This window comes from Eptatretus burgeri, chromosome 12 (assembly GCF_056783735.1).
Source record: "Eptatretus burgeri isolate ZD-2024b chromosome 12, Ebu_testis_v1, whole genome shotgun sequence".
NCBI lineage: Eukaryota > Metazoa > Chordata > Myxini > Myxiniformes > Myxinidae > Eptatretus > Eptatretus burgeri.
The window spans coordinates 69275063-69327562 of record NC_140972.1 but is presented as its reverse complement, the minus strand read 5'-3'; the positions used below and the strand labels follow the sequence as shown (position 1 = coordinate 69327562).

Here is a 52500-nt window from a genome sequence, read left to right as displayed (position 1 = left end):
CGAATGCACCGGCCGCCCGCTCTTTCACCATTTCAGCCATAAGGGTCCTTTTCTCCGACAACTGCTGGACATTCATGCTAGACAATCCAGCTTTCTGCTCACAGATAAGTATATCGTTTTTTAAAGCAGATATCACACCAAAAGCGTTGTATGTGCTGTAAGAGCAGTATTGTTGGCAAAAACATTTGATTTAGGACTTTGTGCAGTCCCACCATTGTCTTATATTCAAGTATAACCCCTTTTGTGACTCGCATTTTTCCCATACCATTTTAAAAGCTTCTATAAAATGGGAACTTTGTAGAAGTTTCACATTAAAAGTCCAATATGCACTTCCACAGACATGATGAGGAAAGCCACACACCATAACAATCATGTGATGGTCGAAAAACCAGACGGCATGATATGAGTTCTTAACAATGTTTAACATTTCATGATTAACATAAAATCTGTCTAGGCGAGCCATCGTCAAAACATTCATTGATGCACAAATCCATGTATACTGACGAAATTTACGGTTTTGTACCCGCCACACATCCACCAGTTTAAACTTTTTGATTAGCTGTGCCAAAGGCCTTGGACTGCGTGGATGAGGCTTACAAGTGTTCCGATTAAGTTGTGGGTTGAGGTTGCAGTTGTAGTCACCCCCCAGACACAACAACATGGTCAAGTCAATGGTGCTTAAAAACTCTGCCAACTTATACAGAAAGGCACCTCTTTCAGAGTTAGCACTAGGACAGTAAACATTAGTCATGCAAATCTTTAGGTTACTTCTGACAAATTGCAGACAGTAAGTAACCTTAACAGATTTCCTTACAAGTTATCGCCAAAGGCTGGAGTCGAGGATGCAACAGTATTGCCACACCAGCCTTGCCCTCAACAAGTGCATTGAGAAAAAAAGACAACCTTTATAGATCCTACACCACTCATCCTCAGAAGACTGATTTGTATGCATCTCCTGCAGCATTAGCACATCAATTTTTTTCACTTTGAAAGAGCTGAAACACCTGGAGGCGACGCACACAACTGCGGCCTCCATTGGTGTTCAGGGACGCTACGTTCATCTCCATTCTGTTAGTTATTCTTGAATCTCTTTACCAGCCCGAGTAACACATTTCCTTAACCTTTGGAATTGAGGATCTGACATGTTAACCTAATAAGGATCACGAATCATACTCCTTGCAGTTTTCATGAAATAATGTAGATTCGGGAAGTAATGTTTGATTTTTTTACGTTTCTTTTCCTGAATGTATTATCCAGGAATTTAATTACATTTTCTTGAGACACTAAGGTTGTGTCGTTTCCCCCCTCATCCTCTTGAGAGCATAAAGCACTGAATTGGGGGGAAGAAAAGGTTTCGTCTGAATCAAGTGCTTCATCTATGGCCTCTCCGATTACTTGTGGAACACTTACTTTTAGCTCAAGAGATCCCATGGGAACAGAAAGTTCTGCCCTGTTTACGGACCCCTCCGAATTTGCCTTGCCCATGTCCTTCCCCTCTACAACCCTTACATCATTATCTGTGAGGGAGGGGTTGACATTTAACTCACAGGGATATTCCCCTTTATCTATTTCTCCATCACTGTCAGACATAGCTGTTCACTCGTCTAAACAAGCTTGGTTATCAGGACAAACACTTCAGACATCCTGAGACACTTCACTATTCTCTGTGTTCCGCTCAGAGTCGGCAAGTGGAGCAAGCGAAGCTTCCACACCCACACACAACTCCGGTACCACCAAGGGGTTTCCGATGTGGGACGTACCTTGAAGGTCCCGCGATCCTGACACGATCTGAACCTTATTCTGCTACTTAGCATCAAAGGCATCAACGTTTGTCCGTTTTTGGCCTTTTTTTCCTGGTGTCCGTAACAGATACCTCCATATCGTCCACACTGTCCTGTACAGTGCATGGTAAAGGAGAGGAAGCAACCACTTTCACTTCCTCGTTTGGTGGGGGTGGATTAATTACGTCACGATCAAACTCCCTCTCCCCAACGCCGGTCGGGGTGGACGAGTCCAACTCGTCACACACCTCAGCCGGATGGTGGGGGGCGGGGGCGAAGCTAGGCTCCCGCCTCACTTCCTCGTTTGGTGGGGGTGGATTAATTACGTCACGATCAAACACCCTCTCCCCAACGCGCGTCGGAGTGGACGAGTCCAACTCGTCACACACCTCAGCCGGTGGGGGGGGGGGGGCGAAGGTCGGCTCCCGCTTCACTTCCTCCCCATCAGTTTGTGGTAAGTAGAAATCGTTCCTCACCGCACCTACACTTTCTTGCGGTGTAACCGCATTGGGACAAACACTTCACGTGCCCGTAAGCTCCACACCCAAAACACGTCATGACCTCTGAGGAGGCAAACATTTTATACTCAAAACCATTGATTTTTACACCGAGTTCAACATTCAGTGTTTTTCCATTTCCAGGTAGTATCATGTAAAGCACTCTTTTAAAAGACATGACGTGTTTAAGTTTATCGCTAACATGACGCATCGGCACCATTGAGATCCTCGACACAACCTTACCGAACTTGTTTAACTGGTTACACAAGTCCTGATTGCTTATAAATGGTGGAATATTATTAATATTAACTTTAACTGTTGGGGCCTGTAAAACGAACACAGAGAGGTAAGTGTTCGGTTCGATGAACAGGCCATGCTAACCACCGTGGCGACCACGTGATCCTCGGACACAAACACCACAAACTTCTTATTCATGCGACAAGCAGCACGAACATTATGTAAACCAACGATGTTACCAATGGCGGAAAGCACATCGATCAGTTCCACCTCACTGGGAGGGAAGTAAAACACATCGTGTTTACGAGTTAATGACTCGAACATGTCAATGCGAAAACGTTCACCCGCCATTCTAACTCAACAGAAACAAGTTGGTAAACTTTACCGAGAGGATAAGGTGTTTCACAAACACCAAGATATCAATCGATTAAAGTCGACAATCAACAAAGAACACGGTCGCAGTGAAAGAGAGAAAAAAAACGCTCCCCCGGCGGCCATGACAGGCCTTCGGCCTACAGTTTTCTCGACACGGGACTGTGAGCTCTGTCTCTCTGTCTCTCTGTCTCTCTGTCTCTCTGTCTCTCTGTCTCTCTGTCTCTTCTCCAGACAGAAAGGAAAGAACACGGGAAAAGTTCACGAGAAGAAAAACGAACACATGGGAAACGAAAAATGGGGAATGTAGAAACGCCAAACAGCACAGCAGACAGGAAATCGTGTCACGGAGCAAGGGGCAGCCATGACAGTACACACAACGTACCAATGGCCAGCGAGAAGCGAGAGAGAAAGAGATATTAGCAGAAAGAATGTTATGCTTAATGAAGAAGAAGAAGAAGAAGAAGAACAACAACAACAAAACACACACACACACAAACACACACACACACACACACACACACACACACACACACACACACACACACACACACACACACACACTGACATTTATTAGTTTAGATGATTAGTATATATTGAAGATACAAGATAGATTTCGGACCCATACTGAGGATGGTTGTCTGATTTCCTCTTTAAGCAGAAACAGTGTGTGGCTCTTGATGGTGGCCTTTTCGCAATACAGAGTCGAGGCTCATGGGAGAGCGAGAACAGAGTGGATTAGGACGCAACTCAACCAAATTGACAGTATAAGGAGTAGGGGAATGCACAAAGGTAGGGTTGAAGCACAAAATAGAGGCAGATATCAAAGATAAGGGAAGTGAGGAAGAATGGGGACTGGGGGAGGATACAGGGGATGGAAAAATTGATACAGAAGCAAATTCTCAAGAAGGAAAATAGGAAAGTTGGAAGGAAATGAGCTCGGAGAGAGTTAACAGGGGTAGAAAAGACAATGGTTTTGGATGGAGGGAAGAATGGAGGGATGGGGTGATGAAAAAAAAAAAACCTGGAGGGAAGAATGTGATTGAAGATAATGTGGAAGTTGATTCCACAAGTGGGAGAAAAGAGGAACAAATGAGTGGAGGTGAGCAGTGATTCTGGATTTTGAGAGTTTCACCAAAAGGGGGGTTGTTAACAGAATTTGTACACCCTACAAAATTCTAGGGGGGGGCAAAGCATGGAGAGGGCAGAGGTTGCAAGACCATAAAAGAGGGGTAGAAGTCATAGTTACGACCAACCTGTCTGCAATGGCGAAGTGATAGGCCCAGGGACTCAGCTTCATCTCCGGAGATTCCAATAAACTTGAAGGCCTTGGTTTCCAATGCATCAAGCTGAGCAAAATGTGAGGCAGGAGAGCCAGCCCAGAGGGGAGAACAGTACTCCATAAAGCTATGGATGAAGACCTTGTAAGTGGATAAGAGTAGTGCAGGTGTGCCAAGAAAAGACTTTGCATGGCAGAAGATGCCCAGTCGGTGACTGGCTTTGAAGGCCAGCTTGGAGGTGTGGTTTTACCAAGAAAGATCATGGCTGATAGTGAGGCCCCAAGGTTTGAGTGACTGAACTTTTCCCTTCAGGCTCAGGTTCCAAAAGGCAACATATTTGGGTCCATGATATTCATGATCAATATGAATGATCTATCTCATTCCCTTGAAACCAGCATTAACATTTTGCTGACAACTCCACCATGTGCGGCATGGTACATCACTCCTCTGAAAGGCCAACGACTGTGCAATCCCTTTCATCAGACCTTGGGAATATCGACTGCCGGTCAGCTCCTTGGCACACGACATTCAATGCTGGCAAGTCACATGCTTTCACAAATCTCTTCACAAGGATCTGTAATTAAACTGTCCAATCCACTGCTCTAGACAGTCACTGGAAGTGATGCAATGCTTGGAACTCATTGGCCTATCTGCAATAAACTTGCGAGGTAAGACCATATCTCCAAACTGGAATCAAAGACTCTGCCACCTGAACATTCACCATACAGTTATTTAGGCATTCCTGAGCTGCACAAAGCTCATCACGGTTTTCATTCTGAACTTCATGCAGTATCACTCGTCAATCTGGGCTCGTGCTCTGCTTCTCATTTTGCTCCTCTTCAGGTGGTCGAAAACAAGATCTTCCATTCCATAGGAATCTCAAGGCTGGAGTCAGATACACAAGGACTGTCACAAACCAATTGGGGCCACGTTGGTAGGCTCCATTCTTTGAAAGCTCACATCTGGCCTTGCCCCTGTTGGCCTCTCCTACCTCAAAAGCCACGCCTGTTCACCCTGCCCAAGTCCAGGCTGGTTGCCACTTGCATTCATTCATTCATCCTGTATTTTCTCGATTGCAGAATAGTCTCACTGCATCCATTATTCAGTCCTCCCAAATTAAGTTTTCGGAATATCCTGCTAATCATCACCTCACTGATGCACATCCATGTTTTCTTCTTCACACACTGGTTCTTTCCCATGATTTTCCTCTTTGGGCCATTGGTATTTATTACCTCCATCAACTATGGTGAAGAAGGCTATGTTTTCACCCCTTTCTGTCTGTTTGTTTGTTACTTGCAAATTCGAAGATTTTTCAAGTATATTGGTCAGTCGATTTTGTTATTCTGTCTGTCTGTTTGTCTGTCTGTTTATCGCTTGCAGGTCATAATTTTTAAATTGATCTTCATGAAAGTTCACCACATGGTACAGTTTCTCATAAGAAAGAAGCCTATTGTTTTTCAAGTCAAAAGGTCGACATTTGAGGTGAGTTTTCGAAAATCCTCAATTTTCATCCGATTGACTTGAAACTTGAAGAGGATTTATATTTCAGATCACTGAATTCAACGAGCCAATTATTTTTGAGGTCAACAGAGACGAAAATGTCAACATAGGACCAAGGTCAACAACAAAGGTGGTATATCTAAAATTTTCAATTTTCATCTGATTGACTTGAAATTTGAAGAGGATTTATTTTCAGGTCACTGATTTCAATGGTGGGATTGCGCAGCAATAGGTGGGATAGAATTCAACATTTTTAGCTCACCTGCACTCTCGTCCCGTGGGCTTATGCGATCAGCAGTGTCTGTAGGTAAGTCATTGAGAAAGTCTATGAACACTTTAGTCATTATCCCTGAAACAAAACATAATTTTGATGAAACTTGGCCACAAGCTTCATATCGGAAGACTAATGAAGGTGTGTTGACTGCACCAAAATCTGTGCGCATTAAAATGCTAAAAATTTACTGTCCTAACCTACAGGGGTGTTGCATCAGTAGCACAGCCATGCCCTCAACCAAAAACATGACATGTAACATGTAAAAGCATGACCTGTAAACATGGAAAAACATGACCTCTAACCTGAAAAAACATGAGCTGTAACCTGAAAAAACATGACCTTTAACCTGTAAAAACATTAGCTGTAAAGATGTGAAAACATGATCAGTAACCTGTACAAGCCTGACCTGTAAATAGTAAAAACATTACCTTCAAACTGTAAAAAAGATGACCTGTAAAGACGTGAAAACATGATCTGTAACCTGTACAAACCTGAATTGTAAATAGTAAAAACATTACCTGTAAACTGCAAAAAACATGACCTACAAAGATGTGAAAACAGGATCTGTAACCTGTAAAAGCCTGACCTGTAAATAGTAAAATCATTACCTTTAAACTGTAAAAAACATGATCTGTAAAGATGTGAAAAAATGATCTGTAACCTGTACAAACCTGACCTGTAAATAGTAAAAACATGACCTTTAACCTGTAAAAACATGACCTGTAAAGATGTGAAAACATGATCTGTAACCTGTACAAACCTGACCTGTAATAGTAAAAACATGACCTTTAACCTGTAAAAACATGACCTGTAAAGATGTGAAAACATGATCTGTAACCTGTACAAACCTGACCTGTAAATAGCAAAAACATTACCTTTAACCTGTAAAAAACATGACCTGTAAAGATGTGAAAACATGATCTGTAACCTGTACAAACCTGAACTGTAAATCGTAAAAACATGACCTTTAACCTGTAAAAATATGACCTGTAAAGATGTGAAAACATGATCTGTAACCTGTACAAACCTGACCTGTAAATCGTAAAAACATGACCTTTAACCTGTAAAAACATGACCTGTAAAGATGTGAAAACATGGTCTGTAACCTGTACAAACCTGACCTGTAAATAGCAAAAACATGACCTTTAACCTGTAAAAACATGACTTGTAAAGATGTGAAAACATGATCTGTAACTTGTACAAACCTGACCTATAAATAGTAAAAACATTACCTTTAAACTGTAAAAAAACATGAGCTGTAAAGATAGGAAAACCTGAGCTGTAACCTCTGAAAACAAAACCTGTAAAGATGTGAAAACATGATCTGTAACATGTACAAACCTGACCTATAAATAGTAAAAACGTGACCTTTAACCTGTAAAAAAAAACATGACCTGCAATGATGTGAAAACATGACCTGTAAAGATGTGAAAACATGAGCTGTAACCTGTACAAACCTGACCTGTAAATAGTAAAAACATTACCTTTAACCTGTAAAAAACATGACCTGTAAAGATGTGAAAACATGATCTGTAACCTGTACAAACCTGACCTGTAAATAGTAAAAACGTGACATTTAACCTGTAAAAAACATGACCTGCAATGATGTGAAAACATGACCTGTAAAGATGTGAAAACATGATCTGTAACCTGTACAAACCTGACCTGTAAATAGTAAAAACGTGACCTTTAACCTGTAAAAAACATGACCTGCAATGATGTGAAAACATGACCTGTAAAGATGTGAAAACATGAGCTGTAAGCTGTACAAACCTGACCTGTAAATAGAAAAAACGTGACCTTTAACCTGTAAAAAACATGACCTGCAATGATGTGAAAACATGAGCTGTAAAGATGTGAAAACATGATCTGTAACCTGTACAAACCTGACCTGTAAATAGTAAAAACGTGACCTTTAACCTGTAAAAAACATGACCTGCAATGATGTGAAAACATGACCTGTAAAGATGTGAAAACATGAGCTGTAAGCTGTACAAACCTGACCTGTAAATAGTAAAAACGTGACCTTTAACCTGTAAAAAAAACATGACCTGCAATGATGTGAAAACATGACCTGTAAAGATGTGAAAACATGAGCTGTAACCTGTACAAACCTGACCTGTAAATAGTAAAAACATTACCTTTAACCTGTAAAAAACATGACCTTTAACCTGTAAAAAACATGACCTGTAAAGATGTGAAAACATGATCTGTAACCTGTACAAACCTGACCTGTAAATAGTAAAAACATGACCTTTAACCTGTAAAAAACATGACCTGCAATGATGTGAAAACATGACCTGCAAAGATGTGAAAACATGAGCTGTAACCTGTACAAACCTGACCTGTAAATAGTAAAAACATTGCCTTTAACCTGTAAAAAACATGACCTGTAAAGATGTGAAAACATGATCTGTAACCTGTACAAACCTGACCTGTAAATAGTAAAAACGTGACCTTTAACCTGTAAAAAACATGACCTGCAATGATGTGAAAACATGACCTGTAAAGATGTGAAAACATGAGCTGTAACCTGTACAAACCTGACCTGTAAATAGTAAAAACATTGCCTTTATCCTGTAAAAAACATGACCTGTAAAGATGTGAAAACATGATCTGTAACCTGTACAAGCCTGACCTATAAATAGTAAAAAAGTGACCTTTAACCTGTAAAAAAAACATGACCTGCAATGATGTGAAAGCATGACCTGTAAAGATGTGAAAACATGAGCTGTAAACATGTAAAAACATAACCTGTAAACATGTATAAACATGACCTGGAAAGATGTAAATTCATGACCTGTAAACATGTAAAACGTGAAAACCTCTAACCTGAAAAAAACATGAGCTGTAACATGAAAAAACATGACTTGTAAAGATGTGAAAACATGATCTATAACCTGTACAAACCTGACTTGTAAATCGTAAAAACATGACCTTTAACCTGTAAAAAACATGAGCTGTAAAGATAGGAAAACCTGAGCTGTAACCTCTGAAAACAAAACTTGTAAAGATGTGAAAACATGATCTGTAACATGTACAAACCTGACCTGTAAATAGTAAAAACGTGACCTTTAACCTGTAAAAAAACATGACCTGCAATGATGTGAAAACATGACCTGTAAAGATGTGAAAACATGAGCTGTAACCTGTACAAACCTGACCTGTAAATAGTAAAAACATTACCTTTAACCTGTAAAAAACATGACCTGTAAAGATGTGAAAACATGGTCTGTAACCTGTACAAACCTGACCTGTAAATAGTAAAAACGTGACCTTTAACCTGTAAAAAACATGACCTGCAATGATGTGAAAACATGAGCTGTAAACATGTAAAAACATAACCTGTAAACATGAATAAACATGACCTGGAAAGATGTAAATACATGACATGTAATCATGTAAAACGTGACCTCTAACCTGAAAAAAAACATGAGCTGTAACCTGAAAAAACATGACTTGTAAAGATGTGAAAACATGATCTATAACCTGTACAAACCTGACTTGTAAATCGTAAAAACATGACCTTTAACCTGTAAAAAGCATGACCTGTAAAGATGTGAAAACATGACCTGTAAAGATGTGAAAACAGGATCTATAACCTGTACAAACCTGACTTGTAAATCGAAAAAACATGACTTTTAACCTGTAAAAACATGACCTGTAAAGATGTGAAAACATGACCTGTAAAGATGTGAAAAGATGAGCTGTAACCTCTAATAACATGACCTTTAAACATGTCAAAACATGACCTGTAAACCAAGCAAATTATTTCGAGGTCAGCATGGACCAAAAGGTCAACATCGGCCCAAGGTCAACAACTGAAGTCGAATTTCTAAAATTGTCAATTTTCATCCGATTGACTTGAAATTTTAAGAAGGGTTTCACATTTGGTCATTAAATTCAACCACCAATTATTTTTAAGGTCAAATTTGTTTGATGGATTTTGCAAGTATCATGCTCTGCACGACGTCTTCTTGTTTGTCTGTTTGTTTGTTTGTGTGTGTGCAGGATATCTCAAAAAGGTGTGGACAGATCCGGTTGAAATTTTGTGAATCGATTCAGTGTATGATAAGGATGAACTCTTTCGATTTTGGTGAAGATCCAGATACGGATCCGACTACTAGAGTTTTTTTTCAGTGATTCTTCACCATTGAGAGATAGGGCTCAGAAATGATATATAGCACGATATATCAAAAAGTTGTGGATGGATTAGGACGGAACTTTCTGGACAGGTTGAGTGTGTGGCAACAAGGACGAATTACTTCGATTTTGGAGAAGACCTGAATACGAGAATTATTTAATTTTTAAAGTGATCCTTCACCATTGAGAGATAGGGCCAATAACGATATAATCCTGCATAGCATGATATTTCGAAAATGTATTAGGCCTGATATGTTCTCGTGGATCAGACATTGTGTGGCAGGGGAATGCACTCTCCAGAGTGCCCTTCGAGTTGTTTGTGTTATGCTTCCTCTCTCCCCTTTTTTTGTTTATATTACCCTCCCCTCCATCCCTATACATGCCCTTTGGTTGTCCGTAAACCTGCTGCTCTTTGTTGTTTAGCTCAGGCATGAGCTGATACGGTTCTCTCGAAAAAATGGCTTATATCCACCAATTGTCTCTCTCTCTCTCTCTCTCTCTCTCTCTCTCTCTCTCTCTCTCTCTCTCTCTCTCTCTCTCTCTCTCTCTCTCTCTCTCTCTCTCTCTCTCTCTCTCTCTCTCTCTCTCTCTGTCTCTCTGTCTCTCTGTCTCTCTGTCTCTCTGTCTCTCTGTCTCTCTGTCTCTCTGTCTCTCTGTCTCTCTGTCTCTCTGTCTCTCTCTGTGTCTCTGTCTCTCTCTCGTAAAGAATTCCAGTAGCACTCGACTATGACAGACCTCGAGTTAGTTGACTTTAATGTATCAAGACTTGGGTTGAGTTTTGATTTTCAAGGTTGAATAAATCGTTATATCTCACGACTCAGGAACTCATACTCGTATCAAATGTCGTCGTATGTCAACATCCTACCATACTGGATTCTGATTATTTCTTCCACACTCCAGAACTTTACTATACTTCGAACCACATAATTATCTGTTGCAGTGCTTTGAAGGCATTGTCAACCAGCAACTCATTTACCAACACGGTTTGACCTTTTTTGAACAGTCTCTTTCTGAAAAAAAGGACTCATCTCTCAACTCCGAACCATACAAAAAATGTCTTCAAGTTCATCTCAGCCAGACAACCTGTGGTCTGAATGGTCCTATGTTTTCAGTATAGATGCATGTAAATTATTTTTCTCAATTTTATATAAATCCTTACAGATCCTTGATCCTGAAATCTTTATCAAAGGTGCTTCCCAAGCTTTTTGGCATTCATAGAAGTGTGCCATCTGTATCATAGAGCAGTTTTCCCAAAATGCTTTATGAGCAAAGAGGATGCATGGTAATTGCAGGCCAAGGTCGGGAATAGTACAGCTGTTTCATTTGTTTCAGGCAGGTGTGTAATATAAGCAATTAATGATGCTTAACAGCTGAAACTTTGAGACTCTCAAACCCACATGGGTATGTGCAATGGCCAATGTAGTTTTCTTCACAAAATCATTTTGCTAAGCAATAAACTGTGAACTTTAATTATGGGAATTATATCAATTTAAACAAAATAATATATCCAGGGCTATAGAAATTGATAAATATTCCGGATTTATGCGCATTTTCTGGAGTTGTTAATCCCACACCCTCCCTGGAGGGCATCAGGGTGTCCACAACTGGCTGTGAGCATTTCCGTAGCAAAGATTATTCTGGACGGGTCACTACACTATCGCAGGGTTCTGCTGAAGTACCTCTCAAGGCTGGAATTCATTTATTTATTTTGCCAGTGCACTGGAACACAATGGCTGACTTTAAAATGGTACCATGGGATTTTCTTTCTCATCCATTAGTAAATACCCACTGAAGGGACAACTTACATTCCCCTCCAACGGATGGCTTACTCATTGGATGATGCAGTGCCCTGCCTGTAATATACTTAGATGCTTGTTATCCCATTCCGCCACAGTGTGAGATGGGGTTTTACAATCGTGTGTGTGTGTGTGTGTGTGTGTGTGTGTGTGTGTGTGTGTGTGTGTGTGTGTGTGTGTGTGTGTGTGTGTGTGTGTGTGTGTGTGTGTGTGTGTGTGTGTGTGTGTGTGTGTGTGTGTGTGTGTGTGTGTGTGTGTGTGTGTGTGTGTGTGTGTGTGTGTGTGTCCAGGCTGTAACTTTGTTTTACCATTTGAACTTTTGTCATCAAATCTTCAACAAAACTTTGAGAATATGAAGAAGCAAAATTCATAATTTGGTCAGAAGGTCAAAGGTCAGTGTCACATAAAATCCACAATTTTCATCAAATTCATCTGAAATTTTAATTATCATTTGACCTTTTGTAAGCCTTAACTTTTTTTAGCATTCGAGCTTTTGTCATAGATTTTGAACAAAGCTTTATTATGAGAATATGGGGAAGACAAATTAAGAATTTGCTCAAAAGACCAAAGGTCAATGGTACCGTTTAGCATACGGAAGAAGACAAAATCCGAATAGAAAAAGGATGGGCTTTGCATTTTTAGATGCTTTCTCGTTACCTCCGCTACCGAAAGTGGACGGAGGATATGTTTTCACCTCTGTCTATCTGTCTATTTCTTGGCAAAATTTTATTTTTCTTTTGACAAGTATATTGATCACTTCCGTTTGTCTGTCTGCTCACCTTTAATCAAATACAGGTCACAATTTAAAACCGATATTCATGAAACTTCACCAAATGGTGGACTTGGTGGTCCAATGGAATCGTATTTATTTTTGAGGTCAAAATGTCAAAGGTCCACAAATTTTATCAAATTTCTAAATCCTCAATTTTCATCAAATTGACTTGAAATTTCAAGAGGATTTGCATATCAAGTCACTGAATTCAACGACCAATTATTTTTGAGTCGGCCAAAAAGTCAACATAGGCCAAGTTTCAAAAATTGTCAATTTTCAACCGATTGATTTGAAAATTAAACAGCAAATGCATAGTGCATTACTGAATTGAGAAACCAACTATTTTTGAGGTCAAAAGCTCAAAGGTCAAGCTGCTAAAATCCTCAATTTTCATCCGATTGACTTGAAATTTGAAGGATTTATATTTCAGGTCACTGAATTCAACTAGCCAATTATTTTTGAGGTCAACATCGACCAAAAGGTCATCATAGGCCAAAGGTCAACAACTAAGCTGGTATTTATAAAATCCTCAATTTTCATTTCATGGACATGAAATTTGAAGGAGTTGCATATATAGTCATTGAATTCAACCACCAATTATTTTTTTAGGTCAAATTTGTTTTACGGATTTCACAAGTATCATGCTGTGCATGACATATTTCTTGTTTGTTTGTTTGCTTACAATATATCTCAAAAAGTTGTCAACGGATTCGGATGAAATTTGGTAGAGAGCTTGGGTACGTGACAAGGCCGAAATGATTACATTTTGATGAAGATCCAGATCAGGATCAGCGACCGAGAATTTTAAAGTGATTTTTCACCAATGAGAGATTGGGCCAAAAACGACATATTGCAGGATATCTCAAAAGTTTCGGACGGATTCTGACGAAACTTGGTGGATGAGTTGGTGGGTGACAAGAAGAAGCCGATTAAATTTTATTTCAGGTACGAATCCAGATCCGGCCTATCCGTGGGATACAAAATGTAAACTAATCAGCTTGGCGGAGGTATACGCTCTACCAAGTGCCCTTCGAGTTTATAGTCAGTTTTGGAATCAAAACCAGGATAGATGATGTTACGATTAGTCCCAAAACTGGAATAGCAAGTGTAAGATTTTCTGCTGCAGGGTTGCTGGCAGCTTAAACTGAAGGAATACAATGATGTCCTCAGATTACCTTACAGTCTGTGTCTTCCTTTCAATGCATGTCAATTGTCTGCATGAAAACGGCCTGGAAGACTCGATTGTTTTCCTTCTTTTAGCACCCATTGATGTCTTTCTGAAGATTCGTGAGCAAAATTTCTTTCACTTGTTTTTTTTTTGGATAATGCCATTATGTAAAATCATATAATGTCTGCAGATGATGCAGTCATCTTTGCAGAGACTTTAGACATCCTTTTGGGGGCCCTCGAGGTGCTGAATGAGGAGTCGGAGCCGCTGGGATTACGGGTTTCTTGGGTCAAAACTAAGATCCAGGCTTTCGGTGACATCTTGGATGCTGCTGTCCTGTCTGTGTCTGTTTGTGGTGAGGATGTTGAGGTCGTGGAGAGATTCACTTACCTTGGCAGTGATATTCATGTCTCTGCTGGCTGCGAGTCAGAGGTCAATAGACGTCTAGGTCGGGCCTGGGGAGTCATGGATTCACTGGATCATGGGGTGTGGCGCTGCCAGTACCTGTGCGGGAGGACGAAAGTCCGAGTCTTCAGGTCCTTGGTACTTCCAGTCTTGCTCTATGGGTGCGAGACTTGGACTCTGACCAAGGATCTGAGATGTAGACTTAATTCCTTTGGTACCAGGTCTCTTCAGAGAATCCTTGGCTATCGCTGGTCGAATTTTGTGTCCAACGAGCGGTTGCTGAGAGAGACTCGGATGAGATTTGTTACCTGCATAATCCGTGAGTGTCAGTTGCGGCTGTATGGACATGTGGCTCGTTTTCCTGACGCTAATCCTGCTCACCAGATTCTCTCAGCGAGGGAGTCTCATGAGTGGAGGAGGCCAGTGGGCCGACCACGTTCCTCGTGGTTGCAGCAGGTTGACCATCATCTCAAGGAGATGGGGATGGGCCTGGCATCTGCCTGGGGGATGGCCAGACGGAGGCCCCTGGAGTACCGGCGGAAAGTGGACGCAGCAACGTGCTGTTCTGGCACATGCTACCATACCTGACCTGATATAATGTCGCTATATTAAACTATCTGGTTGAGGAAAAAGAGGGAAAGAAATCCCTCCCCCCCCCCACCATCTCTCAACTGTATGAGTCATATTGGGGTGAACAAAAATAATTCAGATAAAAATTTCAGTTTACTTTGCATTTGTTTCAAGCTCCTCACAGAATCACTTACAGTGGGCATTTCATATACTTGTTTTTTCTTATATGGATATTGCATCTCAGTCCTGGAGCCTTTTGAATTCCCTATGTACATCTTTCTCTTCAAGTGCTTCACCTGTATTGAATTTTAAAATTATTTATCTCCATCCTTTTCCCTCAATCTCTTCTGGGCAGCCTGCCTTCCAAATAAGCACATTATTCGATACAGTCCACTCTTTATCTACAACCCCAAAGGAATCAGCTTGACATCCTGTATATAAACTTGCATAACAGAATCAACAAAGTTCACTGGAAAAGTCAAATTTGTAGCATTATCATGGCAAGACAATTTGAATGAAGCTTTGTGGTCTTTCAAGGCTAATTAAGTCAGGCTTGCTGAGCTAGCAGCCATATGTAAAAAAAGTGAGTGTAATATGCAGTTATGAGCCTGGATGTCCTTACACTGTCATCAAGTGTGGCATTAAGCATATGGGACAGAGTCTCAATTAATTTTCCTGCACAAAAGTTTCATGCAATGCAGAGAGAAGCCTGGATGTACAGCTGGTAATGCCAAGCAATATAAAGAGTAATTTAATCATGTCCCTAGAGTCAACAGACACTGATCCTTTCATCTGCTGCTTTGTGACACTACTTGTTCCTCAGAAAAATAGATCTTGAGGACGTGGGTTGAGTCTTCTTTTGAGGGTAATGATGCATCTGGTGACAATTTTGTAAGTTGCTGGAGACACACCTGTGTAATGCTTTGGATAGTCCACTGATGGATAAACCAGAATTCAGTTTTGTAATTTTTTAATGCATTCAAATCGGTATGCCAAAGGAATTATTAGTAAACTATAATGAATAAGAGAGCAGGCATATTATCTGTGATTATTAGCTATAAGTTTGCTCTCCGTCTGTCCGTCTGTCTGTCCATCTGTCCGTCCCATCTGTGGTTTTTCAGACTTTTTCTCATACACTTGAACACATTTAACTGAAACTTGGCACATGGCTTTATTATGATAAGTTACAGAAAAAGTTCGCGTTTCAGGGTGTTTCTTCAATTTTTCTTAGAGTTATGCCCTTTTTTGACTTAGACAATATCACAATGTACATAGTTCAGTATTCAGCTGCTCTGACTCCACCCCACTGCTTTACACTCATTGGCTGTACAGCTGGCCTGACTGCACCCCAATTAAAATCATGCGCCACCATTCCATAAAACAGCACATATCGGCAGTCCTCTGGCCTTAGGCCTGGGTATTAGTTCATGGCCCAGTCCAATTGGAATGATCCCAGGTATATAACCATGATGTATTATATATCCAAATAAGCCATACGCATGTTTTTGCTTAATGTCTGTACATCCGGGTTTTTTTTACTAGAAGCACCCGCTCCCTAAGGGAGCTGTCAAGGGGGTCATGCTATTATATTTATGCCTATTTTACTCCAAGGGGTCCCAGGATTACACACCCAAAAATGGTTGCGATCGGTTCAGCCATTTAGCAATACCTGGGAACAGACAGACAGACAGACGGTGAATTATATTATTATTTTTGCAAATGCAAATCCTCTCCTCAAATGCAAATATGCAAATTGCTCTTCAAAAATTATTATTTTTGGCACCAAACATGCCGTTATACAATGCCCAAATAATTGTACACCGCTCCTTCCCAATTCCATATCCAGGTGATTCATGATGCCATCACCGGGTGTCGAAGGAAAGGGAGTTTTCAGTTTTTGGGTGGTCGCTAGACTAGCGTTATCGGGTGGTCACTAGACTACCGTTATTCTCAGGTTTTCCGTCTGTCTGTTTGTATGTAATGGACAGCTATGGAGGCCAGAGGAGTCAACCGATTTTGATGAAACTTCACTGGTAGGTTCATAGCAGGATCTAGTTGTATGCTTTTGAGCACAGTTGCTATGGACGCCACCGTTGCCTAGCAACGGGACTTTGAATTTTTTGAAAAAATCCGAAAAATATTAATATATATATTTTTTTCGAAAATAAAAAAATCAGGTTCCGCGCTTTTATGCGCACTATAATCAACCTTTTTGTCAAAAAATTTCAGCCCGATCCGTCAAAAACTGTATGACTAGTATGCAATTATATAGCGACCACCCATGTCGCCTACCGGCTTGTCACTCTGTTTGTTTGTTTGTCAGGGCGATATCTCAGCCATCCTTTTAGGTAAGAAGCTGAAACATTGGGAGAAAAGTGAAGATGTGCTTTGGCAAAAGCGATATTATATATTTTTTGATTAATCAATCAATTGACTCATTACTTAATTATTATCGATTGCTTAATCATTTATTTATTTTATTTCTCATGCTGGCAATATATCAGGCACCTTTTGAGCTTGGAAGCTGATATTTGGACATGACAGTGACCATACCAAGAGATTTGGCTATGAAGAGCATTTTTGATTTATTGGTTAATCAATTAATCGATTAATTATTTTCTTTCTTGCTTGCTTTCTGGGCAATATCTCAGCCATCCTTTGAGCGAGGAAGCTGAAATTTGGGGGACAAAAGTGAAGATATGCTTTGGTGTACAAAAAAGAAAGGGATTTAAAATATTTTTGATTAATCAATTAATTGATTTGTTACGCAATTATTATCGATTTTTTAATTAGTTATTTGGTTTATTTCTCATCCTGGCAATATCTCAGGCACCTTTTGAGTGAGGAAGCTAATATTTGTACACGACAATGAACAAGTAATTTGGCTATAAAGGGTATTTTATGATATCTATTCATTAATCAGCCTGCCTGCCTGCCTGATTAATCAGCTCAGCCTGTCATCCTTCCGAGGTCGGCAAAATGAGTACCAGTGTTCTGGTAAGGAGGACACTGCATCAGCGGCATAGCCGCGTCCCAACCAATGATGCAACCAGCAGCCACAGGCTGCACTCGATAGAGAGAATCAATTATTTTTTTATTTTTCAATTAATTGCTTAATTTTCAAAAAGTTACAGATTCGGATGAAGCAATGGTGGTTTAGGTATACTATTCGCCAATTGATAAAGAAATTAATTATTTTACGATTATTATTTATTTATTTTAATTCTGCAATTCATGAACTAATCAATCAATTGCTGTACACCGCTCCCTCCCAATTCTGACTCCGTGTGCCACGCGCTGGAGGATTTGTTATTTATTTATTTATTTGTCACGGAGGCAGTGTACTATTAATGTACCACTACTTGTTTTTAATCTTGTTTGTTTGTTTGTTTGTTTGTCCGGGCAATATCTCAGGCATCCTTTGAGCAAGGAAGCTGAAATTTGGGGACAAAAGTGAAGATGTGCTTTGGCAAATGGTATTTTTTTATTTTTGATGAATCAATTAATTGATTAATTACTTAATTATTAACGATTTATTCATGATTTATTTATTATAATTCAGACCCTGGCAAGAACTCATGCATATTTTGACCTCGGAAGCTTATATTTGGACATGACAGTGACCAAGTGATTTGGCTATAAAGGGCATTTTTGATTTATTAATTAATCAATTTATCGATTTATTTTTCATTTTTCGATAAAACACTTAATTTTCAAAAAGTTACAGATTCAGATGAAACAGTTGTGGTTTTGGTAAGCCATTCGGTAATGATTGAGAAATTAATTATTTTACGATTATGATTTATTTATTATATTTATGCAATTAATAAATCAATTATTGTACACTGCTCACTCCCGATTCCGACTCTATGTGCTGCAAGACGGCGACGCCGGGTGCCGATGGTACCCTGGCGATGTTATGCACTGGAGGATTGTTATTCATTTACGAGGAAATACCACCTGTCGCTTCGCTGATGGGAATACTAAATGGGGGGGAGGAAAGAGGGGGGAAGTGGGAGAGAGAGTGGGGAGAGAGGAGGGAGGGGTTGAGGAGGGGTGGGGGAAGGGAAGACAGTGTGAGGTGGGGCGTTAGTTACTGCCCAGACGCGTCCAGAGACAAACATGACCCGGATGCGTCTGGGGCCAAGCTGGCCAGAGACAAAATGCTGCCAGCAAGTAAGTGAAATTTCAAGACCTCTGAGGGGGGTGAGCACACTATAAAGCAGCTTATTGTGGGGATGCGGTATTGTTGTGGGCTGGGGTGCGGTGGTGATAAACGACCACTAGGTGGAGCAGTAGAGCAGTCTCCCACCGAACACCCGGAATTTAGGTCGTGACTCTCGGAAAACTCCGAAAGGTCACGGGTCACTTAAAGACCATGATTTCCAATTCTCTGACGGTGTGGGGTCAGGACAATAGCCAAATTTCAATATACCTAAATACCCACGTCAGCAAATTACCGGGGAAGTCACACCCTCGGCTGACTTTGTAAGAACCGAGTCGCTGTTACTGACTCGGATCCGGCATAACTGAGCAGAAGTTACCAAAGTCGCGCCGGACCAAATGAACGATTTACGGCACCGACGGCCTCACCAATTCTCAATATACACCATGCTGGGTCAATGGGAGAAAGCACAGAAAACAAGCTGGTACATTTAACACGGGGATTTATTTATAAACAATAATCGGGGAGGGGAGAACACAAACAGCAGAGTTATCTGAATAAAAGAAATGCAGGCAATGTACAGTGAGTGAAAAGCACTTAACAGTTCCTCTTAAAAGACTGGCGCCACACACACACACACACACACACACACACACACACACACACACACACACACACACACACACACACACACACACACACACATACACACACACACACACACACACACGCACGCACACCCAAAGAAATGGTGGCCGCGGCCTTTATTTGGCCCTTTAGCTTGGGAGGGAAAGGCGAGCTGAGGGCAGGAGCCTATTCTTGCACCTGTCCACCCCGTGCGGTCTGGTCGAGCTTGTCCGGTGGTGGGATTCAAACCTGCTGCCACAACGCAGCACCAAGCACCAGGGACCAGGAACGACGCAATGGATGCCAGCCAGCATGGGAACGGACCAGATGAGACGAGACGCCAGCAGACAAGATGAGGCTTCTTCTCTTTCTCCTTCCTTTTTTCTTCTCGACGGCTCGCCACCTACTCTTATCCTTCCCCTTCCCCGCGGGTCGAGGGAACCGCTCTGAGGGACTCACTTCCAGATTGGATGAGGGGTTGTCGGGCGACTAGTGACCGCCCCTCATTGGTTGGGCCGAACACTCCATCTGGCTAAAGCGGAGCCAGCCCTGAGGTGATGAGCTTCCCTGATTGGACAAGGGGTGGTGTGGTGGGAGGGGCAACGACCACCCTCCCCCCATGTGTGTCTGGGAACCCAGACGGAACAACAGGGGAGCACCCTATTCTCCATCCGCTTTTGTAGCGGGGAGGGGCAACCTCGGGTAGGCTGTCAGGCTGACCGCCGTCGATTGGACGAACTCACGGTGGGCGGAGGGAACCTCACCCCTGTACGTGTCTGAGAACCCAGACGGAACAACCAGGGGAGCACCCTATTCTCCATCCACCTTTGTAGCTGGGAGGGACGATCTCGGGTCGGCTGTCGGGCCGGCCACCGTCGATTGGACAGGCTCACGGTGGACGGAGGGAACCTCACCCCTGTACGTGACATGCTGCACGTGGGCGTTGGATGGTGATGGTGCAAAAACAAGGATGATTGAAGATTTAAAAAAAAACCTGACTGTAAAAGTAACTCATAGCGCACACATGTAATTAACCCATTAGACAGAAGGATGGGACCCTGACTATAAACACATACTTATCGAAATAACTGAACTGCGTGGGCTGCTGTCTGTCTGTGTGTGTGCAAATGGCTTCCAGATTCGTAACAGTATCAATAGCTACAGGAAGAGATCCTTGCAAAGGATGACGAACGCTGGACAGAGCCTTGGAAATAAGTAAGGCACATGAGGCCTCTGTCACCCACATGCAGCAATTAATCCAGACCCAACATGTAACTAATTTCGTCCACACCATTGGACAGCACTGAAAAGAGTGCTGCTTCTGTGGAAGACAACATCCACCACATCCCCACCACCGATACCCAGCATGGGGCTCAACTTGCAAAGCAGGCGGGAAGCAAAACCACAGGAAGGCCATTTGCCACTCGAGATCTAGGCAAGAACAAGGTCGGCAGACAATCTGCCCAAAGACCAGAGGGCACAAATCCTTCTCCCAAAAGCCCATTCACACCCTGGCAAGAGATGAAGAACCTGACAGGGACTGCGCTATGTTGATCTTCACCACCATTAAAATTCACAGCCGGATCATCGATTCCCGGCAAGAGATTTCACTGACTTGGCCATTTCACGACCTGACTGAGCTGGTGTTCACTCCCTGAGGGTCAAGCTCGACACTTGTGCAGAAGGCAATACCTTGCCCCTTCATCCTTCCGAGGTCGGCAAAATGAGTGCCAGCATGCAGGTATACTGTGTCGGAGTGGCGACCCGTCCAGGATTGTGGCCAATAGCCAAGGAGACTGCTGAAGCAGCACCAACGCTCTGCACAGAGTATGGTCCCAGTGGATGGATGGATGGAGCACTTTATATGGCTTGAGTGTTCAACTTGTGCTATGACACCTTACGATGGCAAAGATAGAGTGAGGGATTGTTCAGTGCATTCAGTGGTTACTAAAATAGAAACCTGGAAATATATCCAGCATGGATCTGTGGGACTTGTTCAGCTTTACAAAAAAGGAAGGCCAAATTCTGCTTGGTTCATTCCACTGGATCATATTCACATCTCGAACTCGATTTTCGTTATGAACTGAACAGTCGATATCAAATAAAATAGCTTTCCTAAAATTGGTTTCTCTGCCTTAGACATAATCAAATTTTTTTTGTGTATAAATATGTTGTGACCATGTCAATTGTTGCACATTTCCATGAATTGCAAGACGATTGCACATATCTGGCTTCCTATAAGGCATCCAATGTCAGTATTCCTTTTGAGTGATGCTACTTTTGTGCCTAGTCGTGCTTATTGGCTGAATGTTTACCGTAGTTTTTCCATTGCAGGTAGTCCCTCGTGGACAGTTTTGATAGACACATTCATCAGTTTAACGAATTCCATGAGGAAGAGCTGAGTGGCCTGAGCTTCCAATGACATGTCCCTTGTGAAGTCACTTAGATCCTTGCGTTACCTATGTTGTGAAGCAAATGGCGTTTACCACTCTGCATATTCTCTTTACGTACACCTGTCCAGTGATGGAAATACCATGTGACATGTAATTTTCAAAGCGACGAATGACGAGCCTGAATGTCTCAGTAGGAACCGAGTCAATGCTTTCCTTTTCATTTTTGCATTCTGTAATTTATTTTAGATGTTGGCAATAACAAATTCACCAAGGCTAAACATTTACTGCAATTTTTCACTTCCAAACACAGTAAAAAAAAAAAAATTAAATCATACTGCATCCAACATTTTGATATTCCTACATGATATATGGCATATTTAGAACCATGCACTGGATAATAGAAGTTGAGCAAGAAAAAACGTCTTTTCAATCAGTTTATGCTTGGTATATTAATTACTTTTCCAACTGTAAATCTCAATATTCCATCCACTTTATCATCCTGACAAGTGTGTAATATCTAAAAAAAAAATTGCCAATATCAAAGCAGTGTTAACTCACTTTCATTCTACATCAGTGGTTTACAACAGATGGATTTGTTCTCCAGGGCTTGAGGAAAATGCATTGGTTTATTACATAAGGTTTGAACAATTCTCTAATCGACAACTCAATAATCAAAGGATAAGCACCACCAATATCTCCTTCGTCAACAAATCTTCGACCATATAATAATCCTTCTTCAACAATATGCCCATTCCCGCACCCACCCCCCCCCCCTCCCAGGCTTGTGTTCACACAAATAAACACCATGTTGATTGTATTTTATCAGAACATCATATTTATTGCAAAAGGAGTGGTACAATCATCCATTGTTAGATTACATGAGTTCATCGTCGATTTGTCCTAAAAAATTTCCTGGTGTGTCATGGACAACTATATAACCATGTTATCAAAAGTAATAGAGCAGCACTTCAGAACTTAAAATTAACCCTTCTAATGTGCAAATTGCATATTTATGTGTGCTTTAAAGAGGTGCGCAGCTGACATTGCAACTCAGTTGTGATCAAGATATGAGGGAAAGAGCTGCCTGACCTTCAAGGTAGAATAGTTATTAGGTGCCAGAGGTTTGCATAATTTCCATCTCATTGGGCCTTCCCAAGTCAATTATAGACATCCTTATGCTATGGAAGACAACAGGTTATTCGAATGTTGAAAATAGGATGGGCAAAGCAAAAATATTGACAGATTGACCCAGAAGAACCTTCAAACGTATTGTAAAGAGTAACCGCATGTCTCACACCAACTCAATCAACCATTGCATCTACTGTACAATCACACAGAAATTGAGGCTGGAATATCGACAACAGATCAGAAAATGCACAATCAAATTTTCTCTGTAAGAACTGCTACTCACAAGCAATGTATGACAAGCCTGAATGCAAACCGCAGACAAAAGTGGTTCCTGGAATTCAGAAAATGGTCAATTGAACAGTGAAAATGCATCACATGGAGCAATCAATCATGGTACAAGTTATTTGCATCCAATGGACAAGTCTTTGTTTGGAATCATCTTGGCATCGACAATGAATATAACTGTGTTGTTTCATTGGCGAAAAGCCGTTGAGGAAGTCTCATGTATTGAAACTATTTTTCATGGTAGGTCGACACACTAGGTGCTTTGGTTGGAAATAATGAATAGCTAGTCTCAGCGTGCCACTGAAAATGCTGCACTCTTTCACAGAATATCAACGCAAGGGCCTTTGGACCTATTCTCAAGATGACCGGCCTTTCCATACTTCTGTGTCATTAATTGGTTTGCAGAGAATAATATTTTGAATTTGCAGTGTAAAGTCCAAAGCCCCAGACAAAAATCTGATCAAACTTCTCTGGGATATGTCTTGGAAAGCCACCCGAGGGCCTGAGTCAAGAGCCCACAACTTATCATTGCTCATTGCATTTGTTTTCAAGGAGGAATGGTGCAATATTTGACCTGTTTGTTATCGTATAAATATTTTTAAGTGTTTGTGTGCTTGAGCATTTGTACATGACTCTATCACAGCTGAACCGTAGCACCTGGAGGCCCCACTTTTTGGGTGTTGGTACTTCATAATGTGGGCAAGGTTTTAAACTTCCACAAGTTGGCCTTGAAGTCTGTTTTGTGGCCACCAAAGGCTGCTAAAAGTGTTTGTTAGGATCTGGGGCCAAGCAGTGCTACTGCCGGCCCGCAGGGAAAAGGTAACCACCATGAAGCCAAAAACTCCGTAGCTTTTCAATGTACAACATGTCGCCAAACCCCCGTCGGGAAAAGCTCACCTGGTCAGGCAGAGCCAAGTACCCTCCCCCCACCCCCTCCCTCCCGGGCAGCACCAGGTAACCTCTCTAGTCCACTATATAATTGAGTGTTCCTGACAAGGTCTAGTCTATCATTGCCAAAGATACATCAACACACTTCTTATTTGAAACTGAATAAAAGGTTGTGAATGAATAACTATATATTTCCTTACTGTCACAATACATCTTTGGTAACATAGCGTAAAGAACATCATTAAAGTCTGAATCGGCTTTGCATTATTGTATGCAAGTTCTGGATATTTTGGGGAAAAAAAAAAAAAACAGAGAAAATTCAGGTAAATAGGTGGATAAATATAAATAATTGTACAAATAAAGAAACTAATTTGAACACAGAGCTTATAAGTATTCAGGTGAAAAGACATATGAAATGTTAAAAACTAACGTTGAATGAATGAGTTATATTACTTGAGCCATTGCTATTAATTACCATGAGATACTGCACACCAAGTAGGTAATCTGTTGAAAGCACTTTCTATTTGATGCTGCTCCTGGGTTTACTTTCATTCACCAGGGACGTTTGCATGTTCCACCATTTCATAATTAATCTCATACATTTACCCGCATGAGCTCGGGGGTTCTTTTCATAATATATGAAATGCATACCCGACATGATTATTGTGATGTTTACCTTTGGCTCCCATTGTAGCAGCATACTAAAACAGCATTCATTAAAAAACATCAAGGTGTACTTACCATTAAAATGTTTAAAATGTTCCCAGTTCAAAGTGAGACAAGTTATAAAAAACATTTTTAAAAATGAAAAAGGATATCGGGTTGTTACTCCAAAAAGTATGCAAATAAGGTAGGGATGGTCACGAGAAACAATCACGTGAAACCATCCCAACATCTTTCTTTGAATAATGGTTGTCCCGAGAAAAGACAAAGTTATATCACACACACACACACACACACACACACACACACACACACACACACACACACACACACACACACACACACACACACACACACACACATATATATATATATATATATATTGTTGTGGTTGACCAAATTAGCAAACCACCATTCAGGTCCCTTAGGTGAGATATCTCGGTAAGTATATGTGTAGTTAGGCCCAAACCCGTTGTCTAGAGGGAATAAATGTCATTCATGAGGGCTGCGACTCTTCAGGATAGCCGTTTTTCTTTTACTATCTTTATTTTGGACCAGCCGCCATTATTACCACCACCAACCACGTCTCAACAGCCATCACAACAACAACCACCAACCACAACGCCGCTTCACCACAACCGCCACGACCTTTACCGTCACAACTCGCCACCATCGCATCACCGTCATCTCGCGCCACTCGTGGGCACCGATGCTGGACTCGTGCGGGGCGCGCACCGAGCAGCGTGTTCAAAAACATCACGGACTTTCCGCAGAAAAACGGATCAAAAACGACTCACGCCCACTTTTGTTCCGTCCAATCGGTGAGCGAGGGGCGATTTGGCCCCGCCTCCAGGGCGTTGGAGGGCAGTCGCTATATGCAAATTCATGGATCAAAAAGCATTCACGCCCACTTTTACTCGGGCCAATGGGGAGCCAGCAAGAGAGGTGAAGGGTCAGAGGCAGAGGGTCAAGGGTAAAAGAGCGAAGCCACGGGGCTTATATAAACAAGAGTTCAGTTGGAAGTTGAGTGAGAGTTCAGTTGGAAGTTGAGAAGGAGTTGAGTTGGAAGTTGAGTTGAGTGTGCGGAGTTCAAGAGAGTCGTCGGGGAGCTGGAAAGAAGTGGTACTAGTCGGAGTGAAGAGGACGGAGCTGTGGAGAGGTGACAGCGGCGAAGGCGGACGAGGGGGTGCTCGCGTCGGTGCCGGGAGCTGCACACCAGAGAGGCCAGCAACGCGACCGAGGTGGAGGAGGAGACGCTCGCCGCGGGACCCGAGATTTTGTGAAATCCTCCTTTCCCCGAGCATCAGCAACCCCCTCCTGTTTCCCCCCGCGCTGAGATAGTGCGACAAAAGGGGGCCCCCTTCCCACCCCCTACCAGACACTGTCCGCGAGGCCCGCGGAGTTGAGGCACCACCGCCGCTCCGCGTCTCATCATCAGACGGGTAGGCCCGACACGGTCTCGGCCCCAGGCCCGCCTACCCCCTCATCCTGGAGGGTGGTTCTCTTTTCTTTTGCTTTGGGAATATGTGTTGTCGGCGCCGTCTGTGAAGTAAAATTGTATAAGTGTTGCCGTGTGCTCGCGTAGTCGGTATTAGATCTGCATTGTTGCATTTGCTTTTTGTCTTCTTCTTTTCCATGTGCTTTTGGTGGAATTGTATATGTGTGCTTTCCGTTCATCGCGAAATAAATGTGCTTATTGTTGAACTGTTTTCCCGCTTCGCTTCGTCATTTCTTTCATTGAATCCCCATCTTGCTTCACGTAAAGGGTTGGTCGTGGGCTAAGACGCCCGATAATTAATCGAACCGTCGAGGCCGACGAATAACACCGCTCGGTTATCCCGATAGTACGGAACGGGTCGCTTAAGTGGCCCGTGTCCGAAGTCGACCTGCGGCGAGGTGCGATCGCCCGGTCTACCCTCCGTGTGGGTACTTAGGTAGGTCGAATTTGGCGAGCAACCCTATCCCACGCGGGGGCCGATTGGCACGATCACGGTGAGACCGAAAGGTCCACCCGTGACTGGTTCCCGGCGTTAGTCCGAGAGGGTCACGACTGGATTGTCCGTCCGGTGGGCGACGTGCCACGATTCGAGTTACGTGGCCGTCAGCACGCCGGCGGGCGCGAATCCGCAACAATATATATACACACACACACACACACACACACACACACACACACACACACACATATTATATATATATATATATATATATATATATATATATATATATATATATATATATATATATATATATATATATATATATATATATATATATATATATATACACACATACACATATATATACATATATATATATATATATATATATATATATATATATATATATATATATATATATATATATATATATATATATATATATACGCACACACAGTTAGTGTGTTTTCTCGGGACAACCATTATTCAAAGAAAGATGGAGGGATAGTTTCACACGATCATTTCTTGCGACCATCCCGACCTTGTTTACACACTTTTTGGAAGAACATCCCGACATCGTTTTGAATTTTTAATATCGTTGCGGCCACAGGTAAGGAGACACCAGCTTATCACTCAGGGGGATTAATCCCCGGTTGTCCTCGGAAGAGCCGGACATGGGGCCACCGCTCACAATTAACGTTGTGGTGTGGTGGTTTGTTATAAAATCACGAACGCTACCCAGTGAACCACGAGTTCCAGCATCCACCGTCTTATTATTCCGTTTAACTAAAGGTCACGTGGTTACCTGAGTGGGGAGCACGCCCTCGGCAAAGCACCAATATTATCTGATAAGATATTAGTTATGGTGGCCGAGCATTTTAACCGCTGGTGCGTGCTGGCTATTTTTGGTCAAACTGTGGTAATTACCTCCCAGTCTCTCTAGGTTCGGACAATGCTAGACCAATAGAAGGAAAGGACAATCACGGACAGGTTGGAAATTGACAAATAATTTATTTATAATAAAATAAATAAATTAAAATAACTTTTTATTTTCTGAGGTAAATAAAGAATTTCAAAGCAAAATCAATCAAAATGCCAGGAAAGAGACAAAGAGCAGATGCTTATCGGGGTTTTACTTACAGCTAAACGCAGACAAGGGTACCCAGCAGATCATTTGGGGGGGGGGGGTAGCCTGGTGTTGGCTCAATGGTTAGGGTGGCGGCTTGGGATCATAGGGTCCTGAGTTCAATCCCCGTCAGCCGCTGAATTAATACACCAGGGGTTGACTCAGCCTGTCATCCTTCCGAGGTCAGCGAAATGAGAACCAGTTCCAGTGTGTGTACTGGTAGAGGGGCACTGCATCAGCGACACAGTCGTGCTTCAAGAAATGATAGCTACCCCGGCAGCTAAGCTGCTATACGACCACCAGGGTGGGGTGGGGGAAGAAGAGTCGTCTTGCTCACGAGAGAGTAGTTTGTCGTGAAATGAAAACGTCCTGAAATGTGTGCGTGCATGTCACGTCCATCGCCAGCACCCAGCCTTGCCGTGCACCCTCTCCTGAACAGCCTTGAACGCCAGTCGATGTCTGGGAGGGCACCGAGCTCGTCTGTCACGGGTTTAAACCCTGGTGCTGCAACACGGGCAGTTCCTCACACTGGTGACGAAACTGGTGACGTACAGTGACTCACACGGTCCGTCAGTGACTGACCCGCACCTCACTTGTCGGTGACCGACCGGTGCCTCACTCGCCGTCGGCGCTGCTCACACCCACACGCGCACCACGCGCTGGCTTACTCAAGCACTGGGAAGGACGAATTGTCTCATTGTTGGCGCTCGTCAGACACCCACACGTGCACCACATGCTCGCTTTCTTCTCCGCTTTTGCATGCTTACACCCGCTTCTTGCTCGCTTCTCTTCTTCCTCCCTGGCTTTCTTTCCTCAGAACAGACCTCCAATTCATTTTATATCTGCGGGCCATCTCAGCGAATGCAGTGTCTGCTCCAAGCTCACCCCGCCCCACTCGCGCACGGTTACCATGACCACCCGTGCGCTCTCAAAAATAGTGGGCGTCGGTGCTCGCGAAAGAAATGTGTGTAAACGTGTCTGTCGTAAAGAAAAAAGCTTCCCATAAGAGAGGGGATCTATCTTTTACCCTTCTCAACGCATCACATTTAAGATCCCATTTGACATGAGGATGGGGCTAATCTGAACATGCATTGAAGGAAATAACAGTCCGAGGACCTGGATGTGTGGATGCATTCATCAGACCGGATTCTAAAATCCGTAACAATATCTTTTTATTACCAGTACTTGTTTCTTTACATATATATATATATATATATATATATATATATATATATATATATATATATATATATATATATATATATATATATATATATATATATATACACACAGATGTTCTACTTCCGATTTATAAGTGTTGTAGTACAAACTGTACATACTTTATCGACCAAGGGTCAGCAACGTACGGCACGTGTGTCATAAGTGGCACGCAAGATGATTTCGAATGGCAAGCGCAATAAAAGTCAAATTAACAGGGAGAAAATACAAGTTGAAAAAAAAAAAAACGGATAAAAACTATACTTTACTCCGTCAATCTCTAAAATAAGAAAACAAGAGCTTCCATTGGGTAGCATAATTTAGAGTCTAAGTTATGCTACCCAATGAAGGCTCTGACGTTGAAAGAAAAACGATTCAATTGGTTTATTTACTAGATTACTTTTCGTGGGGCCAGCCAATCTTGATTTGCAGGAAATATCATGATAAGTGCTACTGATCATGACACTAATGTGTCTTAATGACATCACCGCACATCTAAATTAACTGAACCTTCGTCTGCAGGGTGCAGGCCAAACTGTATGGGTCTTTTTGAATCATTTAAAGCATTTCTTGCAAAACTTGCCTGTTTTTTTTTTTCTCATGACATTGACACCTCGATCTTCTGCCATCTCCTACATCTTAAAGAACAATCGACACATCGCACCGCCAGTTTTGCCGAGATTGGAATGTACATGCAAGAACAAAATTTTCTGCCAGATTTCAAGATTTCCAACATTTTGGCCCAATGTTTCCCTTTCTAATTAAAGCAGCCAACTTTGATACCAGTGACATGAATTTGACAATGTTTTGGTTGATGGGTGTTGAGGATTTTGAAATGCAGCTCATTGAGTTACAATGCTCAGGCTTATGGGCCTCGGAGTTTAGCGATGTGCAGCGCACACTGGAGGCTACCGAGAGAGATCACGGGGTCTCCATCCTGACCTTTTGGAAGTCCCTGCCTGTGAAATTTGATTGTTTAAAGAAAGTGGCATTTTCACTGCTCTCTGCATTTGGATCTACATACCTCTGTGAACAGATATTTTCACATATGAAGTCAGGAGAACTCAGCAAGGGAAAGCATCACACAAAATGGTAAGATCTGCCTTTTAATTTATTTATTAATGAAGCTGCAAAAATGTAAGTATGACTATTATTTTTGTTGAAAATGTATCAATGGCACGGAGATCCATAAATCTGAGTGAATAAGTTAACTCTTGGAACGCCACTTCTGAAAGCTTGCTGAACCCTGTTATAGACGATATAACATTCGAAATAGTACATACTTCATAGAAATGTGCGTGGGTTGTTGCTGTCACTGACTTACTGATAATATTCCACTGTTAAGCACAGCCACATATTGGCCCTCGGACAAATGTGTCTCGCGGCCCCACCCTCATCATACCGATTGGCAGGCATAGTCCCTACTACTACCACCCCTCTGATCCATTTACAAAGGAATGCAGTTTTGCGTACTCTTCGTGGAATCCTTCCAACCTATTAACATTCCGATAGTAAAGTCATTGCCATTAAGAAAGGCAACTCGGAAATACACCATCTGAAGCTGATGATTATTATCATTTTTATGATGACGAACAATAACATTTTCCGGTTTTGACATATCTCAGATTTTTGCTTTTTTTTTTCTTCCTTTTGCCAGGGTCGAGAGTACTGAAAAGTGATCCCTGCTGAGACAATCGGCTGAACAGACCAGGTAGGCCTCATGCAGTATGATGTAGCCCAAGAGACTTTTTAGAGAAGATACTCCAGCATTCGTTTTGTACAGTATCTAGCGGGTGGGACTAACATTTTTTTCTGCACCATTCCTACATAGAAAGTGCTCGCGCACTCTTTGATATTATTTGCATCCCTTCATGAAATGTTCAGCAGAGAACTTTTCTGGCCATAGACATGCACTATTTTGTTGAAGTGTTTATTAATTTTATTAAAATTTGCCCTAAACAAGGCGAAGAGCAACTAAATGTGAAAAGCTACAGAGAAAAAGAATAAGAGGAAAAACTGGCAAAACCTTCCTATAGTCCTGAAGCAAGTGAACCTCTTCACAGGACCACTGTTGTCGTTTTTTTTCCATGTTTTTTTCAGAGCATCCAAAATCTTACACTTTACGTAAGTGTATACAATGGCAAACAGCATGAAGGCACAGAGATAGTGTACTTGCCTCATTGCTGTCTAGTCTACAAATTCTTTCTACTCGAATCTTTCGATTCTACTCAAATTATACAAATTCTAATCTACAAATTGTTTGATTCTTTGCTGAATACAAACTGTCGGACTGGTGCTTCACAGGCAGGACATTGCATCAATGAGTACCCAATCCCTCGAATGGATATTAAGCTGAAGACCTGCCTGCTAACCTTGGCTTGCAGATGCTATTTATCCCATTGTGCCTTTTTTAATATACAGTTATCAAGGCTGAAAAATCAAAAGCAGAACAACAGAGTACTTGGACAAACAGACAGAATAGGGCAAAGGGAAAACAATGGTAATGTTTTCCGCAACACAAGGCCAGATGCACCGCAGCACAAGGTGATAGATTGCAGAAGTGTAGGAACAGGGTTTCAACAGGTGTGATTTAGCTCCGCAGTGGAGATGGCAAAGACGATGAGGAGGCAGTGGGAAGCAGACTTAAAGTATCGTAGTGAAGTGCTTGAGACAATCGATTTAGGAAGGCAGTTCCACATAAGGAAAGAGAGGCATGAAAGAATAGAGGAGAGAGTCGAGTTGACATGGGGAGGATGACAAGGGAATCGTTTCTGGCACAGTCTTTCACAAAGAGTCAACGATTGTCGGAAAGAGGCAACAAGTCTTTCATGAAGAGTCAGTCATCACCCTAGCCAAATTTCATATTCCTAGCTCCGCAATTGAATCTCGATCCAATGAGCATTTGCTTACTATGATCTGCAATAGCAGGAAATATAGAAAATAATATGGGGAAAACGTAAGGGATGTTTGGTCCAGTGTGTCCCTTACTCAACACATATATTCCCCTGAATTTATTTCTATTCTAATTCTCCTGCCTACCTCTCACATCTGTACAACCCTGTTCTTCCCTCCTGTCGAGGCTCAACACCATGTCATGTCACTACGTTGATAAAAGGTAACATGGGATGTTTTCAGTGAAAATGATTGCACAAGGGACAACTGACTTGAAGTTCTCAATGCAGAATGGTGTGTCTTTACTGAGAAAACAGCAGAATGGAAGTATTCCTCGGATTAAAAATTGCCAGAAAACAAATTAGAGCCAGAGAGCTTCAAGGCGAACAAGCTACCAACGGAGTTGCCCCGACAGTCCCCTCTCCTCCAAACAAATTCCAGTAAATCTCGACACATGACATACGCAATAAGTGTAATGCTCAGGTAACATATCCGAAAGGAGTATTACTTGTTGGTACAGTAAATTCAATACCACTGAAGTGCTAAGTGCCGTTTCATGACCCACATTTAATGAGAAACCTCAGAGGGCAGGAAGGGTGGAGAACAAAGCAGCAATTATTAAGAACGGTGGAATACCGTTTTACTCACGTACAGATGCCTGGCATGATAACCCTACCTTTATGTATTAACCCTTTTGTCAAAGGTGCATTACACTGTAGAAAAAGTCACCTGTTTAACATCCTCAGAGAATGCATTTTGTGAAGGATTAATTATAATTCTTGGTGTACAACATTGAGTGCATACATTTTGCATGGAACACCCCTTAATGATGACCCGCTGAGGTATCATTTAGCATCAAAAATTTTGAAATAACGTCACGTGTAAATCACGTGGATGAACGGAAATTGGACAAAAATATGGAGAGTTCGTTGACAATCGTAACGTGTGCATTAAGCATGTCTTGGTAATGGTTTTTACCAAAATAGATACAGTACTTGGAGGCCAAAAATAAAACCTTTATTTTTTTTTTAAATAGCAGATACAATCCGTCACTTTGCTGATGGGGATATTAAGGGGGGGGAGATGGAAGGAGCGGGAGGAGAGAAGGGAAGGAAAGAGAGGAGGGAGGTGGAGGAGGGAGAGGAGAAAGGGGGAAGAAGGGAAGGGGGAAGTGCGAGTAAAAGGGGGGTAGAGGGGGAGGGGGAGAGGAAGGAGCGGGAGGAGAGAGGGGAAGGAAACAGAGGAGGGAGGTGGAGGAGGGAGAGGAGAAAGGGGGAAGCAGGGAAGGGGGGGGGAAGTGCGAGGAAAAGGGGGGGTAGAGAGGGGACGGATTTGGGATGAGATGCTTATGAGGGGAGGTGGAGGGTAGGCAGCATGATGGAAAGGGAAGGCAGCATGAGGGCAAGGAAAGGCAAGGCAGCGTGAGGGGAGGGGAAGGGAGGGGAAGGGAACGTGAGGGGAAGGGAAAAGAAGGCAGCAAGAGGGAAGGCAGAAGAGAAGGCAGCATGAGAAGAAGGGAAGGCAGTTTGAGGGAAGGGAAGGCAGCATGAAGGGAAGGTCAAGTCAGGTATGGAAACATGCACTGGAGCAGCGTGTCGCTGCGTCTACTTTCCAGCTGTACTCCAGGGGGCTCTGTCTGGCCATCCCCCAGGCAGATGCCTGGCCTATCCCCATCTCCTTGAGATGTTGATCAACCTGCTACAACCACAAGGCATGTGGTCGTCCCATTGACCTCCTCTCGCTGAGAGAATCTGGTGAGCAGGATCAGTGTCAGGAAAATGAGCCACATGTCCATACAGCCGCAGCTGACGCTCACAGACTATGCAGGTAACAAATCTCATTTGAGTCTCTCTCAGCAACCGCTCGTTGGACACAAAGTCTGACCAGTGATAGCCAAGGATTCTACGAAGAGACCTGGTACCAAAGTAATTAAGTCTCCATCTCAGATTGCTGGTCAGAGTTGAAGTCTCACATCCATAGAGCAAGACTGGAAGCACCAAGGACCTGAAGACTCGGACTTTTGCCCACCCGTCAGCACCACACCCCACGATCCAGTGAATCCATTGCTCCCCAGGCCTGACCCAGACATCTGTTGAACTCTGGCTCACATCCAGCAGAGACATGAATATAACTGCCAAGGTAAATTAATCTCTCCGTGACCTCAACAACCTCACCACAAACAGGTACAGACAGGATAGCAGCATCCAATATGTCATTGAAAGGCTGGATCTTAGTTTTGACCCAGAAACCCGCAATCCCAGCAGCTCCAACTCCTCATTCAGCACCCCGAGGGCCCCCAAAAGGATATCTAGAGTCTCTGCAAAGACGACTGCATCATCTGCGAAATCAAGGTCAGAGACCTTGACATTCCCAAATGGTGCACTGCAGCTTGAACTTTCCGACATCTTCCCCAGAATCCATTCCATACAAGTGCTGAAAAGTGTGGAGGCCAGTACACACCCCTGATTAACTCCAGTAACAACTGCAAATAAGACAGAGATGGTATCACCACATCTCGCAGCACTCTCAATACTAGAGTATAGTTCAGACATCAGATTGATTCATTTTCGTGGCACCCCACGAAGACCAAGACTCCTCGAGAAGGCATCCCGTTTCACTGAATCGAACACTTTACAAAGATCAACATAGGCTGCAAGCAGCCCCTGCTGAAACTCGCGTCTGCGTTTGGTGAGGATCTGAAGAGCAAGGATATGGTCAATTGTTGACCATTTTGGTGTACAGCCTGACTGCTCTGGATGCTGGTGCTCAAGCAGATGGTGGTGAACCCTTTCAATAGTTTTCCAAGCAAAGCAGCATCACCCCTCGGTAGTTGTTGCAATTTTCTTGTTGCATACCAGATGTAACCACCCGCCATGATCTTGCCACAATTCGGACTCCGAACCTCAGAGAGTGCGGCAATACCGATGCCCAAACGTTTGAGCTCAGATGATAACAGAGACCATCATCTGGTGGACGACACCTCAGCACCACCCCGACACACACTACCGCAATCTGACCCGGGTAGTTCCAGTTGATGCAATGAAATCCCCCCAAGACAAGAAGCGTATCTCACCTGGGGCACTGATCAACCACAGACTCGAGTGTGGTACACGGTGAGTACGTCCTTCACGGTGAGATCACTCTCCTCAGTTGGAGCATATATAGAGAACAGGGAAACAACACCCAAGGAGTGACGAATCCTTTGTCTCATAATACGCTCGTTGACTGGTGTTATATCAATTATCATTGGAGTCAGCTTATCGGACACAGCTACAGCAACTTCTTGGGCCTGGTAACCATCAGATCGACCAGACCAATCGTAGGTATATACACCCACCATTATTTCACCGATATCCACTTTCCAATCCTCAGAGAGTGCTGTAATACCAATGTTCATCAATGTTCATCAATGCTGTAACATCAATGTTCCTACGTTTGAGCTCAGGTGATAACAGGGACAGATGTTCATCCTCTCTTCGAGATTGGACAATTCAGGCACTCACCCAAAGGGACCGCCTCAGGTTAACCCAAGGAGACCACCATCTGGTGGACGGCACTTCAGCACCACCCCGACACACACTACCACAATCTGACCCGGGTAGTTCCAGTTGATGCAATGAAATCCCCCCAAGACAAGAAGCGTATCTCACCTGGGGCACTGATCAACCACAGACTTGAGTGTGGTACAGAATGCGTCATTCACGGTGAGATCACTCTCCTCAGTTGGAGCATATACAGAGAACAGGGAAACAACACCCAAGGAGTGACGAATCCTTAGTCTCATAATACGCTCGTTGACTGGTGTTATATCAATTATCATTGTAGTCAGCTTATCGGACACAGCTACAGCAACTCCTTTGGCCTGGTAACCATCAGATCCACCAGACCAATCGTAGGTATATACATCCACCATTATTTCACCTCTATCCACTCTGCATTCCTCAGAGAGTGCTGTAATACCAATGTTTCTACGTTTGAGCTCAGGTGATAACAGGGACAGATGTTCATCCTCTCTTCGAGATTGGACAATTCAGGCACTCACCCGAAGGGACCACCTCAGGTTAACCCAAGGAGACCACCATCTGGTGGACGGCACCTCAGCACCACCCTGACACACACAACTGCAATCCAACCCAGGAAGGTTACCCTGTGTTTTCCTCCTATCATCAAAGAAAGGTGATCCCGAAGGCTTTGCCCCAATCCCGTCATCCAGTGAGCTGCCCTGCGAAGGGGCAGCTGCACAGGAGGTACTCCCACAGAGTGAGTTTTCCGTTTTCTTTGCATTTTTAGTGTGTTTTGCTGAGTGAAGGATTTTACATTGGCCAGCGTGCAAATCCTGCCACCAACCTCCTAAAATAAAGTAACCCAACTGCAGAAGGATGTCCACAGACACAGTTGGGCACTAGAAATGGATGGCTGTTGGCTCACAAGGAGCTCCTCACCCTTTGACAGGTTTTGTTTTTTATTCCTGCTGTGTGTCCAGATTATACACCCCTTCACCAGGAAACCTGGTGGGGGAGATGGTTTAATCGCCAACAACCTGGTGGGGGAGAGATTGGCAAGGGAAGGAGAGGGTCAGAGAGGGAGAGTGGTGACAGAGAGAGGGAGGGAATAGGGGGAGGAGGGGAGGGGAGAGGGAAGGGGAAGACAAGAGGGGGTGATTCCGGCAGATGTGACCCAGAGTTTAATGTCCATCCAAGAGACAGCACCCACATTGATGAATCACCCTGCCTGTGCAACACCGGGAATACAGTTTATAGCTGGGTCTGGATTCAAACCCAGGCTGCACAGCTTAAAGTGAGAGTGTGTACCTCTCGGCCATCCTGCCATGATGTGGCGATCATTGCTTTGTAACAGTTGAAAACGTTTTTTACTCAATGCAATCATCTCATTTATTTTACTTTTCTAACTCTGGAAATGTAAAGCACTCCACTCAAACATGCACTCCAACGACACAGTCCAAGAAACTTTAAAAAATGAAATGTTTAATTATTTATTTGTATTTATCTATGTCGAAGTGAAAGGTTTTAAAATGAAAGAAGATCATACAAAAAGGGTGAATGTGGTGTAAAATAAGATTGCATATTTTCAGCTCGTGAAACACCGCCTGACGCACCGCCCCAGGCACTGCATGGCCAAATGCAGGCGAGTGAGCTCTGAACTTTGTTTGTTCAAGTCGATCGATATATTCAGAGACAGTGAGAATTTTGTAGAGCGCTCAGCAAGGGGCTTAAGGACTCAAGCAAGCACTCCAATGAAACGGTTAATAAGGAATGGCTGGCTTGGAAAACTACAGGGTGCTGAACAGAAAACTAGGAAATTTGAGATTTTGAGATATATTTTGCCATGTTTTACCATATCAATAAACTAACATATAATAAAGTGTATCTTTGTTTGACACTACATCTAAGTTTGCTTTTGTTTTGTTTGAAAATAAAGTGTATCTTTGTTTTACACTACATCTAAGTTTGCTTTTGTTTTGTTTTAAATAAACTGTACCAAATTTCCTGGTTTTCTGTGGGGCACCCAGTATTAGCAATCGCCAATTGGTTATATAAATACCATGCACCTGAAGATGCCCGGAATGTCAAACTACATCTGATTTGGACAAATGCACAGTTGTTCTTTTTATCGCAGTCAGAACTGCAACTGAAGTCAATAAGGAAGTTTAAATTTTGAAATTTGTCTGAGATGAAGAAATTCTTGAGGGTATGGCATGTGCTGAAATGAAATAAAATCAGCAATACTGGCGTCTCCAGGCATTTAAATTAGCATTTCAATGTATCCAGCAATACATAGGTATGGTATGTCTGGTGTTGGCTTAAAGGTTCAGGTGGTGAGTTTGGGATCCTAGGATCCTGAGTTCAAATCCCACTTAGCTGTTGAATTAATACCCGGTGGGGTTGACTGCCTGTCATCCTTCTGAGGTCAGCAAAATGAGTGCCAGCATGCTGGTATCCTGTGTCAAAGTGGCGACGCATCTAGGATTGTGCCCAATAGTCAAGGAGACTGCTTGGGCAGCACCAACTCTCTGGACAGAGTATGGTCCCAATGGATGGGTGATTGGGTATAATGGTCAGGCATTTGTTGATTATGATTGATGATAGTGGACAAAAATACTTTATCATTCAGAAACCAATTTGGCCTGTTCCAAGTCAAGGCATTATTGAGCAGGCCAAAAAAATGGCGAATTAAGACACCACTGAGGGGCATTCTAAAAGCATTTTAAAAAATCTGAAAACCCACTCCGTGGGAGTGCGTACTGTGTAGCTGCCCTTCACAGGGTAGCTCACCAGATTTGGGGCGAAGCCTTCGGGACCCTCCAATCTTTGATGATAGGAGGGAAACCGCGAGGTAACCTTCCCGGGTCAGAATGCGGTCGTGTGTGTTGGGTGATGCTGAGGTATCATCCACCAGACAGCGGACTCTTTGGGTTAACCTGAGGAGGTCCCTGTGGGTGGATGTCTGGAATGTCCTATCCTGAGGAGAGGATGATCACCTGTCTCTATTATCATCTGAGCTCAAGCGTTTGAACATCAGTATTGCAGCACTCTCTGAGATTTGAAGGCCGGATTGCGGCGAGATCATGACAGGTGGTTACACCTACTATTGGTCTGGCCGCTCTGATGGTTTCCATGCCCAAGGAGTTTCTGCATCTGTATCCAAGAAGCTGACTCCAATGATAATTGAGGTAACACCAGTCAATGAGCGTATTATGAGACTAAGGATTCATCACTCCTTGGGTGTCTCCTTGGGTGTAACTCCATCTCACCATGAAGGATGCATTCTATGCCACGCTCAAGTCCATGGTTGATCAGTGCCCCAGGCGAGATACACTACTAATTTTGGGGGATTTCAATGCATCAATTGGAACTGATAGGGATGGTTATGATACATGTATTGGACCCCATTGGTCTGAAACTGTGAAACAGAATAGTATGAAGTTCCTTGGTTTTGCATGGACTTAGGGTGGCTGGTTCTTGGTTTCAGCACAAACAGGCTCATCGCTGGACTTTGTATTCCAACGCTGGTGGTGTGGCAAAGGAGATTAACCATGTGCTCTTTGAAGGTCGCTGGAGCATGATCCAGAACTGTAAGGTCTACCGGAGTGCTCAGTTCCTCAATACTGACCACAGGCTTGTTGTAGCAATTCTGAAGTTGCAGCTTAAATACAGGAGAATAGTACCACCCCAGCCTAGGCTGGATGTTGGCAAGCTCATGGATGAGGGGGTAGCTGAGGAGTTTGTAAACAGGCTGAGTGGACATTTGGGAGGTCTGGGTGCTTTGAGGGATCCTGAAGAGTTGTGGAGTGCCTTCAAGAACCAGCCTTGATGTTGCCGGTAGATATCTTGGAACTCACCGTCGGGCGAAGAAGAATTTTCTCTCTCAAGAGATACTGGATACCATTGAACAGTCGCAAGGCCAGGCTTAATGGCAGAGCTGAGCTGTTCATGGAGCTGAGGCATAAAACTATACATGCATTGAGGGTGGACAAAGAGGCCTATGTGCTGATGTGGATTTTTTTAACCCACCTTGTTGTGATCGTTGAAGGATTCTACCTGGCCGATTGTGGAATCCTATTTGACTTCAGGCAGAGTTTTACGTTTTTCCAATTTAGTTATAAAATCCTGCATAAAACCCATTGACACTGATAAACCGATGTCCACACAAGTCCTTCCTTGTGAAACTATTTATTTTTTCATTATCCACCAGACACTTCTCACCCTCGTACAATGAACTTAAGAATCCTCATTGATTGCAATATTATTTGGTTATATTTCATCAATTCTTACTTTTAGTTAACAGTTAGACCAACCCGATTCAATTCACTTTCACCTTACATCAGAGAGTTTTATTCTAACTTGGTACTTGGTCAGTTCCAAGGAGCACAAGCCACTGAGATTCTATACTTCCTCAGGTACTTGCACTGAAACAATTTTATCTTTGAAAGCATTTTATACTTTCATGGGAGAGTGGTGGGGGCTATCAACCCAGACTGCAGAAGTGTCCTTTAGACGAGAAGCCACTTCGTACATTTCGAGGCAAAGGTTCGCTGTTATCAGCTCAGGTCACACTGCTCCAGACCAACACATTTATCAACATTTAGGGCAAAAGTCTCTTGACCAGAAAGGACAGCCAATTCAACTTCTAGCATAAAACTTACATTTCTAAAACTCCATTTGTTACAATTTAAAATACATTTATATCAATTTTCCTCCACAGTGCGAAGAATCTGTGAGGTTGTCAAGCATCACCTGTGGACAAGTGATTCTCGTCCTGCTTACAGGGGAATTTGCACATTGCGTTCATCCAAGCCCATCTCTCAGTGTACTGCAGTTAGAGCAGAGGGTGGTGGGCTCTTGAAAGAGGAGTCCGAAGTGAACGCCTGCTGGGCTGGTTACTTTGAGTTGCTGTACCAGGCTGATCCACCAGCTGTTTTGATGAATGTCAGGGCTGTTACAGTCCCTATTTCTGACCCTCCAATCAACTTTTCTCCACCTTCATTTGTGGAAACACAGGCTGCCATGAACTGGTTGAAATGGTGTAAAGCTCCTGGGATCTGTGGTATCCCTGATGAACTTATCAATGCTGGTGAAAATGATGTGCTTGTGTCATTGTATGCAGTTCTGTGCTCTGCCTGGAACATACGCATTATCCCAACTGACTGGAAGAGGGGCCTTGTTGTCCTTCTCTGGAAAGGGAAGGGTGATCGCCAAGACTGCAACAACAACCGAGGGGTGACGCTGGGAAAAGTCTTTCCTCGGATAATTCTTGATAGCGTTCGCTACCATCTGCTTGAGCACCAGAATCCAGATCAGTCAGGCTTTACACCAAAGAGGTCAACGATCCTTAATCTTTGGGTCCTCACCGAACACAGATGAGAGTTTCGGCAGGGGTTGCTTGCAACTTATGTTGATCTCTGTAAAGCATTTGATTCAGTGAATCGGGATGCCATCTGTACGAGACTTCGTCTTTGTGGGGTGCCAGCAAAACTGATCCACCTGATGTCTGAAGTATAGTCTGGTACTGAGAGTGCTGTGAAATATTTTGACCCATTTCTGACAAATTTCCCATTGTTGCTGGAGTTCATCAGGGATGTGTACTGGCTCCCACACTTTTCAGCACTTGTCTGGACTGGATTCTGTGGAGGATGTTGGAGAGATCAAGCTGTGTTGCATCGTTTGTGAATGCCAAGATCTCTGACCTTGATTTTGCAGATGATGCAGTCATCTTCGCAGAGACTCTAGATATCCTGATGTAAGCCCTTGAGGTGCTTAATGAAGAGTCAGAGCTCCTGGTATTATGGGTTTCCTGGGTCAAAACTAAGATCCAGGCTTTCAATGACACATTGGATGCTGCTATGTTGTCTGTACCTGTTTGGGGCAAGGATCTTGAGGTCACGAATAGATTCACTTACCTTTGCAGTGATATTCTTGTCTCTGCTGGCTGTGAGCCAGAAGTCAACAGATGTCTGTGTCAGGCCTGGGAAGTCATGGATTCACTGAATTCTGGGGTGTAGCACTGCCGGTACCTGTGCTAGAGGATGAAAGTCCGAGTCTTCAGGTCCTTGGTGCTTCCAGTCTTGCACTATGGATGTGAGACTTGGTCTCTGACCAAGGATCTGAGACGGATACTTAATTCCTTTGGTACTATGTCTCTTTGGAGAATCCTCGGCTATCACTGGTTGGACTTTTTGTCCAACGAACATTTCCTGAGAGAGATTCAAATGAGATTTGTTACCTGCACAATCCGTGAGTGTCAGCTGTGGCTGTATGGACATGTGGCTCGTTTTCCTGATGCTGATCCTGCTCACCATATCCTCTCAGCGATTGAGCCTCGTGAGTGGAGGAGGCCAATGGTCCAAATGCGTGCCTCGTGGTTGCAGCAGGTTGATCATCATTTCATGTAGATGTGGATGGACCAGGCATCTGCCTGGGGGATAGCCAGACGGAGGCCCCTGGAGTATTGGCGGAAAGTAGACGCAGCAACATGCTGCTCCGGTGCATGCTCCCATACCTGACCTGACCTGACCCTAATGAGGGACAGCGTGGTGACCAGGGATGAGCCTTGATAAAGGATAATTGAATAAGGCCGTTAATTATACTCAAAAGGGGTGTTTAAATTTCCCCAAGCACCCAGTTTTCATTCATGCACTGCCTTGGATTTCCCTTCATATGTACGCAACGTTTGGGGTCGTTAGGTTTCAAGGTTTTGGAGTTATGGAAGAGACGGACGGACAGACTGACAGACTGACAAAATGACATTTATTAGTACAGATTTTTGCCGGATACTATTCCAGATGGAAACCTTCAATTACATTTAATTCTAGTGCTTGGGAGATGCATTAGCTCAGTTACAGTGTGTTGGATCAATGTTAATATGTAGTCTGCATTCGTGAAAATTATTGTGCTGTAAAAGAGTGCAGCATCCCAGCGCACATCATCGTTCAAATTTATAAGTGCATTACTTTTGTTGCTACATCTCTATATGTGACATCTGTTGGTATTTACAAAAAAAAATAATTGGATACAATGTGGAGGCTCGTGTAGGAGCTAGAACACACAATGCATTAGGATGGATGTAATGGAATGAAAAGAAAAGATATGGGGTTGGTGGGCGAGGGAGTGAGTCATCGTGTTTCATTCTGTGTTCCAGCTCATCAAGGGGGCGGGGGAGGGCCGAGGGGTGGCTTTCGAGAACATTCTTTAAAAGATTATGTATTAAACGGTCATTGTGTTTTACATAGCACACGTTGTCAACCCTATTCTTTTGACTCATCAATCTACTGTTGATCTGCCATTTTCCTTTCACTGTGCTTCACAGCAGTGCCATCAGAGAATCAGCAGTGCCAACATATGGAAATCATTTACAGGCATGCTGAAAGGCAATTTGGTATCCATGTCGACCTTCATGAGTTTGGAAGATGAACTGACTGTTCCCTGAACGGGCTTTCGGGTGAGTTGTGTTGTGAATGTGGAATCGAGAAATCTCCGATGGAGCTATCAAACAGGTTGTGCAGTGAATCTGGAGCAGAGAAGTCATCACCGAGGTGCCACAACATGGCAGGATCAATCCACCAGGGAAATATGAATAGTTGTACAAATATGAATCTTGTGTTGAGAAGAAGAGTTGTTAAAATTTTCAACTCAAAAATGTTGTACACTGTACTTAAAATTTTTGAACGACGTTATATCAGAATATTGCGATATAAATTGACTATTGTCCCATAATGTGTTGATGATGATATATTAAAACGACGGAAACAGACTCGACATAAATCGGTGACTTACTGTATATGTTTCAATGAGTGTAGTAATCATTAATCCGTAAATGAATAGTTTTGACTTTTCAAGAAAATTTAATCACTCTCCTGTGCTCGTCTCGGAGAAAATTTTGGAGAGTGACACTTACTCGCCTGCAAAGGTATCATCATCTTCATCATCATCATAAAAAGTGGGTGGAGGAGTGACAACAAAATTTGATACACAATGAATGTACTGTATTCCTTACTTTGTACCTAATTTTAAAATTTAATTTTTAAACTGAAAAGTACACAATAGTTCACAATAAGCATGGATGACCATAAACGTGGCATGATGAGATGGAATGCATATGTAAACAGTAATAACCTATCTGGATTAAAAGACGTGGAAGCCAATCACAGACAAGTGTAACCCCAGATTTATGCTCACTGACTTATGGCTCACAGACTCCTCTATTTTCTTTGCCTGTTGCCTCATAGAAGTCAAACACACCCAAACAGTATGATATCATAGTATAAGAATTCCCACACTTCGATGATGTCTGATTTCCATGCAAATAATTGGCGTATTGTATTTGCATCCTACTTTCCTACAGCTTGGTTGTTTTCGGTTTTTTTGCCATATTTATCTTGCTCCATGTATGGCACATTCCTTGTGTGACTCCACTGCCAGATTGATTCTACTGCAGCCAAAATGAAAACCTGACATGCAAGAGTACCTTATTGGGTCAACTTGGCCTCTGAAGGATGAAAGTGAGCCCCAACCAGCCGTTTCCTGTAGGGCATTGTCCTTGATGCACTCCTGGTGTTTCTAACCCTCACAATGATGCAGATCCTCCTTGAATCTATAAATACAATGGCAAAGTGACTTTTCCAAGTCTGCAGGAATAAAAAAAAGCCATGGAGAAGGTTCCCTTTGTGTGTGTCTTGAATGTTGTCTGTTGGGTGAAAGTTTCAGCATTTCACTCTGTGCAGAGAATAAATGTAAAATAACCGAGACTCAAGGGAAATACATGCTTGGCTAGGTTCGTTTATAAATGGTGTATGCTGTGAAACATGAACAGTGAGAATCAAAGTAATACGTGCATATGTAATATGTGAACACAGGAATATGCATACACGTAATATGAGAACAACTAACCACTGTGTTGTGAATGCTTGTGACTCTCTGTGCATAGATTCGATGAAAAAGATTTATTTTTGAATTATGGAATTCCTTTGACTGTATAAAAAAAAATTGCTTATCTGACTACGAGGCGGTAAAATCGTTCAGTATTTCTCATGGGACAGCATATGGAAATGTCATTCAGACTGATGGCCGATAGAATGCGAAACCCAAGGTGAACTTGTACTTCGATTTTACGTGACCCCTGATTCGTGACCGTGCAGTCATATCAGGTAAAATTAAATATACTGATTTACTGATTAGCGTTCCCTTTTTTACATGAGTTTTTCATCTTAAACATGCCCTAACATCCTTACTCATGCAGTATATGTAATCTACATATATCTATAAACTCCTCTAAGAGTCTTAGACATGGTGCATAGAAAGTTTTGAACTGCTGAATCAACAATGATTGTATTTTCAGCAACTCAATACTTTTACAGTAAGTTTTGAAAAAGAATAACTTGATAGATAAATATTTAACGAACATCTTCTCTTTGCACTAATAACTTTCAACCTGCAATCTCTTCTTCTTTTAAATATCAGCCATCATAAGAAAACAACACATTCAATCTATATTGCATAAACATGACAAACCGACTTTTCAAAAACCGTTTTTACACTAATTTTTACAACACTTGCACTGCTGCAGGTTAATTTTTCAGCAATTGTGTATGATATAAATCAATAGGGTTAAACAGATACACTATTATTAGCTCTTTTACTTTTTCTTTCTTTTGAAAGAACAGCCCTCTTTGGGCATTTTATTAACTACCATTCCAAGCTGAACTCTGCAATAAAAAAATTGCAATATTCTCATCATTACTGGCATGCATTATTACAAACCCAAATATCGCATCAGATTTAATAATCAAAGTAACCTTCATTTTAGTTTTCAGTCTATTGTTTCGAACAACTTGTGATATTTGATCTTGGTTTGTTTTTCATATTCATTGACAATGCAAGTATTACTTTTTTGGCATTTAAAAAAATAAATCAGAAAATTCTTCATTAAAACTTTATTCTGGACAATAAGCTCGACTTTACGGCATTATGGGATATTCACCTTCAGAGATAGATTTTGATAGTGTTAAGCAGGCCATCACAAAAAAATGAAATTTTTATCTTAGTTTCTACAAACAGATTTCATCAGGAACTCACAAACAGAAATATTCTCTTTGTTGTTTCCCAATTGGAACAGTATAAAGGTTTAGCAATTCGGATTGCTCATCAGTATGAATGGAATGTACTTATCAAGAGTATGATTTTTAGATCCTCGTGGAGGATCTCTAAGTCTTACTCACATTGTTGTTCTTGTGGACTTTTTTTGTTTCACAGCCTACATTTTCAACGAAACTTCCTGAAACTTGGCGTATATATGTAAAAAATACCCTGCGCAGACAATAACGATCTCCGATTTTGAAAATTCCTCCTAGAAAAAAAGTTATGACGTCAAAATATCTCCGCTAATGGAAATCACCTAAAAAATTATCTCTGAAACTAGGCAAGCTTTTTTAATTATGTTTGTGGGAATCGAACAGGGCATTAGCAGAGATGAATTACCGCACATATGATACATCACTAAGACGTCATATCAATTTTTATGACGTCATTCCTATTTTTTAACATTTTTTGTTTCACAACCCAGAGTTTTCATCGGATCTTCGTGAAACCTGCCATGTATATGCAGAAAGCCCACGCGCAGGCAGTAACCATCTCCGATTTTGGAAATTCTTCCTAAAATAAAAGTTAACGTCATAATATCGCCACGAATGGAAATCGCCTATACCATTATCTCCGAAACTAGTTTGTTTCACAGCCTACAGTTTTCATTGAAACTTCCTGAAACTTGGCATATGTATGTAAAATACCCTGCGCAGACAGTAACCATCTCCGATTTTGAAAATTGCTCCTAGAAAAAAAGTTATGACGTCAAAATATCTCTGCTAATGGAAATCGCCTAAAAAATTATCTCCGAAACTAGGCAAGCTTTTTGAATTCTGCTTGCGGGAATCGAACAGGGCATTAGCAGAGATGAATTACCGCTTATATGATACATCACTGTGACGTCACATCAATTTTTATGACCTCATTCCTATTTTTTGACATTTTTTGTTTCACAACCCAGAGTTTTCATCGGATCTTCGTGAAGCTTGACATGTATATGCAGAAAGCCCACGTGCAGGCAGTAACCATCTCCGATTTTGGAAATTCTTCCTAGAAAAAAAGTTTACGACATAATATCGCCGCTAATGGAAATCGCCTATACCATTATCTCCGAAACTAGGCAAGCTGTTTGAATTTTGTTTGCGGGAATCAAGCCAGGCATTAGCACAGATAATTTATCGCAAACCTGATACATCACAATGACGTCATATTCGTTTTATGACGTCATCATTAAGAGGACGAGGATCTTACCTCATTCGAGCTTGTTTTTCTGGTCGTTTACTTCACTTCCTAATTTTTTTTATAATTACAACACATAAAATACGTTACAGTAACGTGGAGACAGATTGGCTCAGAGGTATGCTCACTTGCCTCCAAACCATCTAGTCTGGGTTAGAATACTGACCCAGCTATAAACTATCATCCAAGTGTTTCACAAGCAGGGTGATTCATCAATGTGTGTGCCGTCCCTCAGATGGACGTTCACCGGGTGCCTTGTCTGCTTGCATTTGTTGGTGGTCGTTAAAGATCCCATGGTGTCCGTCGTGAAGAGTATGTGAGCTATTGCCAGCACAATAAACAAAATACAAATTACTACCCAAACCAGCAGAAAGTTTTCTGAGTGCCAAGTCAAAAGGATTTGCAGTATTTCAGTGTGACTTGTCTTCTGGTTTTTATCCCTGGGTCCTTGGATCCCTTACAATAAATTTATAACATGCATGTCTCAAGGTAAGTACAGAATAATAAGTATAGACTCTCATAAAATAAGTACATTATAAATGCATAGGAAATTCATGAAACGGATGCCAAATATAATGAGTTAATTTCCAATCTCAAGTTTGATTTTGGAAGTGGGGCTGAACCTGAAAGCAGCACTGCTATCTGTGATCTGATTTCTTGTTTGAGAGTCAGTATTCCTGGAATCTCTTGATACTACCACTGCAGTTAAAGATGAGAAAGCATCAGTAAAAAAATCAGTATGGTTCACAATACATTCAATATAAACATCACTATTTTCTTGGGTAGTGTCCTGGAAGGTTTACTCTTACAAAGTATAACATACAATTTCTTTTATAACAAGTCCACAGGAGTGCAAACTGGGCACCTGTTTAGCTGACAGAATCCAGTATCCTTTAAAATGACTTTCATTTAATGGGTGTAAGGCAGAAGATGAATGTATACAACTGTCACTTGAGTTTAGACTCAAAATAGTACCTTAACATTTGGGGTTGACAAGATCATTTGAAACTATCCCCAACTTACTAGACAGCACTTCAAAAATCTCTGGAGTATTCCCAATAACTCAAAAGAATGGCTTGTCATTTTGAACTTCTAGGAAGACTTTAAATCTCCTACATTGGAGGTTATGCTTCATGATGCATTGCTGCTGATGATGCCATACCACAAAGTCTGCAGTTTTAGTTTAATTAGGCCTGTCTGAGGATAGAGTCAAAAACCAGAGAACTCAGAGGAAAGCATATCACACTATCATAGCATTGCTAATGAACCTAAGCCTCAATGACATCATGCAGTGGTTCTGTTGACAAACAATACAGACTTAAATAATAAACAAAATCAAAAAAACTTTTTGTCCTTTGAGGGTGTATATGTATGGTACTTTCGATAATGGTATGATTATTATTCCCAATAAGTTCAAAATTGACAGGACTGACTTTGAGGAAGACTTTACATCTCCTACATTGGAGGTTATGCTTCATGATGCATTGCTGCTGATGATGCCATATCACAAAGTCTGTAGTTTTAGTTTAATTAGGCCTGTCTGAGAATAGAGTCAAAAACCAGAGAACTCAGAGGAAAGCATATCACACTATCATAGCATTGCTAATGAACCTAAGCCTCAATGACATCACGCATTGGTTTTGTTGACAAACAATACAGACTTAAAGAAAAAACAAAATCAAAAATCTGTTTGTCCTTTTAGGGTGTATATGTATGGCACTTTCGAGAATGGTATGATTATTATTCCCAATAAGTTCAAAATTGACAGGACTGACTTTTGACAACAACAATAACAACACCATATGTGAGCTTCGGAAGCCAGGCAGCCAAATTGCACGTTTTTCCATAGTTTTCATTCACCAAAATCTTCGCAGATCACTGACTGATTGACGGCAATCATCGGACCAGGTAAAATAACACCATATATGTTCCTCTCCTTTAAAACAAGTAGAACATCTTTCGAATTGAAAAAGAATGACTCCGGCTTCGGGGGTAAACGTATCGTGACACAATTTGCATTAAATGTGTCATGACATAATTAGGCTTTGGTGACTTCATAACTCAAGTACTGCATCTTAAAGTTGAAAAGCTAAATCAACCTCGCAGTTATTAAGTTTAATAAGAGCAAAGCAAACAATGGATTCCAAGATGAAAGTTAGCATTAATAGTTTTATTGAGTGGTGTAGCATTCCTGGAAGGATGTGGGGGTGGGGAGAAGGCTGTCATCCTTAACTGTCGAAGCAGGGAAAAGTAAATGTACATCAAATTTCAAACAAAATAACTGTTGTTAGTTGCAGCACAAATAATGGGGATAATGAGATGTTTTTGGTGTCTGCCTTTAGAAGAAGTAACCTTTACATGGTAAACTTGGTGGAAAATGTGTACTATAATTATAATTCAAATACACTTGCTGGATCCTTATAATCAAGGACAAAGTGCATCATGACTCATCCAGTGATGCATTGGTCACAGAGATTTTAACACAATTTCCTTTTCCAATAACTTACTCCAAACACAATCAGCAAAAGGAAAATGTGAATGAGCTAAAGTGGTGTTGCAATAATTTCTGAATGACAATATAATTGTGAAGATGTTTGAATGTAATTCTGCAAGAAGTTTGATCTCTTGAGTTCCAAGGACATATATCTTGGAGTTTGACATCGGAGGAGGCCATTCGGCTCATCAGGCTTGCAATCTATAAACACCACATAAATTAAATCTATCAGCTTATCTAATTGGTTTCACTGTTAAGCGAGGGGGAGTGGGGAGAACAATGGGGTGGGCACAGGGACATCAACAGGGTGATACGATGTAAATATCTACACCACAAGAGATGTTTGTCTGTCTGTGTGTGTTGCCATTTTTCTCAGAGATGGCCAAACGGATCTTCATCAAACTCTCAGAGGTTCATAAGTGAGTGCTCTGGAGTGTTTTAGGCAAAAAATAATTTTTTTTAAATATTGGAAAATGAAGTTTGTTTTGGATTTTGTATTGTTCAATCACTCTGTAGTGCCAAAGCTATTGTAACTATGTGAAAGGTAATATTAAATGATTTATGACCACATCCGTTAGTGGGTATAGGGAAGTGTTTTAGGCCCCCCAAAAAATAGCAAAAATAAATAAAATTTGATATCTTCAAAATGCCAACAGGATTACTACAGCACCGAGCAATGCGGGTACCACTGTTATTAGTACATGATAATTAAATATCTGACCAACCCCCTAATATGGAAAAATGTTGGTTAAATGAGAATATATATATATATATATATATATATATATATATATATATATATATATATATATATATATATATATATATATTGTTGCGAATTCGCGCCCGCCGGCATGCGAATGGCCACGTGACTCGAATCGTGGCACGTCGCCCACCGGACGGACAATTCTGTCGTGACCCTCCGGGAACTATCGCCCGCAGCCAGTCACGGGTGGGCCTTTCGGCCTCACCACAATCGTGCCAATCAGCCACCCGCGTAGGATAGGGTTGTTCGCCAAACTCGACCTACCTAAGTGCCCATGCGGAAGGTAGACCGGGCGATCGTACCTCGCCGCAGGCCGACTCCGGACACGAACCGCTTAAGCGGTCCGTTCCGTGCTATTGGGATAACCGAGCGGTGTTATCGTCGGCCTCGACGGTTCCGATTAATTATCGGGCGTTTTAAGCCCACTACGAACGAACCCTTTACTTGAAGCAAGATGGAGATTCAATTCAAGAAAAGACGAAGCGAAACGGGAAAACAGTTCAACATAATGCACATTTATTCCACGGCACATGGAGAGCACACATATACAGCCAAACAGAATGCACATATATCAAATGCAACAAAAGAAACAATGACGCAGAGATACTACCGACTAAGATCGACACACGGCAACACTTAAACAGTTTTACTTCACCAGACTGGAGCCGACACACATTTACTCAAAAGCAAAGGAAAGAAGCCACCCTTGTAGGCAAGGGGGCAGACGGGCCCGTAGGCCAATGTGTGCACGGGACCTGAAGGAGCGGTCAGGTCCGCGAGACCGGGGGGGGTCCCACCCGTTTTCTCGTGACGAGCCGCAAATGTGGCTGGGCGGCGGTGCCCCGACTTCATGCTCCTTCGTGGGTTTCGTTGGCACCGCTTGGAGTGGGGTGGGAACGGGGCCCCCTTTTTGCACTATCTCAGCGCGGGGGAAAAGGAGGGGATTGTTGATGCCCTGGGGGAAGGAGAATGGTTGGCTGGTTTGGGTCCCGCGACGAGCGATCCCACCGCGACCTCGTCGCCGACCGCCGTCTTCCCTGCCTCGGACCCGAGCTCCTTGGACTCTTCCCCCAATTCTCCTCAGCCGACTGCAGAAAACCACCTTGACGCCTTCGCCTCCCGACTCCACTCCGCTCTCCAACCTGACTTGACTGCCTCGCAACAACTCCAACCAAAAACTAACTCTCTGCGCAACAACTCTTCTCATTCGCCTCACGCTCGCCGTTTTATAGGCCAGCTGGAGAAAACATTATGCAAATTTCCGGATCAGGATCTCCTCGAGGGCGGAGCCACGCTCGCCAATTGGACGGAGGAAAAGGGGCATGAATCTCCCCTGATCCTAGAATTTGCATATCTCGATTCCAGACAGACGCGCCTGGAGGCGGAGCCAAACCGCCCCGCGCTTCTTAATTGGACGGATCAGAAGTGGGCGTGTAGCATTCCTGATGCAAATTCTCCTCGGAAAGGCCGCTATTTGCACTCGCGGCTCAGCGCGTATCTTGTACGAGCCCAGGACAGCCCGACGCTCAGTGCTCACAGGTGGTGCGGGAATGTCCATAGAAGGACGGAGGTGAAGGTGGTGGAGGGTTTCCGGCGGTGGCTGATGGCCATGTTGCTGTTTGGAATGGCGGTGATGTGATGTTTGCGGGAGCGAGTGTGAAGGTAAAGGTCGTGGCTGTTGGCGTTGTTGTTGTCTGACGGTTGGAGCGTGGTTGGTTCAAAATAAAGTTAGAACAGAAAAACGGCTATCTCAAAGCGTCGCAGCCCGAATGAATCACATTAATTCCCTCTAAACAACGGATTGGGGCTAACTACACATGTACTTAAGAGATATCTCACCTACGGGACCTGAATGGTGGTTTGCGAATTTCCACAGCCGTAACAATATATATATATATATATAACCTCGTAACATATATATATATATATATATATATATATATATATATATATATATATATATATATATATATATATATATATATATATATATATATATATATATATATATATATATATATATATATATATATATATATATACATATATATATATATACATATATATATATACATATATATATATATATATATATATATATATATATATATATATATATATATATATATATATATATATATATATCGTTACCCTCGTAACAAAAGTGCCTCAGCTTCATCAACGAATAAAATGACTTCGGCACTTTTCTTACGAGGGTGACGATATATATATATATATATATATATATATATATATATATATATATATATATATATATATATATAT

At 42.2% G+C, this 52500-nt stretch overlaps 1 long non-coding RNA gene across 3 annotated transcripts; it reads left to right on the top strand.

Annotated features, from left to right (window-relative positions):
* The first annotated feature begins 2039 nt into the window (after positions 1-2039).
* Positions 2040-44293, top strand: LOC147015870 (uncharacterized). 3 transcript variants are annotated; one of them, XR_015050133.1, is made up of 4 exons: positions 2040-2235; positions 30886-30939; positions 42945-43574; positions 44057-44293. It is a non-coding gene; the product is annotated as an uncharacterized LOC147015870 (long non-coding RNA). The 3 variants fall into 3 exon arrangements; XR_015050134.1 differs by having other exon boundaries at positions 2048-2235; positions 42945-43076; XR_015050132.1 differs by lacking the exon at positions 44057-44293 and having other exon boundaries at positions 2043-2235; positions 42945-43971.
* The last annotated feature ends 8207 nt before the right edge of the window (positions 44294-52500 follow it).